The 71,109-nt window shown below is 44.3% G+C and overlaps 2 protein-coding genes across 2 annotated transcripts; both read left to right on the top strand.

Moving 5' to 3' along the window:
* The first annotated feature begins 30,526 nt into the window (after positions 1-30,526).
* On the top strand, positions 30,527-45,573 carry LOC141938224 (RNA polymerase II elongation factor ELL2-like). The gene is made up of 10 exons (XM_074856894.1): positions 30,527-30,579; positions 30,763-30,926; positions 33,578-33,837; positions 36,558-36,682; positions 36,825-36,912; positions 37,931-38,489; positions 40,791-40,857; positions 44,199-44,370; positions 45,280-45,324; positions 45,463-45,573. The coding sequence occupies exons 1-10, from the start codon at positions 30,527-30,529 to the stop codon at positions 45,571-45,573; spliced, it is 1,644 nt and encodes a 547-aa protein (XP_074712995.1).
* A 5,318-nt stretch (positions 45,574-50,891) lies between these two features.
* LOC141938223 (RNA polymerase II elongation factor ELL2-like) lies at positions 50,892-65,915 on the top strand. Its single transcript, XM_074856893.1, has 10 exons — positions 50,892-50,944; positions 51,128-51,291; positions 53,944-54,203; positions 56,908-57,032; positions 57,175-57,262; positions 58,281-58,839; positions 61,137-61,203; positions 64,541-64,712; positions 65,622-65,666; positions 65,805-65,915. Exons 1-10 carry the CDS (start codon positions 50,892-50,894, stop codon positions 65,913-65,915), a joined length of 1,644 nt encoding a protein of 547 aa, XP_074712994.1.
* Positions 65,916-71,109: the final 5,194 nt, after the last annotated feature.

Below are 71,109 nucleotides of genomic sequence, written 5' to 3'. Positions count from 1 at the left end.
AAAACATGATACAGAACAAATTCATGAGATTCTAACACAAGTACAGAAAACCACTGATCACCACTGGTGGGATACTCTCCTTGGGTGGTCACCTACAGCTACTGAAATACTAACTATAGCTCTCCACCCAATTATAGCATTGCTAATAGCAGTAGCAATCCTATTAATTCTCACTATAGCCATATATGTCTGGAATTGGAGACTTACCAGACGCATACAGGCTATATACGAGGCTCTTCACTTTACTCCGATACCAAAAAACAATAAGGCCCTGAAAACTAGATTTAAACTATAAGATAAGTATTAGAGTTAGGAATAATTTCAGTAGTTAGTATAAAGATTATGAGTGAATTTTAACTAACGAAAGAAGTAAAAGAATTTACTACTAGGAAAAGAAAGGGGGGAATTGAAGTGAGAAACTTTAACGACATAGATGCAGGCCTCTCAGCAGGGTGGGCTCTCAACAGGATGGGCTCTTGAGATAAGGGAGGAGCTGCAACTACTGAGTCCCAGGATAAGGAAGGGGAATTCAAAGAATGCTAAATTGACATGCTGAAGAGACCTAATTGGGTGAAAAGTCATAAGAGGAAGAAGAGGAATCTTCAATCTTCATCCTGAAGACCCCTGCCCAAGACCATCAGGAGACATTGCGCAGGCGCAACGGGGAGGGACTTGGGGCGGGATTTATGATAATGATTTCTCAAAACTAATTGTAATATCTCTCCCTATTCTCGGGATTATCATGAGTATGTAAACACTTATGCTATAGAAAGGAGCTGCTTTTCGCTCCAAAATGTGCACGTTTGTGGAGGAGCGATCCCCCGTGCACCCAGCGCTGAATAAACATACCTTCTTTATAACCTTACTGGTTGTAAAGTCGTGACTCTGCATGTCATGTTCATGCAGAAGCTGCTTAAGCCACCCCATAAATTTATTGTTACCAAGACAACACGAAGCAGTTTTAAGCAAAGCAATAAGTGGTTTTCCACAACTTCTCCTGACAGTATTTCTTCTGCAGGGGAATTAACAATTCAGTATGAAGGCTACGCAGGTTTGATCCCAGAAGGAGAGCAAAGTGGAGCAGTCAATTATAATGCAGACAACCTGGTCTCAAAAACACATAAATCAGCTTTCAGAAAAATCAAAATCTCAGACTGATTCTCCAGTAGTAGGCCCAAAGCTATTGCAGGTCAAACCACTGGCAAAATCTCTATTAAACATAAATTCCCAAATTTCAGCAGAAACAGGCTCCATGTCCAGCAGCACAGCATTACGCTGCAGGAGAGGAAACACTCCTCCATCCCTAGTTACCAAGCGATTCAAAGAAACTTAAAAACACCCAAAACATCATTATAGACATGTTTCATCAGACCCCTAAGAAAGTGTGGTGGTTTAGCCCCTGCCGGGGTCTGAGACCACGCGGCCGCTGCCCCTCCCCCACAAAGGGAGTGAAATACAAAGCCCCAAGACTGGAATAAGGAAAGGTTTAATACAACAATGCAATAGCAACACAACAAACAACAACAATAACAATAACAGTAATAGTGATAGCAATGAACAGAGCAAAATAGCTACCAAATACAGCAGTGGGAAGCACGATGTACAAAACCACGAGTGCACCGCGCTCCCGCGCCAGGAAAATGTGACCTGCCAGGATGTGACATCTGCATGGTATCTGAAGGCTAGAGCTCCCCCCCCACTGCTGGGGAAACTTAACCCTATCCTGGTTAAACCAGGACAGAAAGAAAGTTGCAAGGCTTGCTTTTCAAAAAAACAAACAAACAAATCCCAAGATGGCAAAGCCTCTTGAACGAACTAGTTTGGTAACAGCCTTAAAGTACTGAATGAAGAAACTAGATCTGATGTCAGAGGTTGGTTTTCAAGACTGAGTCTAACCAGGGGAAGAGTTGGAACTTAAGCCTTGCTTACAGTAAACCATGTGGATACCAAACCTTAATGATTCACTGCGTCAGAGCTCTGGCCCTTTAACAATCAAGGAAGACCAGAATAATGCAGCACTGCACAGAAAGATCACAAACCATTTAAGCAAATAGTTAATCCTGCATTTTTATAGCGTTCGCTGCCTACTTGAATAAGCGAATTATTTAAAAAAATTCTTGCTTTGGTCAAGTCAAAAGCTTTGCAATTCTGTGTAAGGCTGACTTTTAGAAGTGGTATTAGGAAACTGGAAAAAGGGCTTTTCGGTGTTTCTTGGGATAACTGCTGAGAGAGGAAAACATCCTGTCAAGTGACAGGTTAGGAGAAGCTGTAAGACAGCTTCTAGCCTACTGCAGCAATAGTTTAATAAACATTCAAAAATCAAGTTGTGAAATATCAATTTTTAAATTTCAGTTTTCCACCTGAGCCATTTAGATCTGAGCAGTGAAGCAAACTGAAATATGGACTCAAAAGTGAGCCTGTCTATAAACCTCCAGCCTCTCCGACAACATCTCAGCTGCCTGTTCTCTCTCACTGCTCCAGACAGCGCTGCTGAACTGAGGGCAAACCTCTCACGGAGGTCGCTTTCTTTAGTGCCAAAGGCATCTATAACCTCACAGTCTGGCCTAGGAAGCCTGGTTTGCTGTACCATCACGCTCTCCTCATTAGTTCAAAACACAAACAGAAAACACAACGCATACTGCCATGCCTCCCCAGACTTTGTTTTGGCCTCTTGTGCATTGCCGCTGTTTCTCCACCCATGAATCGTTGAGCATATTTTCCCACCATGTAGCAATACAGCAAAGATTAGGGAGTTAAGATCATAAACACACTTGCAACCCAAAAAGCCAAATATGATTTAAATAAATAAATAAGAAGCTTCACTGTAGTAGTAATAATAATGTTTTTAAATTAGGAACTGTTGGACTGAAGTTGTATACATATTTATTATTAGTGTTATATGTCAACTCCCTTTTCCACTTCTCTGTTGGCGAGGGGCAGGTTCATACACACTTCGCCAGCTGGAACTTACCTGCCCAAGTTAAAACTGTACCACTGGTCTCTTTCAAGGCTTCTGACATAAAAACACGGATGAGGAAGAAACTGGGCTGTTTTTGAAATACGTAACTTGTCCAATTGCTGGGAAAAAGGGGTTGTCTTAAGAACACATCCTGCTTTATTCTCTGAATATCACACACATCTCAAAAATGGCCATCGTTGCAGTGTTTGCACTTGAACCTGTCATCACCTCTTCCGAAGGAAAAGCTGACAGGGGGTATGGGACTGTCTATGGGACAGATGATTTACATATCCAGGCAGCTCTCTTTAAATACTTTCCTTTTATTAAAAAAATCTGTAAACATCATCCATAATTGAAACCTCTACTAGAATAATTTCCTAAGCAAGTTTATTTGCCGTGACCCCTCAAAACAGCTTGTAAGGCTTAAACTCATGTCAGCCTGGATTTAACAAGCTCGGGACCTCCAGCACAACACCTTTACATCCCTGTTTTGTGTTTTACAAGACCCCGTTCAAACACAGGTCCCGACCTCCGAGCTTCATCCCCTTTTAACACCTGTGGATTTGAACGGCTCCCTCGAAGTATCCCCGCGGTTAAAGACAAACCCCCCAGCCCCACGCCTCGCTAAACCCGTCTCTAACTAGAGCCGGGTCTGAAAGCGGCCCAGGAGAGCGGGGCCGGGCGCCGCGGCTCAGCCCCTTCCCAGCAGCAGGGCCGGGGGGGGCCGTGCCCTTCCCCGCCCCTGATCCCCGGCCCCGGGCGGCACGGCCGGACCCTCCCCGGTCCCGCGCCCGCTCGAGCGAGAGTCCCGGAGGGTCGGGAGGCGCCGGAGTGTCAATCCTCAGGCGAACCGGGGGGAGCTGCAGCCCGGCCCGGTCCCGCCCCAGCTCCCACCGCGGCCGCCGCCCAGCCCTTCCCTCCGCGCGGCCCCGTTTGGGGCCGAACACGCCGACCCCGGGGACGAAGGTGACCCGAGCCGCTGCCCGCGGCGCGGCCTGGCGCGGCGGCCGCCCCCCCCGGCTACAAAGGGTCAAAGCGCGGCGGGGCCACCCCACGCCGCCCACCTCGACCCTCCCGCCGCGGGGCCGCCGCCGCCTGGGCCCCGCCGCCCGCGTCCCCGGCCCCGACTCACCGTCCCCGCGGTGTTGTTCTGATTCAGTCTGCAAAGGTAAGGGCTTTTAATAGTTAAAACTGTAGGCAGATTACAGGGAATGGCTGCTGATGGTGCTTTAAAACATTTAGTCATATCCAGCTTGCATAAGTAAAATACACAAACACATCTCATGGAGATGTCTTTACATTTGAGGCTCACTCATGGAGAGATCTTTACATTTGAGGCTTACTCAGTCAAAGTGTCTCCGGTAGCTCCTCCTCTTCAAAAGACGAACACGGTGTAAGCCAAGGCAAAGCATGGAGACCTTCACTGGTTTCAATGGCACACACTGGTTTCAAAAGGCTTTTCAGAAGACTTGTCTTCGTAATTAATTTCATTCAAGTCTCTCTGCTCTGCAAAAAGTGAATTGAAAGAATTCATGTCCCTTTGGCTTATTCAATCAAGATGATTAGCTTAAGAGAGGAGATACCACTTTAGTCTGAGCCAGTTCTGCCCTACATGTGAAAGCAAGCTCAAAAAGCCCCTCAGGTTTCTGTGATCCAAATTCTAACACTGCCAGTTCCATTTCCATTCACATGTACAGCACTGAGCAGCTGACAATGTGGCTGTTGATGGATGAAGCCCCAAGAAACAGAGAGCTGGCGGCTCTCTTCTGTGTTCTGTCAGTCCCCAGCACTCGCAGCACAGGGGAATCGTTTTTAGTGAACAGCTCGGAAAGCAACGGCGCAGAGTTTTCATGCTTTAGCCGAGTGCCTGCTTTGTTGCAGGGCAAGCTGGTCAGACTTTAGAATCTGGTTTATGCAGGTGAGACTTTCCTGTGGTTTGTTCCTCTCCAAAGATCTCTCGGGTTTGTAGCCTAACAGAAGGAAAAGCAACTTGAGTTAGGTCAGGAAAGAACCTCATGCATGAGCAGACTCTCCTTTAGTGACCTTTGAGACCATTTTGCTGCTGGCATCCAAAGTGTTTGAAAAGAATGGAAAAGGTTTTGCTGCTGGTGTTTGATTCTCAAACCTGAAGACTTGTTGAAAGGCACTGTTGGTGTGTTGAGATGACAGAAGTGCCATGTTACATATAAAATTTTGGGTTTATATCTGTGAAGGGTTCTCTCAAGTGCTCTGTAATTACATACTAATATACAATCTTACGAACTGACTAATGTTTTCGTCTGTATTGGTGTTGTTTTCAGAATACACAGATGATAACACCTTGATTCCTAAGAACTCCTCGGTAATTGTTAGGAGACTCCCTGTTAGAGGAGTTAAAGCTACCAGCAAAACACGAGTTATGTAAGTACCCATAAAGCATTGTAGTCTGTGAGGGGTTGCAGTGTGTTAGCTTTTTGTATGGAGATTAGTTTGCAGAGGCATTCAGAGTGTATCTTTCTTCTTTCTATTGCTTTTATAGTAGAGAGATACGCACGTTCCCCTCTCAGAAGAGTCTGTCAGTGTTTGACTGTGTCTTGCATTTGGGGGAGGCGGGGTGGGATATGGCAGGTATTCTTATGCCTCAAATCTGGCTTTCTGGCATACTGGCTACAGAGGAAAGACCAAGGGTCACTATTTGGATGGTTGGTTATTTAAGAGCACAAAGCTGTAGCACAGACTTCATCGTTTTGAGACTTACACAGCAGAGTCAAAATATCTGAGGACTTCCTCTGGCACTGTTGTGTTCTAGAGCTGTAAGTCTTAGAGTAATTGCTGACAAACTAGAAATGGGATTTGGTTGGGGTTTTTTTTTTTTAGTTGCATTGAATGTGCCAAGAGAGAACAGTTTATGTATACAAATACATTTCCACATTCACTAGACTATCAGAACATAATGTTTTGATGTTTAGGTTTCATAATCTGTTTTCACTGCTTTTGGTTGGGTACAAGTGCTTTGTTCTAAGTTCTCATCACCTTTATTTCTTCTTCTAGAACTCGAACCGAGCCAGTGAGTGGAACATCAAAAGCAGTATGTAAAAACACAATCTCACACTTTTTTTTTACACATTGCACTTAATTCTAAACAATGTAGCCTCGTATTAATCTTCCAAACATTAACTTACTGTGTTTTGCAGTAAGACATCGTATATGTTGTAGAGACAATGTATTTGATTCACAGCAGAGTGAAAACAGTCGTGCCATCATTTGCCCAGTTCTAATGTGAATATTGGTATTTGTGCCTAGTGATGCATTGTGTTTCATATTGAATATGCTGGAATATTTTCTGAATGACTTTGTGTTGTACAGATAATGTAGGACTGGTTTTAGATCAGGTAGGTTCAAGGTTTGCACAACTGAATTGGTGCCGTGTTCTACATCTGTCTGTCTAGTGCTAGTATGTTTGTATAGGCTGTTGTGTGCTCTTTGTTTCTTGCAATGAAAATTGTCTGGAGTGTATTTTTTGCCATTTTCACATTGTATCACTTAGCTTTTGTTTTTAAATGCTTTCTTTGCCTAACAGTTTGGGAAGATGTTATCAAAACACACTGAGAAACCATTGCTGTTCCGCTTGGTACTGTTTCTTACTTTTGACTTGGGGGTTCAAACAAATACCAAAATCAACGTATCCCATAGGTTTTGAGGACAGTTCTGTGCAGCTAAAAGATTCCTTTCCGTGTCCTGGAATACTTGGGTATTTGTTCCTAAAGCTGTGTAACTGAAGCGATATTGTTTGGCCCCCTCTGAGTACATAAAGGTCTCTAACAGATTGCCATGAATTTAAATGTTGTTGCTACCCAAAGTGGTATTCTAAAGCTCTGCATTTAATCTTTCCACTTTATCCAGTTAAGCAGTTTAGTTTCATAGTTCGTCTGCAATTGCAAATATCTAAAACCCAGCACACCAAGTTTAGCTGCTTCTCATGAACCACGTAGGCCCTCTGAAGCTGTCATAGGTTTGGACTTTGTTTTGAACCAATACAATTACATTAGGTTGGACATGTCTCTTTCCGTGACACTCAGAGGATATAGTGCAGACTTTCAGACTACAGTAGAGGTTAATTTTTGCTATGTTTTGATTGTACAACTTGAATATATGTTTAATTGTTTGTGAACAGATTGAGGACTCTTCTGCACCCACTCCTCTGGCCCAGCTCATTAAGGTATGTGTATATTCTTGTCAAAGACTTAAAAAAACCCCACCACCGCCAACAAAAAAACCCACTTGCTTTGTATTTTTAAATCTTGTACTGTGATGTATAACTGGATAACTGTTGTAACGTGAACAAAAATTATTTTTTAATAATTTACAGTATTGGTTTTAACTTTAAATTGTGTGTATATTTCCATAGTATCCTGTAGTTCCCAGTTTGGGAGGATAGAAGGGGAGTCCCTCAATGTAATGTTGCACTATTGCTCATTTTCAAGACATAAAGAAGCAGTACTTCAGGAGCTGTTTACTGTTTCTCAGATCTTTTGTTAATTTTGTGTTGGAGGCTGACACAATTTTCACAGAAGAATTTAACTGGCTGCAAGTTATGGACATTTCAGGCGGAGTTTGCAACAGGCAAAATAGAAGCGTTTCTGTAACACGGACAATTGGGTGGCTACTGTTGAGTTTCTAGTCACTGCAGTTATAGATCCAGTCTCTGAAAGCTGCACAGTTTAATAACTTGTAGTATATGGAGAGTGAACAACACAACCTAATTTGTTTGAATGCAGACTGTAAATTGTGTAAATGTACCTAATTGTTTGCAGGAATATACCAATGTGTGAGTGTGGCATATTAGCAGAGGTGACCTTCTGAAGCTGTTGTAATGCCATGGTTTGCTATGGAACGGCTTGCATTTTTTGCTCAACAATGTGTAACTTTGCCTGGGAAAGCACTAGTGGTTGCGCTTTGTGAAAAGGCGTAGTGTGAGCCAGTCAGATTACTGGTCTTAAAGAGTGGAGAAGGCAGGGCCTCATGCAGAGGAGCTAGTTCTTTCTTCTGAAAATAAAGGCTGGAGTTCATTTCCAAGAAAGAGAAATCTCTTCCCACTCTCTTCTTCCCTCTCTCACTGTAGAATTAAATTGTGTACATTTGGGGAAAAAACCCCAACAGTTGCTTTGGAAGGTAGTCACCAGAAGAAATTGGTCTCCATTAGTGCTGTGCCTGAACATGTCCTTGGTTCTGTAAACTCATGGGAAGTTTGACTCTAAAATGTGAAAAACTGTCCAAGTGCTGTACATGTTTAAGCTTTAGAGAAAATGTACGTATTTCAGAAAAATGCAGGAACGTAACGTAAAGCAGCTCCAAACTGTTATACTCCAACCTCCTCAGTGCAGATGGGCTTGGCATGGAAGCAATGTGTTGAAAAGTTTTCTGCTTTATTATTACCTTGTACGAAATTCCGTATTTGAATTATGGTCTGTGCCTAGTAATGGTTTGTGGGGTTCGGATGTGTCTTGTAAACTGTCTGGGTTTAAACCAATTGGTCAAGTATCTGTAAAGTTTTCTGTAAATGGTAACAGAAGGGGTTTCATAGATGTCGATCTGGATTATGTTACTGTTGTGTCTGTAAAACAACCATTTAATAAACTGTTGAAACTAGCGGGTTGCTTTTGCGAATGAATGCATATAAAATCAAAACCATGAGTGGTTGCTCTGAATGATGGGTGCTTGGAGGTCCGTATCCTTTACATCCCTCCCTTAGACCCTGCTGATATCTGGACTAGTGTGTAATGAGAACATTTGAACAAATGCTACTTACAAAAAATCAGCTGGCTTCAATAATTTGAAGGTCTAGTTCTGCATAAGGGTTCTATTACAATTTGTGTGTTAGAAGGACACAGCAAACAGGAAAAAACCTGCAGGTTGTGCTGACCGTAGTTAAATCACTTAACGTGAAGAAGTGAGTAGGCAGGGGACATGCAGTTTGGGCTGCCTACAGCACACGAGGATCCAATTTCTACTGAAAAGAATCTTTTGTCTTGCTGAGGAATTATAAAAAGCTTGATTCCTCTTAATGCTTCGTGTCTGAAGCTGAATTTCGCTGAGCAAAAGCAAATTCCCTGACTCTGAAGTTCTATGTCCTTTTAATGCTGCAAAATGTAAACATTGATACTTGCATCCATCTCAATTAAATATACAGCGGAGATTTTCTCCTTCAATACTCTGGAGCTCAAGAATCCATTTAAAAATACTGGATAATGTAATTTTTTCTACACAGAGCTTCAGTCTGCTTGGAAGACATTTGGATTGGTTACACAAGTCTTTATGTAAGGTCAAACAGAGCCTCAGGTTTTGAGTGCCCAAGAATGCTCCTTCCAAGCAGGTTAACGGGCACAGAGACACCATGTGATGGCGTAAGGGCTCCCCAGAACATCTCTGGGACAACTCTAGCTCATAGAAGCAGCTGCTTTCGTGCAACCTCAGCTACTGCTGGGATGATTTTTACAGGGTTGGGTGAGTCTTTGGCTGGGGGAGCTTAAATGTGTTTCTAATGTGCGTGTCCAATAATTATCTGTTAAACAGACCGGCAATCTGGCTGAAGCCAACGCTTCCGAGGAAGATAAAATACGAGCTATGATGATCCAGTCTTGCTGTCAGTACGATCCAATCAAGTAAGTGTTGGCAAAGTCCTACCTGTTCTTTGAAGACTATGGAAACATTGTAGAGATGGTTGTTGGAACAAGAGAGACACATACGTACCATTTTCTTTTTTTCCCAAAAACCTTTTAGTTACGTGAAGAAACCCTTGTGTCCACCTCCACCATCCTATACTTGCTTTCGCTGCGGAAAACCTGGGCACTATATAAAGAACTGACCAACAAATGGGGTAAGATTGAGGGGGGCTTCTGGTGTCACTTGGTTTTTAATTGCTTTACCTTGGCAGTTACGCAGCAATTACATGAATACTCCTATCAGGAGAATTGTTTCTCTTGGGCTGAAATACAGAGGTTCTATGGCAGTGGTGCAAAGTCCTTCAAAATTTCAGGGAAAGCTGGAATTTTTGATGGGAAATTTTCTTTCTTCGAGGTCATAGTCATTACATATGTCCACAGATCTTTCTCTGTGAACTTTAATGTATATTTTTATATATTTCAATGTTACTGTAAATTTTTCTCTTCTTAACTATTTTTAATGACAGTTTGCAGTTTTTAGTATTTTGCAGAAAAATATGACATTTCTCTCGACCCCATCTATTGAATATTTGTGTGTTATAATTACACAAGTCTCTGGTTGAGTATTCATGCCATTTAACGTTACTCACTGAACGTACGTGCATCAGCTCTGAATTCAACCTTCACCTGTAGGTGGTGAATATCAGTTTCCCCCGTGGCCAACCCAGAGCCCTGCATTAAGCTCTCCCTCTGAACTGCGCTTTGGAGGAGGAGGGGGTTTGTGCCTCTCCTCTGAGGGGATGGTGAGCTGAGGGATATTTCACCCTTAAGGACCCTGAAGTTGAGCCAAAGAATGTCGACTGAGTTCAGAACACCGCTTGAGCCTTTGGAGCATCCTGGCTATATTCATTTAGGAAAAAGAGTATTTCAGTCGAACAACCCTTAGGCTAAGTAAAAGGAGAGGATTAAAGGCTTTTCCTGCTTAAAATAGTGGTTGAAATGTCATTTTAAGTGTGGGTCTTGAGATATGTCTGCATTTCTTAACAGGACAGTAATTTTCAGTCTGTTCCTAGACTTAAAAAGAGCACAGGAATTCCAAGGAGTTTCATGATGGAAGTGAAAGATCCCAATATAAAGGGTGTTATGTTGACAAAGACTGGAAAAATATGCAATACCAACTATTAATGCGTGAGTATGGAATTAGTTGTTCTGATCAAAAAGTGGAGGAGAGAAGCCACGTGTCAATGTCTGAATGACAGTGCAACCAAGTTGGCCAGCATCTGTAATTACAGGGGAAGAAGCACTGTCATTGTATCTTAACCTTAAAATCTGTGATGATTTCTAATATTAAAACAGGGCAGTCCTGCTGTTCACAGCCCTGAACGTTGGTTAAGCTTGAGGTATGCTAAGAATCCATATTTCTGCAAAACATTTCAGTCGTGTTTACAGTGGCGTCATTCTTTTTGCAAGCTCCTTTTGCTTCTGTTTTATCTTGCTAAGGCTTCTTGCAGAATTTAACAAATAGCTATTGGACTGAGATTCCCTCTCCCTCTGACATTTATCAGATCCCATGTGTGAAGCAGAGGGATGTTTTCCTGTTGCTGTAAACTAAGAAAATTCTGCTGTGTGCTGACAAGAGTGGCTGTTTTAAAATGCACTTGGTAGCAGCTCTGTTTTTCTGTCATGGATCTCCTTTTTTCAGAAGCTGTAACATAGACTTCTTCCATTTATAAAACATAATTACACAGAGACTGACTTTATCCTGAGCCTGCAATTTACATTTACCCTCTGGCAAAGGAGAGGTGGGATTCATTTCACCTGGCTTCTAGATGTCAGAAAATGATTTTTCTAGTCTGAGCTAATTTCTTAGTTGATCCAATGAAGGGAGGAGTTCTGCAGCAGGAAAATTGTTCCCCCCTCCCTTTTCTAGTGCTCTGCCTATGGAAAAGTAGTTTAAACTAAATGCCTACGTTTTTGAAGGCTAAAGTGGAGTGAGGATGTCACCTACTGTCTTCATTGGATAAAATCCAAAGCTTGGAAAAGTTTTCCTTTACTCATCATTAACTTTTTTTCTTTTTCCTTCCCCTTTCCCTCTCCAGGGAAGCTTATGCCAGAGGAAAGAAGGAAAAGCATCCCTTTTTACCCGAGGAGCTGTCCTCTTCCTCCTCCTCCTCAGATAATCCTATTCCAGAGGAGCTCTTATGTTTCATTTGCAAAGAAATCATGACCGATGCAGTTATTATTCCCTGCTGTAGAAACAGTTACTGTGACGAATGTGAGTGTTACTCCCGTGTTTGTTAATTCGAAACATCACACCTGATCTTCTGACAGCAGAAAGATCATAACATTCCTTTGTTACCAGCTCTGTTTAATACTTAAGTATACCCCGAAAAGACTCTTCTTGTAGAAAGGAAAAAACAAAGACAGAAGGCTTTTTTCCCTTTTTATGCATCTAGTTAAATCCTCTTTCCATGCGGAAGGATGAGTACGAGAAGAGTGCGTAATGCTGCAGCTGATTACAGTATTAGTTATCAAATGCATTGAGCTTGTGCACAGTCCTTTCTCTCATACAAAACTATAGAGCCAACGCTGGTGACTTACTGTGGTCTGCAGCAAATGGCTCGTTAGGCATTTAATCCACATTCTTCTCCACAGGAGGGTTGGTTAAAAATGTCAGAACTTGAACCACCTAATGGTTTTTGAGATGTGTCTTATTCATGAACCTTGAGGTTGGGGACGTCTCACTGTGCTAGACAGTGGAGAAGAGACTAGTCAAAACATCAAGACATGGCCTACTCTGCATCTTCAAATGTTACAATAGTGAAATATCAAAACTGGGCAGCTGTTTCCTGCATACTAGAAATTTTTTACACTGCTGAACATTCATAGCTTCATGCTCTCAATTCAAGACCATATTCACCCATTAACCATCTACAGGATTTTGTAACTGATTAGAACTCCAACAATGTCCTTAGTTTAGCTAAAACCTATTCTGATGATTCTGATTATACCCAGGTATTAGAACAGCATTACTGGAATGTGAGGAACATACATGCCCAGCGTGTCATCAGACAGGTGTTTCTCCTGATACTTTAATTGCCAACAAGTGCCTACGCCAGGTAATGGAGTGACTTTTAGATAAACTGTTTGTAAGAAAAGTCTAGTCAGTCAGTTAGCCGAAAGGGAAGAAAATATTAATTTACACCTCCTTAAACAAGGCTAAATGGAATAAGGCTAAATTTACTTTGCAAATACATTCCCTGTTGTTACAGAAGCTGACAACTCTTGAGAGACAATCTGGCAAATTCAGGTCACACTTGTGTTTAACAGGATTGCCTCAGTTTCAAATTCAGTGTTCACACTGAAGTACTGTACAGACAGATAGTCTGAGTTACCAGTCATTAATGTCAGTGTTTAATGGGATGTGTTCATATATCACAGAAGGGTTTGGCTTGGAAGGGAACTTAAAGCCCATCCAGTCCCAACCCCGCTGCCCCGGGCAGGGACACCTTCCACTAGCCCAGGATGCCCAAAGGCCCGTCCAACCTGGCCTTGAACCCTTCCAGGGAGGGGGCAGCCACAGCTTCTCTGGGCAACCTGTGCCAGTGTCTCACCACCCTCACAGGGAGGAATTTCTTCCTGATAACTAAACTGAATATATCCGTATGTTGGTTTATTTTAGGACTGTCAGTATAACACACAAGTAATTTTACTCTGCGGAGGCTTTTGTTCCTAGAGCTACAGAAGGTTCATGTTACCTCTTTGTAAATGTTTTTCTGCCTCTAGGCTGTGAACAACTTCAAAAATGGAACTGGTTATGCACAGAGTCTCTGTAGGCAGAGACAGCAGCAGCAGCCACCAGCACCTCCACCAGCACTCGTGACTCTTACCTGTCCTGCTGTGCTGGTGGCTGCCACGGGACTTCCTCAATCTTCCCCCCTGTCAATCTGCAGTATGTGGGAAGAGAAGGTAGGTTTTCTTTCACCTTATGCAGTGATTCTCGTATTTTAGTAGAGCTTATTTTCCAACTGTTTGCACTGATCCACAAGGGCTATCAGGTTCCTGCACTGAGACAGCCAGCATTGCTGAGTCTTCTGGGCTACCAAGGACAATCAGTACCCACAACTGGTAAGTAACCGTAACTTACAAATTTCTCTTAAAAAATTATCTTAAGGTAACTGAAAGGGATTTTTTTTCTCTCCCCATGCCAAAAGGTCATCCCATGAGAGCTGGCAAAATTCGCTTGGCGAGTAGCAGACCAGACTGGGAAGTGCAAGTATGCTACAGAAATTCAATATATTGCTGCTTGTAACCTGTTAAACGAGGCCGTAACACATAACGGACACAACAGCTGATTTATAAGGGAATAAGTATGCACAGATCGTTGTGGAGAATACATGTGGTAATTAATTTTTAAATGGCTTAATTTGAATTGGCCTTCACAAAGGGGATCTGTGCTCTCAGGAAGATTATTTAAAATAAAACTCCAGTACATGATTGAAAAGAGGACTCTGAAGAATGAAGTCTTTGTGAGGAAATCATAATTACATGTAAAAATGAAACATAATTAAAGGATCAGATGGAAAGGCACCCTCTTGATTACTGAATAGGGCTGAAGAAATTGATTTCCCCATAGAAATCAGTCTCCAATATTCTTTTTTTAACAACTTAGCTAATACTGATTGAGCAAACTACTGGAAAAGGCAACGCTGTTATTTTACTACTTAGTCATCTCAAATAGCCAAGCTGCTTTCTCTCGGTTGGAGAGAGAGGAGTCTCTTTTGGTTTATTGCAGCGTCAGGTTAGTCCTTCCTTTTGGTATCTATTTGTTATAGAGAGATTGTAAGGGTGCACTGTGTGTATAAAATCTTAAAGTCAAAACAAAACCCAGGGTCCATCCCACAGATTGTCTAAAACCTCAAGTTCAGTAAGCAAAAAATAACAATTCAGGGCCAAGAACGGGCCAAAGGCATCACCATGAGGCAACAACCTAGGAAGCGTGCGCGGAAGATGTTAAAAGAAGTTTGAGAGAAGATGAGTTAATGTCTGTGCAGTACTTTGAAGATCAGAACTGTGAAGTATTAAGGGTGTCAAGGTGTGTCAGAGGAGCGCTTGGCACGTGTCTCTTTTAGCACGGGCAGCCTCCAGCCGCAGTTGCCAAACTGACTATAAGAAGGGGAGACTGAGGGATTTGTTGGGGGTGGGGATGTGGAAGGCAAGTCTGAGGACCAAGAAATGAGCGTAGTCTCAAATGAACAAAAAGCCGGGAGAAAAATGCTTCAGTTGAGAACAAGAAGTGCTCGACACCACGCTCCTCCTCCATTCGCTTTCCTCTTTAAAATCAAGGCAGAGAGTAACAAACAGGGACTCGTGTTTTGGGGTTACTTTAGAAGCTCAAATCGCGGACGCCCGCACAATGAACGTACCCAGAGGACTCAAGCCCCAACACTACCAGCAATAACACCGCTCTCTGTGCCTGTGCCTCCACCTCCCTTGTATCCTCCACCACCCCCCATACTTCCTCTTCCCCCGGGGGTACCACCACAACCGTTTCCTCCTCAGTTTCCACCTGGGCAGCCTCCATCTGCTGGGTGCACTCTCCCTCCTCTAGGATATCCCCCAGCTCCTGCAGACACGTCACCAGCCTGAGGACCAGCAGCAGTTCCAATGGCTCATTCAAATGCCATCCCAATGACACAATCACCTCCTTTGGAGAATTGTAGAATCACTGAGGTTGGAAAAAAACCTCTAAGATCATCAAATGCAACTGCTAACCCAACACTGCCAAGTCCACAACTAAACCATGTCCCTAAGCGCCACATCTACCCGTAGATGGTGACTCAACCACCTCCTTGGGCAGCCTGTTCCAATGCTGACAACCCTTTCAGCGGAGAAATGTTCCCCAATAGCTGATCTAAACCTCCCCTGGTGCAACTTGAGGCCGTTGCTTCTCCTCCTATCGCTTGTTACTTGGGAAAAGAGACCAACACCCACCTTGCTACAACGTCCTTCCAGGTAGTTGTAGAGAGTGATGAGGTCTCCCCTCAGCCTCCTTCTCTCCAGGCTAAACACCCCCAGTTCCCTCAGCTGCTCCTCACAGGACTTGTTCTCTAGACCCTTCACCACCTTTGTTGCTCTTCTCTGGACGTGCTCCAGCCCCTCAGTGTCTGTGTTGTAGTGAGGGGCCCAAAACTGAACACAGTATTCGAGGAGCAGCCTCACCAGAGCCGAGGACAGGGGGACTGTCGCTCCCCTGGTCCTGCTGCGATTTCTGACACAAGCAGGATGCCTTTGGCCTCCCTTGTCTAGGGAGGAGTTTGACAGAGAACAACGAGACTTAAAGAAGAGTGGGGGCTTGACTCAATGAAGTTGGGCTGTTTTTCATGTTTGTGTTTCGATCGCCTGTCGGACGGCAGTTACACTCGAGTGCATCTGACATCAGCAAAAATGATAGAGTGTTTTCTCCAATAGACTTTCTCAGTGCAGATGGTGAACATGCAAAACTAAACCAAGACGAATGTCATCCTAAAACTTTCCATAAGACTTGCATTTTCTCATACTGGCCATGTTTTGTTTCATGGTGTCTTTTTGTGATAAAGGTCAAGCTATAATTGTAGGAAAGGTCAAATTTATTTTGACAGGGAAAAGAAAAAGTCCAGACTTGATGAGTTTACAGATGATTCTGCTCAGGAGCAGATGGAACACAAAAAGACTCCAAAGGAGCGCAGGCGTTTGTTTTCCAGGTAACTGCTTTACATGTCTGTAACGGAGAAGCTGCCTGTCTAGAGGAATCAGGAGAATCTGCACTGCCCCTCTCCAGATGGATGGGATGATTCCAGGGGTTAGGAGGGAGAGGAGTTCCGTATGTAGGTTACTAGCTCAACTAGGTCAGAGATTACAGTTGACTGAGAGTTACAATTTGGCAGCAGTTGCTGAGGAGCAGGTGTCTCTTTCACTAAAGCTTCTCTGCAGTGACACCCTTCACCTCCTGACAGCCGTGAGGAGGCCAGAACCTGAAGAGGTCTAGTTGCTGGATTTTCTGCGTCTCCCTGTTCTGATTGTAACCGTTACCTCAAAGCACTTGGGAGGAGATATGGGAGAGAAATTGTGTTCACCTCCTGTGGCTGCACGGGGAGATGTTAAGCTGGACTGCAAACCGGTGACTTTCCTAGGAATTTCTTGACGTTGATCAATTTTTCTTAGGAACTAAAAGATCAGACTTGTTTGTAAGGAAATCTTAAATGGGTGAAGGACTTTGAGAGGAGGAACGATGCTAATGAACATATGTGGAATAATGTGAAATGGTTCTTTAAACAATAATGAAAGAAAAACTTGTGAAGAAAAAACTGGGGTAGCTGATGTTTTCTGTGCGCAGAATTCACTTGGGCAGGAGTCTGAATAGTTCTCTCCTAGTAATGCTGTCAGCATCTTTCCTGGAGTAATGGCGTTGAGTCCTATCACTAGAGGCTGACTTCAGAAGCTTTTAGAAATTACTTTTCCTGCAGTGCAGTCACTGCCCTTGGTTAGAGCCAGAGGTATGTGAAAATTTTGCTAGGACCTCTGGGCTAGAAGTGTGGATCAAATGGCCCTGTATGTAAGATTGCACTACAAGTATTCTGCAGCCTGGACAAATTGCCGAGTAAGCAGTGACATTGAGTAGATGAAGCTGGCATTGTAAAGCTGACCTTTACTGTCTTCAGGCTAAACGGGGTTTTCTTGTCGTTTGATACTGCACTGTAGCCATTAAGACTTGCTCTTTCTGCGTCTCACTGCACCAAAATAGTTGTGGAGTAGTGAAAAATGTTCCTGTACCAGTAGAGGCCAGCACACTCCCCCTTAAATCCATCAATACCTGTGGTGTTACGTGTGATAGAAGCCCGTGGAAATAGAGGTTCCCCTCCTGTCTTGTAAGCAGAAACTGTTACATGTTGGCAAGTTCTTCAACTTGCAGTAGTAGTATGTCAGCAGCTGAAAGCAGCTTTGACATGAGCATACGGAGAGTCAAAAACCAAAACAAATTTGGAGGAAAAAAATGGGGAGCGTGACTGTTTAGAATTAACTTTTTTTTTGTTTGTTTTTGGTATTGTGGGTATTTTTAAGGTCCAAGGTTCCCTTCATCTAGAAGTTCATACACCTACTGCGAGGGAAGATCACGTTCTTCCTGCCCCTGCTCCTGACTCGGGGATTTTCTCTAATTAGTACTTGGACTGTGCTGTTGAATTCTAACTCAATTGAGTTTATATTGAGTTTACTTCTAGTAATACAAGTCACCTTTTTTTTACATTTAATAAAAATATTAAGACATGATTTCCAACAATAAACAACATAGGATAGAAAGAGACCTGGCTTGGTGTGTCTTTAATTCGGTGTGTTGTATATTACAAGCCATGTCAGGTGACTGGAAATTGACTTGGTTGATCAATACAGCAGACAGCTCACTTCTATGTTTTCTTTCTCATATTGTATGAATCAGAAATCTAAAGAAATTAAAGATAAGAAAAACTCAGGAAAGGTAAAAAGAGGCAATGGTTATTAAAGACATACACTTTAAGAAAATATGCCACATGTTAGTTGCAGGAGTGTTTGGCGAAGAAATAGCAGGAGGTTGCTGACAAACTCGGGATGCAGCAAGTAGATTCCCTCTGCATGTTTTACGGTTTCTGAGTCCTTGAAATGAGACCTGAGAGGACTCTGTGTTTTTTTCCTCCTCCAGCTCCAAAGTGAGCTCTTTATCACTTCATCATAACGTCGCTGCCACGCAGCTTTGCAGAATGAAGGAGGAAGGGGGAACAGTGAATGAGGGCGCTTTTTTGGGGGCGGTGGGTGGTGGGCAGAGGGTTGGTGCTGAAGCGAAGAGCTTCTTTTTTCTTCTCTAGCAGTCTTGTCCCCTTGGAACCACCAACTCCCCCCCAAGCCCCCCAAAATCGCTGGGGACCTCCAGAAACCCCTTGAGGCTGTTCAAAATAGTGGGGACCCCCTCAAGCTCCCCCTAGGACCCCCAAAATCCCTAAGGCTCCCCAAAATCAGGGGGACCCCCCTCAACTCCCTAGGACCCCTAAGCCCCTCTGGGACCACCAAAACCTCCCCAGGACCCCCCCAAAATTGGGAGGACCCCACCGTAACCCCCCAGAGACCCTCAGTTCCCCATTTGGGATCCCCCCCATCCCTACTGTCCCCTGCAGGTGTCTGGGGGAGGCCCCAGTGATGTCACCCCTCCTCCTACACCCCCAGTTCCCCCACTGGGACCCCCAACTCCCTCCTCCACATCCCTACTTTCCCCTGCAGGAGCTTTGGGGGGTCCCAGCACTGTCACCCCCCCACACACCCCCCAGTTGCCCCCCAGACTGTGTCCCTGCTGTCCCCACCATCCCCTGCAGGGTTTTTGTGGGGGGGGTCCCACCGATGCCACACCCCTATCCCTGCACCTCCAGACCAGTCCCAGTGACCCCCACAACCACTCCCCTCAGATTTGGGGAGCCTGTTGTCACCCATGTGTCCCCCCTCCACCCCTCAGGAAGGGGACAACACCAGGCTGACAAGGAAAGCCACCAACAGCCTCCACTTGTACATCCACGGCATCGACCAGGATGGGGGACACAGGGACACCCTGGGGGGCCATGGGAACACCCCCCCCGCACCCCCCAGGTGCTCCTGGACATCCCCAAATCATCACCCTGGGCATGGGAGGGGACATGGGGACACCAAGGTGGCTGTTGGGGATATTCCCATCCATGAGACGTCCCCCACGTTGATGCCTCATTATCCTGAGGGACCCAAGGTGGCTCTTAGTGATGTCCCCATCCTCGGGTTGTCCCCCCTGTTGACACCCCATGACCCTTAGGACCCCAAGCTGGCACTTGGGGTCATCGCCATCCCTGGGGTGCTCCCCACTTTGATGCCCCACAACTCAGAGTGGACCAGGGTGTCCCCAGGGTGTCTGTGGTGACGTCTCCATCCCTGGAGTGTCCCCAACATTGACACCTGTCACATTAAAGGGTAATTTAGCAGAAAATAAACCCCCTTGCATCCCAGTTTATCCTCAGGTGTCAGGGGGGCTGGGGGCGGCTACGTTTAGATTCTGAGTGATACTAACTTGTCACTGTTCTTGTCACTTGCTCTGTCCAACCTCCACCCTCCCACATGACTCTGGGCTTGGGTTTCCCTCCTACAGCACCTCGACTCAGCCCTGACGCCCACTGGGAAGGGTGCTGGGACAAGGGACCATCCCAAACCGCTCCCTGAGGATTCGTCTCAGAACAACAGCTCCCCACTCCAGAATATCTTGTGGCAGACTCAGTCGCAACAGAGAAAAGATCTTTTTATTGTAGACAGCAACTGCGGGGGCCCCGGAATCACGGCGATTCAAGCAGGGAGAATGAATCGGCACCTGCAACGACAGAGTCAGAAAGTTCTGGTGAATCCATGACGGCAGGAAGAGGCAGGGTTTTGTTGCCCTCTATTTGGGGAACACCATTTATGAGGAATTGCTTACGGCCCAGAGGAGAGAGCCATTGCTGGTGTTGGCTATGGCTGCCCTGGCTGCCTGGGCTGCCTGACCTGCTGCACCTTCCTGTACCTTTTCGCTGCCCCTCTGGCGCCTGTGGAGGGAGGGCTGGGGCCCCCCTGGCCAGGCTGGCAGACCTGGGTGGGCCGGGGCAGCGTGCCATCCTCCTCCTCCTCCTCCTCCTCCTGCTCCTGCTGCTCCCTCCTGACCTGGGTGGGCTGGTGCAGCTTGCCATCCTCCTCCTCCTCCTCCTCCTCCTCCTCCTCCGCCTCCTCCTCCTCCTCGTTCTCCTCCTCCTGCTGCTGCTGCTTCCTCCTGCTGCAAAGGAAAAGAGAGAAGAGCCCGTCAGTGGATGCCGCCAGGCCAGTGCTCCTGGAGCCTGTCCTGCCCTGCCCTGCCTGCAGCATGGTGCTGAGCGGTGCGGCAAGACGGGCAGGGAGCCGGCAGCTGGAACCATGGCTCCGGCTCAACAGCTCCGGCTCGGGGGCTCCTGAGAGCCGGCGTGTCTGCGGGACAGCCTGGCCCAGCCCTGGCCCTCTCCTCCTCCAGGCTGTGGGCAGCACCAGAGGCTGTGTGTCCCTGCAGAACCACGTCCAGCGGGTGCTGCAGGTGCTGTCCTTCCTCCTCTGGCTGACGTCCTCTCTCAGGCTGCCCACCTGCACAGGGACAGTCAAGAGACAAGTGAGCACAGCCCAGCTGCTTGCAGGAGGGGCCTTTCTTTGCCAAACTCACCTGTTGAGCGGCAAAGTCCCCCTTCGCTGCTCGACAGGACCGTCGGAGGCCCTTGCTTGAGATCAGCCTGCAAGAACCAGCCTGCACTTAGAGAACAACCCCGCAGCAGAAAGGGCCATCAGCCCACCATCCTACTGCTCGCCCATTCCTGCACCCCGGCACAGCCAGAGGGGAAAGGCAGCCGTTCTCCCCTCTGCCTGTCCCTCCACCAGCCTCTCCAGGCTCTTGGTGCTGAACGGCCTCCACTGGGCAAGAGAGAAGCAGCGGCAGAAGGGGAGCAGTGATGGCTGTGCTGTTCGGCGGGAGGAGCAGTGCTGGGGACAGCGCCCGGACCAGAGAGACACTCACGGCATGGCGGTGGCTCCGTTCCTTCTCCAGGAGTTGGAGTGACGGGACGAGGGTCACTCGGGGCTTCTTGGCTCCTTCTGGTGTCCTGTGCACTGGGAAGGGACAGGAAGAGAGCTGGGTGAGCCTCAAGCTGCCTTGGCATAGAAAGCTGGTCATCCATGGTGCTGTTACCACTTTGACCATCCTCCCCGTTCCTTCTCCCTCCCCCAGATTCCTGTGCCGAGCATGACCTCATACGGTACGGAGTGTCCCTGTGCTCAGCTGGGGTCAGCTCTCCCGGCAGCCCTGCGCCCTCCCGGCTTCCTGTGCACCCACTCACGTGCAGAGCCTGGGAAAATGAAAAATCCTTGACTTAGGACGAGCACTACTTAGCACCGACTATAGCATCAGCATGTTGTTAGCATCATTCTCGTACTAAATCCAAAGTACAGCACTGGACCAGCTCCTAGGAAGAAAACTAACTCTGTCCCAGGCAGAACCAGCACAGGCATCTGCCTTCTTTGGTGCTCTGCTGCTCTTCTCTGCGCACTGCCAGGGCGGGTCTGGCTTCCCCTTCACGCACCCGTTGGGGAGCTGAGGCGAGAGTTGGGTGAGGACAGCCACCCCCCACAGGCTTCCTCATCCTCAGGCTGAAAAAATGCCACCTCCAGGCCCCAGTTACCTCGATGGCCTCCAGGGGTGCCCAACAGCCTCTAGTGGTACTCGGTTGTCCTCGGGGGTCCTCGGTGGTCCTTGGCAGTCCTCAGTGATCCTTGGGGTTCTCTGGCAGTCCTCGGGGTTCCTTGGCAGTCCTCAGTGATCCTCGATGTTCCTTGGTGGTCCTCAGTGGTCCTCAGGGGACTCCGGCAGTCCTCGGTGGTCCTCGTCGGGCTCCAATAGGCTCCAAGGGACTCCTCCCAGCACTATGGCGCTGCCAGACAGAAAATGGTGCGGATATAAAGTCCTCCCCATGGAGACCTGTCCTCCTCGTGACCAGCGTGACCCTGCCTTGCTCTCACCATTACACACTCCAGCTGCAGGTTACCAGAGGAGCAGATATGAAGGAAAAGGGGACATGTCCTCGGTTTTCTCAAAGAATTGTGCCTCAGAAGCCTAGGTTTTACTGCAGACTGTATGATGTATGAAGAAATTACTTCCTAGTATTACCCTAAAAATCATCTGACACATAACCGGTCAGCGCCATGGCTTAGGATGAGAACTGCTAAGACAACTTCCCTCATTTAAATTGCTAATCCCAGTCCTATAAAACTGCCTGTGACCTTTGCTTAAATGTTCTCTTTATAAGGGACCTGAAGGCTTCCTGAAAAACCAACCCCTCAACTGCTGTGGAAATGCTCAATGTCTTGGGCTTTTGTTATTATGTTTGATGACCTGTCTGCAAACTAAGCTGTGAGTTGAGCACACCAACCAAACAACACAGGCTGTCTCCTACAGGCAAATACAAAGAGGGGGGAAAATGCAAAATATATTGTAACACCAAAAATTCTTTTGAGTTTTTTGCCATTAAAAAGAGTTTAATATTAGAGTGGTCAACACGGAAAGACATTTAAATAGATAAATGATTTAGATTTCACGGATGAAGATTTTCTACATCCGGTAGGCAAGTGCTGAGAGATCAGTTCAGCCTCTTGGGCTTTTGCAGCATAACAGTTTGCTGCTTGTAAAACCAGTAACATGGATTAAACTAGATTCATTTTTCTGGCAGATGAAGCAGCTGTCTTCTGTCAGGTTCCCTGCTCAATCCTTCTTGCCAGTGCTTGCTCTTAAAGGAAATTTGTCAGATACTACAACTGCTACAACACTGAAGTAGGAATGATTCTTTGCATACATTAATAGCTTACTAGCAACACAAGTTATATTTCCAATTCATCTTTCAATTACTTACTAGAGGAGTACTGTCCAGGAGAGAGCCTGCTCATCATAGCTTGCTCAGTCATGTCCTGGAAGGATGATTAAAAGCAAGTGTCAGAAGAAACTGTTCCTCCTAGAGAAGGGGCATTACACATTCCTCTTGCAAAGGGATGTAAGTACAGTAGAACTCAATGTTACCTCTGAACAACCTCCTAATATTAATGGTCAACCCACTAAAAAAACCAATCCCCCAGTCTTATGAGCTACTAGTACTAAAAACTCAACCAAAAACTCCAGAAACATGTTTGGTTTTTTTTTTCTTTCCCAAGGAATGATCAATATTAAAAATGAGGAGAAGCCAAATTAGCTTCTCTATGACTCCTGCACAAATGCCACTCTTCTGATTAATTTAACAGCACCTTGGCAAATGCAGGGCCTGTAGTTGGGATTGCTGAGGTGTAGCTTAGCAGAATTTATCAGATAAGCTTCTTAATGAAGCACGAGAAATGGCAGTATCCTGCTCAGCCTGTCTGCTGTATTGGGGGGGAGTGCACAAGCATTGCTTATTTTGCAGAGGTTTTTTGTAGCTGAATGAAATTTAACTGCAGAAGTGTGAGAGTGATTGGGTAAGTAGTGCCTTCCCTGTAAGGTGATGCTTCTGTACCATTTAGGTGCTTTTGTGCTCTCTGATTTCTCCCTCTCACCTGCCCCCAGGATTTTCTCTTACAAATGTAGAACAGCTACACCATTCAGAGGGGAGTTTTCTTTGCAGTGTGAGCTGTAAATTAGACAAAGAGAAAACTCTAGGTAACTGTAAAAGGCTGCAGCAGTTCACACCTCGTCACTCCGAGGCACCACCTGGGGTCTGGGGTGTGCAGGTACCCTTCAGTACTCTTCGACGTGTGCGACCTTCCACAAACTGTGAAGAGTGAGAAGTGATGAAGATTTAGCCTCATTTCAGGAATAAAAAAGCAAGGGAGCCATGTTAATCGAAGTGTAGCAAGATAACCAAAATGCTTGGTGTGGGCCAGGTAGAGACAAAGCATGACTCACAGAAGTTACTTGGGAGATGTGGGAAGCAAAATAGTTGAGTAAAACTCATCCTGGGGAAAAAAATCCACTGGATAACTCACATGATGTACTTACTACCTGACCCTTTGGCAACTTCTGCTTTATACAGTCCCCAAGCATGAATAGACAGCTGGGCTGCCAGGTAGGGACAGTGAAAATGCATCAGGGAAAGTCCTCAGGAGCAGCTCGATGGGAAGCTGTCAGACATGAAACGTGAGAAAAGCAGCAGAGCTTCTGTACCTATTACAGAAGCTGGAGGTGTGTCCTCTTTCTTAGTATATGAATTGCCTTTTGTATTTAGCTCACTGTCTGCAAAGAATAGGAACATCCTTCCCTCTGCATCCTTACTGCACAGGACATTGCAGGTGCTCATTCAAATGGCGACCTCTGTGATTATCAACCCAATCCACTCCTGTCTACCTAGTGTGTGTCACCTGTTTGCACACAGGGGTTTCTTAACCCCTTCAGATTATGTTCCCACTACTCTTGTTAAAATAATATTTGAAACTTGCTGCTCTAAGAGAGTTTATGAAACTATAAGTGTTTGTTTAAATAGGGAGAAAAACTTTGAAAATGGAAGGAGGAAAAAGTCTCAAGTAAGATCAAGAAAAAAATGAAAATATGTGCATGCCTGAGATGTACAGGAGAAGTACTAACAGGCGAAGGAATTGTAGGAAAACTAGTCAAGGGGAAGAGGAAAAACAATATTGTGAATTTGATGCAAATAGGTGTTATTTTATGGCCATTGAGTTTGGACTAGATGCTTACAACTACACCTTCTAGCCTACGAGGGGCTTTTCTCTGTTAGAAAGTTAAAAGTTAGCAAAAGAAAAGGATGAACAACTTGAGGTTTTTAAAGAGCTTTTTCTGGAAATGCATCCTGAGACTGAGGACTTCTGTGGGTTCTTTGATACTTAATAACTGAGTACTTCATGTGACTTGGGAAGAGGGGCAGAATCAGGCAAAGGAGGTGGGGTTTTCTGTTGCTTTTCCCTTGTTGGCTGCCTACTTTTTCACAGCACTTATAGGAACTTTGCTGTTTTGTTATATTCTTTAATGAAGGGTGATGGTGAATATTGCCAGTGAGGATGGATTCATTAGTGAATAACTATTGGTTTCTGGGGTAATGGTTAGCAGCTGTTAGAGATGAACTGAACGGATCCTTCCTTAAATAATTATAAGGCTGCTGAGAATGTTGCAGGATTTATGATGTTAGATAGCATGGATATGGTGAAGTGGATAAGGTATTTATTCAGGAAGGCAAATGCACAACAGATTTGTTTCTCCCCCATATATTCTTCAGAACTCCCTCTTCACTCTTCACCTTTTAAACAGTCCTAGCCTGCCAGCCTTACTAAAACTATTCTAAAAATTTTAGATTTAGCAATATTATCCATTTAAGACGTTAAAAACATCTGTTGCCAAGAAACACTGCAAGTCTTTCAGTGGAGTCTGTTCTTTCATGTTAAGGTAGGAAGTCCCTGTTTTAGAAGGTCTTTAACTGATAACCACATAAATGGTGTCAAGTGCTTTTTCAGCTCAGCTCTGGTTTTAGCCCGGCTGACATTATGGACCTCTGTATTTGTGCTTGGGCTCCGAGAACTGGAATTAACTGTGTTCAGGTTACTGAGAAACACTCACAGAATAGTAAATGGAAAGAGGAGGAAATTTCAGATGCACCAGTTTAAGATGACAGAAATACATGAATGTATGTTCAAGCACAGTCTATAAATATAAAGACATTGGGATTATGTAACTATTAACTCAAATACAAACTGGCAATCTCCTAGTTAAAAAAAAAAAAAGCCAACACACACAAATAGAAAATGATGCTGTTTAATTAAGCTATGCTGACTTTTACTGTGGTTATTTTACTGACACTATTTTTGTAGAATGAAGTAGAAGGATGTTAGATTTGTCACTAGTCTCTTCAAGGAATCCTTGACTCTCTCAGTATCTCAGTTTTGCCTTAGTTCTTCAGCATCTGTTTGTCCTCTGAGTTTGGAGCAAATCAATGTATATTATAGATTCCTGCTCTTAAAGCTTCACAGGAATTTTCTTCATATCTGTATTATACAAGAAATAACATACTTGACAATGAACTGTCGAGTTATTTGCAATTTGTTCTCCTGTCTTCTACTAATGGGAGAGTAACAGGACTTACACATGCCTATGTTTAGTAAAACCATTGAAGCTTGGAGAAGAGTTTCTACTCTTTTTGTTGTGAAAATTTTTCCTCTCATGTCCAACAGGAATGTCCCCAGGAGTAACTTGTACTCATTAGCTCTTGTCTTTTCAATGGGACTCCTTGTAAAAAGGGAGTCTCCCTCTTCTTTGTAGCCACCCTTTAAACCCTGGAAGCAGAGCAACTGCACATGCTGGCACCAGAGGATCTGTCTCTGCTGACCTCAGGGACTGCCTGAGCGACTGACAAGTTTAGAGAGATCTGTGGGGCGAGTCACCTGCAGAGAGCAATGCCCGGCTCAATCTCTCACACTCAAATTGAGAATTAGCACTGGCTAAAGGATGCTGGGTTTTGAATCCTAGTCCACACACCTGGATTCTGTTTCTCTAGCTCAACCAAGAGGCAAGTCCCTGCACCTGTGGGATCCTGGAAAATGGAGATAAGTATACTCTTCTTGATACTCATGAATAAATCACCCTACATAATAACCAAGCAGTATCTGAAATTGTAGCCTCCACCTCCTGCGACAGGCAGAGGTGCTAACAGAATTTAATTGCACTGATATTTAATTAACATAAAACAGTTTTATGACAATTAGAGTATCTTATTCAGCTGAAAAAGTACAAACATTAAGCAAGCAGCATGGGATGATGGCTGAAATTACAGCCCGGGGAGAAATCTCAGGTGAAACCTGGGAGAAGACTTCTTACCTGGCCAAATAAGGAAGTTTAAAAAAAACATGAAGCCACACATGCACAAAGTTAACTTACAGCTGTCAAAGAAAGAACACCATAAAATCCTGCTGTATACTCCGGGAAAAAAGAAGTCTCTCTCATGAAAGAAAGATTACCGCATGAGAGAGTGAAAAATATTTGGGCTCATTTCTGGTTTTAGACCATCAGATAAGTTTCCTCTAACAGCACTGAGTTACTGGGTTTAAAGAACTTACGGTCACTCTGGCTTGTCGCAATCCAGCTACTGTATTTTCAAAGAGCTGCATGGGTATTTAGCCACATACCTCCTATTAAAGCTAAAAAAGTCATTGTGTGTCTAACTACCCATGCAGCTCCTTGAGAAATTTTAGGAGACTATATTCACCTCACATCCTTCCCTTTTGCATGAAGCAGGGAGGGAGGAATCATCCTTCTCGAGCAACACTGCTTGCAAACTAAGTGTTCGTGCATTGCATTAGTGGCATTCACTGCTGGCAGACCCTTTTTAACCCTTCTTAAACATTAACAAGTTACACCTCTTCAGCACTTCCTATAAAATAAATATTACCTATAAAATGAAGGTAGTATTGTAAAGACAAAAGAAGAACTACTTCAGGAGGCATATCCCACTGAATTTGGGCAATACCCTCCTGGCAGCTCTTTCTGACCCAAGAGACTTTCTGAACCAACACCTACCACAAAAGGTGTTTTCCTTCTTCAGCTGTTAGCTAGCAGAGATCACTGTTCTTCTAATTCAAGATTGTTTCTCTAGAACAAGTGCACTTTCCACTCAACTTTCTTCCCCGAAAGGAATCACCTTAATGGTAAACTGCAGTGGCAGAGAATTTTATGTGTGTAATACCTCTGGAGGAACCAGCGTTCAAATCAAATCTTTACAGAACCAAAATACCTCGGCTGCCTATAGGAGATGCCAACACTTCAGAGGGACTCTCAAACTCACCACCTTCGCTTTCCCCTTCGAGTGAAACCCCAAGAAATTGAGGAAACCTGCGATCCATACGCCAGCTGCTTCTCCAAACGCCAGCACACACAGACCTTGCTACGCAGACCCTTTGCTTGCGCTCAGCTATCAAGCATCTAAGGTCCTGTCTGCACTTCCAGAGCAGTGAACGTCCCCAAGATACTGTCGCTGTGTCTGACGGCTGCTGGTGGAATCAAAGGAGGCTCCTCTTCTAAGGTCAGAGAAGATCGTGATATGGGCAAAAACAAGTGAAGAGGAAAGGCCAGTGGTGATTTGGACATGGTTGCAACAAATACGCAGCATAGTGCTTACACAGTGGGAAAGCAACAAAGGCCTCAACACCCTCTGCTATCACCTCACTAGTTCCTAGACGCTGAAGGCTGTACCCCACTCCCACATGGCAGAATAGCAGAGTCCTTTAGCTGATGGGCTCAGGTAAGGCAAGTAGAGAACAGCTAGAAATAACACTGCCAAGATATTAGAAGAGAACATAAATCGGTGACCTTATCCATAACTGCGTGACCATGGTGTTTCAGAAGCCAAATGTAATACAGCAGCACCTTGTCCTGGTTCTCTGAGTCAAAGTGAACAGTGTTAACATCTCCCGAAAAGGCAAGAAAATGCCCTGCTTTTGCATTAAGTTTGCTTCAGCTTCTAGAAGATTACGTTCAGCGTCGTATCAATGTAGTCCAGTGGTGTTGAATAACTATTTGTCCCATTTGATTAACTGGGCTATCACAGGCAGAGTTTATGCACTGATCTGGGAAGCTGATAGCAAACAGGCACGTGGACGCTGTTCAGGTTCTCAGTCACAGGCGAGCTTGTGCCCTCAATTTCAGAACAGAGATTTCTCTAGATAGTGGGTTTTGGGAGCAATAAGCGAATGAGCTGATTTAATAGCTCTTTGCCTAACAGGAGATCTCTCACCATACCCATCCTCCTCTTTGTCCCCTTGCGCTAGGTCTCTTCTACTACAATACAACCTTTCAGTGAACTCATGTAACTGATGGGATTGGCAAAAAGCCGGATGGTTTAGTGGCAGACCTGGGCAAGCCTGGGGCAGTGTGGGCTTTTGGTTTTTTTGTGGTTTTTTTTTTTTTTTTTTTGTTAAACTGTATCTGAAAGGGGCCAGACAGCTGCCACAGCTGGCAGAAAGCAAGCGGCAGGAGTGCATGCCAGGGCTGAGAGGTCCTGCCTCCGCTCGTGGCTTGCCCCTCCCCAGCATCTCTGATGACACTCTCTCCTTTAGGAAGGAGCACCTTCAGTTAAACAAAACTGTGTTTTTTAAGTAAGATTAAATTCAAGCTGCTTTAGCTCTGAATAATTCCAGATAGCAGTCTAGGTAGTTTTAATGTGGTTTTACTAATCTTCTTCAAAATCTAATTCAGACTAGCTTTCGTGAGGTCCTTTGTAGCCAGCTCTCAGTTTGTGCAAAGTGCCTGCAAAGTTAATGCAAGACTTGTGTGGTGTTACACACAGAGTCATTTAAAAGAAAATAAAACCAGAAAGGACCTCTGCAGGGTGTCTAGTCTAATTTTGTGCTCCAGTCAGGTCTGGCTTCAAGACTGTCTTGGATTTTGAAAACGCCCAGCCTGAGGAGAGGGGATTACACATCATCTCAGTCAGTGCTCGACTGTTCCTGTGGTGAAAGGAAACAGGCAACGGATAAAAGCTGTGCTTTAGATGGCAAGAAGGACCTTTATTTCTGTTGCAAATGCAGGGATTTCGGAACAAGGGATCAATACCTAGCCCTAGGCTATGGACAAAACTGTAGCTGGATCATCTTGAAATGTTGGTCAGGGCCTTGGTCCAGCTTTGACTTTCAGAAATGACGTGGTAAATTGAGACATGAGATTCTTGACCCTTCTTGGAGGCTTGATGGGGAGTTTGAGGGTGGCTAAAGTGTTTTCGGGTGAGCTAAAGCCAGTATCCTCTCTCTGTTCAGAGCCATTGCAATGGCAGGTGCCACACAGTGTACTCGTTAAGAGCAGTGACAGTTAGGCCAGTTTAAACAAAGCCGCTGTTAGTCAGTCGAGGTGCCCTCCTGGCCGGACGCAGCGCACTGCGGGTGCGCGTGTGGGCTGAGCATGGAGGGCTGGGCTCCTCCGGAATGGCTGCCTGAAGCCCCACGCCCACCCTGACGTTATCGGGGAGAGGTCACCGTCCTTCCCCTCACTCAGCGTTTGCTCTGAGTGCCTCTTCTCCAACACGAATCCTCACAGAAGCGGGCGGGTGGACCCCACGCACTCCTCAGCGCTGCCAGAGGCACAGAGCGGGTGATGACGCGGGTGGACATCTTTGGAAGCAAGATGAGGGGAGACCAGGGCGCGGGCCGCGCGCGGGTCTCGAGGGGAGGCTGGCTTGGCCTCCCCGGGCCTCGCAGTGCCCAGGGCCACCACTGGCCACCTCAGGTGGAGGGGAGGAGAGATGTGCCCATCTGAGAGCCGGGCGGCTGGTGGAAGGCCTCTGGGGCGGGGCCTACGTGACGTCACAGGGCCGCTGTAACTGCCCGAGTTGTCCTGGCAACAGTCATTGCAACAATGAGCCACCAACGCTGCGGGCAGCCTGCCTCTCAAGCACAGTACACCGACAGGTAAAACTGATACCATTTGGACATGCAGAGACAATTTGGAATAGGTTTACGCCCTAGCTAGCTGTCAGGACTGGAAAGAAGATTTTTCTTCACCTGTTAAGACAGGTTTAAAAGTTCCTGATACAACCATGCTTCTAAACGTGAACTAGCGCTTGGGCTCAACCTTTTCCAATGTTTTTATAGTTCTGGAGCCTCTCAACTCAGTTGCCTGGGACTCATGCAGAACAAAATTACAGTACGTGCCACAAGTGATTCCTATCCGACGACCAAAGCGTGCATGACCCAGCCAGAAGAGGAGTTGCGCAATGGAAGTGCAAAGGTTATTAAACCTGATGGACCATTTTTAGGTATGGCGGTGTTTCACTTTTTACTAGATGCCTGTATGTTTTTAAACTCAGTAATTCATTTTTTCAGGATTCTTGGGAAAGTCGGTGTGTTCAGAGATCTCTGATGTAGGTAGCTTGCCCTCATGTTACAGTCTGCTCGTGCTGCATTCAGACATTAGCCCTTTTTTTCCCCCGAGAAAGCCTGCCAGTCGTTCCTCGTTCCCATATTGCTTGACTGGTTGAAATTTTGACCACTGAGGTGAGGGATTTTACCACCCCATGCCCTGAAATTCTCTGGTTCAGTACCTAACAGTTTGGTTTTGTGACAGCACTTTTGAGGACCTAAATACTGTGCTAAGTCATTAGCCTGAATTTGGAATCTAAAAAAATTCACATTGAGGAAGTCTCATATACAAATTCATAGGCTTTATAGGAAAAACTTTGCTTTCCACACTTGCTAATGCTGATTAAATTTTATTTATGTCTTGGCCATCAGTAAGCAACTGCTACCACAAGACCATGGTTGGTTTTCAAAAAAAAAAAAAACCTTAAATTAAGGCAATGCTGGCATGGGAACGTGGATTTCATCATTTTCCACAAAACAGAAAGCATTTAGGTGGTATTGTTTGTTATTAAACTGTTCTAAGTACCGTTTTCCTGAGGAGCCTGGAGCTGGCTGCAGAGAGGTGCAAGGTGAGCATCCCCTTTCTAGGCACTCAGTGGTACGGGCAGCGGCGGTCCTGCCCGCAGCAGCGAGCTGAACCAGGTACATCCATCTTCATTACGTAAAACAGGCTCTCACTTGGCTGCGGCCGCAGTTGTCCGCCAGCACGGACATCCCTGACAGCGATGGTACAACGCTTGCTCTGCCTCAGCAGGGCATTTGAAGCCAGCTTTGTCACAGCTTTTTGGAGATACAACACTAAGTGTGTGTGGTCTTGACACTAAGGCAGCTCAGCACGGGTTGATACAGGGACATGGAGTGGGGACTGCTTCCCCTGTATTGTCTAAACTGCTCTTTAACGGCAGCGTGAGAGGAGCCACTTTCATGTATTTCAAAACTTCTCCTTGGGGAAGTTCTATTTTACATGTGAATGATCTGTGTGATTCCTGTTGGTGGTTTAAATAGATCTTAAGCGAATATTTAACATTAAATAAATGGGGTCTGAAGATTGACAGTAGGACAGTTAGGATATTTGGGGGCACTTTTGTTTCAGACTGGCATTGAGGAGGCTCAGGTAGGACAGGTCTTGTTGCTGGTAGGTCACGGGGGTGACTCTGCAGCGTGCTTCGTGCAGTACAAATCAGGAACTGCGGTTGTTAATCATGTTAATGCTTGGTTATGTTCTCCGTTATTCTTTTTAAGGGATTCAGAGACATGACTTTAGGAGGTGTTTTGTTTGAATGCTGGTTACACCATCAGCTGTGCCGGGGGGGTGTGTGTGTGTGTGTGTGTGTGTATCTACACAGAAATGAACTTGTCCTGATGATTGTAATGCATTCAATTTAAAACTGCTAAGTTCACACTGTTCAAAAAATGGAACTGTGTGCATTTGCATGATGAGGTTTCTTCTTGAAAACCAGAAGGGCAAAGTCCAGGGAACATGCAGGGTGCCAAGGTTATAAAGGTTTGGCCTCCACTGCAAAAGGGAAACAAATTCCTGCTACTCCTGAGGACAAGCAGTACCTAAGCACAGCTCAGTCTCTGTGTGTCTGATGGAGAGAGCAAGCTCCAGATTTTCTCACCAATACTCATTAAGTCTCCCTCATGTACCAAACGTGAGCTGTTGGTTTCAAAAAAATAGCTGGTTTGTGTCACATCCTCTGTTGGATTGCAAACAGGTTTTACTACAATGATTTTCTGTAACATTCTGATAATTTTCTCTCTCTTTTTTTTTTTTTTTTTTTTTTTTCCCCCCTGCCTGATAGCAGAGCAAGGAGCTCAGGTCTTTTTCTGGAAAACTGAGATTCAGCTCGGGTAGTGTTGTTTTTAAATTCTGGATGCGTTGCTTGCGCACACTTGCATTGTTCCTCCAGTTGAGAAACGCATCTTTTTATAGAGTTTGATCCAAAATGCTGTGCAGGCCATGTTTTAAAACTTCTCCGGCCTTGATCCCAAGAACTGTTAAATTTTGGGTGTACTGTTGCTGACAAACCTGGGGTTATTTAACAAGAGGGGAACATTTCAGCTTAAAATGTGGTGTAAGTTATGGTAGCTCAAAAGTGATCAAGACCAAGTGTTGGTAGTTTCTTTAAGCAGTGATGTGATTAATTGTGTAGACTTGTTCTCCCTAGGCATTAACGGGGGATCCTTTAGTTATAGGGAAGACCTTTGCATCACACTTGGGAGCACTCTCCTGAAAAAAATGCCCGATTTTGAGTATTCAGTGCTTGAGCTTATAAACTGGAAAAATAATAAAAGCACCATGTATATAAATAATCAGTAAAGCCTTCCTACCGGTATCACTCCCCAGTTGTTTTAATACTGAATATTTCTTTGTTAATGCCTAGCTCGATGCAGCTTTGCTACCTGTATTCTTATAGATCTTGAAATGCTAACTTAAGTCATTTTTAGAGTTTATCTGGCTCGGTAAAGTCTTTAAAACAACTTTCTTGTCTTCTGCCAATCTCCCACATCATTCTCTCTTTTTTTCTTTTTACCCTTATTTCAGGAAGAAAAGCACAGGTCAGAAAAGCACCACAAAAAATTCCAGATCCTGTGCCTGTGAGGAAGAGATCAACGCCCATGAACCCTGCAAACATAACAGGGAGGACTTGCACACAGAATGTGGTTTGTCGGCGGCCGTACAGGGATAGGGTGATTCATTTGTTGGCACTGAAGAATTACAAGAAACCAGAGTTACTCACTCGCTTGCGGAAAGATGGTGTCCACCAAAAGGACAAGAATTGCCTTGGAATGATCCTTCATCAGGTGAGATCATAGAGTTTGTGCCAGAAATTCTTCCTTCCTGCTATTCTTTTCAAAATAATTTTGAGCTGTGTCACTTCAGTGTTTAAATCAGAAAATAGTAAGCAACTTAATGCTTCTTGTTTAAGTTTTTCAATAAACTTCATGCAGATGCCCCAAACTGCAAGTCAGTGTGAGGAAAGGAAAGACAGATGAAAAAATTCTTGGCGAGTGGTTTTGTTTTGCTAGAATGCCAGGCAATATTAACTATTTCTAGCTTTGTTTCTCCTAATGTCTTATTTTTTCCCCTCTCTCTTTTACTTGGACTGCTTAGTTGAGAGAAGTTGACTGTGCGTTCTCTCAATTGTGTGAAATAGTTTGTCATAGTACTTCATGTTTTTTGTGACGAGTTTATGTGAAGAGAAATTTGGTAACTGCAATCGCATAGGTTAGTCCTTCGTTTGAACGTGGCTGGTGGCCTGTAAGTGGCACTTGACTTCCCTTGGGATCTGTCGGAATTGCAACCAAGGGAAGGGTGTTCCAGCGAAATCGTAAATGCTAAAGGTGGTGGTCCGATTTTGAGCATATTATTTCTTTGCTATCATGTGGACTGTGTCTTTACCTTCCTTGAAACTTTTTTTTATTCAGTAGCTTTTCCAGTGCTCCTTTAAGTTCCACCTGTATTTCTTTATCACATCCCTCAAAATTACTGGTAAGTCTATAATGTTGTATAGGTGAAACTTTTAAGCTGCGTGTTCAAGAGCGTCACTTATTAATTTGCTACAAAAGCAGTTCAGAAAAGGCTTCTTAAAGTACCGTAAGATGCAGTGGCTCCTCCCTTACTTTTCAAATACTCCCTGTACCCATAGACTGTGGCTGAATTAGGCACGTATTGATGTGTGAAGTAGGAATATTTCCTACTTGTCTAGGAAAAAAGTGTTTGGGAACCTCTTGAAGTGAGCAAAATTCAACATTTATACAGCTTTGGTTGATCCTACACTGAATTCTAAAACCTCATTCCTTGAATATGTTAAGTGTTATTGTTTTGTTTCCCCAGTGCGATGGTAGTTGGTTTTTTTCCACCCCGAAGACAGACACAATTTAATGACAGCCATGTTCTTACCTACAAATTGAAGGAGTCAATCTATATTTTAAGTTGGTTATAAAATTCTAAAAGCTCAGCTCCCTAGAGCGTGAAAGGTGCAAAAACTTCCTCTTGTCCCATTATGCTTGGCAATGTTTAAGGAGACTTTCCTGGAGTCTGTTTCCTGTATGTGGTGTGAACCTCAAGGCACCAGTACCTCAAGGTACTGGTTTGCATCAGAAATGGTCGTGTTAGCAACGCTACACCCTGAAAAGCCTTGCTCATGTTTTTCTGAGCTCTGTAATGAGTTTTTTTTTTTTGTACAAATCTAAAATCAGCAGCCTGAACTTGCTAAGATCTAATATGCACAGATTTGCTTCTCTTAGAATACAGCTTTAGCTGTTTTTAACAAGTGAATTACTGTTTAAGGGTATCTTTGTTACTTTTAATTGTTTTTTTAGATGGGGACAGACAGACATGGACACAGGCATGAATTTGCAGTATTTACCATGTTTTGGAGGAAAAAAAAATAGGCTGAGCTGAAAAGTGGTGGTGGTGTGTTGATGAGTAGTTACTCCACATTTTGTATCAGGCAAAGAGAGATAGTTTTGGGGGTTTTCCCTGAAACTCTGAACAGGTGTCAGGTGATGAAGTCTAAACCAGCACTTTAGGTGTCAATGATCTCAAGGGCTTTTTAGCTCATTTTAACCTTTTGAGTACACTTTGCATTTTTCTTAAGGAAGCTATAAGCCCATTTTATTTTCAAAAGTATAGAGCGAGGCATGCACACAAGCCTCTCGTGACAATACTGAACCCTGCGTCTGCAGAATGAAGAGCACGTCTGGCCTGCACACCTCCCCTTAAACATTTCAGCACTAAAACATTGTTAGACATGAGTACAGTTACTTTTTTCCCAACTGGTAAAACTTTGATACGGCTTAAAACTAATGGGATAGATGAAGAATTCATCTTTGTACCAGAAGTACTTGTCTAGCGCCAGTTAGGTTATCAGGTACAACTGTTCAGTAGAGAGATACAGTTTCTTGTGGCTCAGGCACTTGAGAAAGAAAAGCAGTTGTGTTTCTCAAGACAAATGATGACATAGTGCGTTCATTAATGTGATGATGGAAAACAGGCGTTGTTCCAAGCACAGTCTGTGCTCTGCCATTGCCGTATAGCTGTGTACAACCAAAGAACAGCAGGTGTCCTCCTGAAGTTGAACAAATCTGAATTTGTATGTGGAGATAGTGTTCTTCAGTTCTTAAAACAAAACAAAACAACAAAAAGCCCCAAACAAAAAAAGGCAAACAAAACCCCCCACAAAACAGGCCTCTCGGCATATTTCATGCAGTGAATATTTAAAGTTTTGGCATAGTTTGCCTTGATTCCCAATGCTGTATTACAGACCCCTGGTGCAGAGAGAGGTTTGCAGCAGTTTGGGATTTTCTTACCTTCAAATTTCTACATCCCAAATTGACCACATTTTTAAAAATTGGTGCTCGTTACATGAGAGCTACTCGGATCTTCACATCTGAAAAACCTGGAAAACTGGTGTGTGATTCTGTTTTCAACTTCTATTTTACTTTGCAGTACCAATCTTATTTCTGTGGTGTGCATTTAGGTATCATGAACATTTATTTTCTTAAATGTCTGCCTATAGGTAGCCAGCCTGAATACAAAGGATAATTCTTACAGTCTGAAGGATCATCTGTTTAAAGACATTCAAAAAGATTGGCCTGGATACAACGAAATCGATAAACAGTCATTGGAGTTAATACTTTCTAGGTAAGTTCAGTCTCCAGGGGAAGGAAAATTGCCATTTAAAAACCTTGTTCTGGGAAATGAATGTCTGTCTTCCCTATAATGAAAGAGCTATGACATAGACATTTTTTGCCTTGTAACCTGAAATGTTGGGTCATGCTTACAGAAAATTAAATTCATCTGAGGATGCCCCCAGCACCAGTCATTCGGGATCTCCTGTAACTCCCAGTAAAGATGGCCCATCAAATGCTCAGGTATTTTGTACTTTTTTTTATCATTATTTACAGTGTATTAAGATTTATCACACTTTGCACTGATGTAAAAGTTGTGATGTGAAGCACTAATATTGTCTTAAACACATGAAAAACTGAAGCATTTATCTTTAATTGGACGTTTCTTCTTTTGAAAGGTGGTTGCACTGTCAAGGACTGCAAAAAAACTTAGCCACGTAGCTTTAAGGGCTGCTATATTTAGTGTTCTGTATTTCAGAATGTTTATTAAAATACTTAAGACAAGATGGGAAGCACAGAAAGCCTTTCACCACTGAGATATTTACATTTACACAGAGGAGGGAGGGCACACCTCTGTGTTTCCCTGACTTTCTTTCAGAGCATGAAATGGTGCAGGTCCCAGGGACCTCTTCCCACCTGCCTCCCTACCCACAGAACCCAGATTTATTCCAGCAGGGTGGCACAGAGCCGCGCCTGGGGCTCCCGGCCCAAGCTGCCGCTTGTACATCGACGTGAGCAGCGTGCGCTTGCTAGAGGAGAGGATGTGAACCAGCTGGAGAGCAGCTGGGACAACAGCTGCAGCAAAACTGGGGGGTTTACCCGTTCTTATCGGCTTTGCACATCACGCGCTCTGAGAAGCATGCCGCTGCGTGCTTCTCGGGGCCGCTTTAGTAAATCGCGTGGCTGTGTGCCAGCAAAAGCTGACTCTTCACCTGGTGTGTCCGAACGGAAATCGGTGCCTAAACGGTACCAACCTGACCTCCTCGTTTTGGGGAAGCCTTTGCTAGAGCTGCTGAAGAGAGTGTCTTTCTCCCAAAGCCTTTTAGCTGTAGGTTTGAAGAACGACTTGTTAATCATAAAATTAGAAACCAAGGATGAAAGAAACCATGTATTTAGCTGCAGTACTTCCTCGTTTGACAGCTAGTTTTGGAGAAGAAAGATGTGTTTTCAACAATTGCCAGTTCAGAACTGTTCCTTTTCCAGAACGGGAGCAAAACTTAGTTCTGCTGGTTTTTACGGGTTTTTTTCTTTATTATCACAGAAAAGGGTCTTGAATTCCTCTTCCGTCGGTCCTCTGAACAAAAAGAAGAGGATCTCTCGCCTGGGCAGTGGAATCCCGTCCCCGCTCAGAGACCGCTTGTCTGCCTTCAGGGAGAAAGCCGCTGCCGCCCCTCCGCCGTCTCCCCGCCCCACGGCCACCTCCATTCCCGCTCCTCACCCGCTGCCTGGGACGCGCCTTCACGCTTCCAACCTGCCAAAAACTGCCAGCTCCACCTCCCCCAGCACCCCTGAGGGGCAGGGGACACAAAACCTGCCCATGGACAGCTTCAGTCCTAATAGCACTAAGGCCTGTGAGGACCAGCAACAAAAATATACCTCTTGGAGTTCTTTGGGGATCCCAGAGCCTGCCGGGGTGCAGGTGAAGCCTCCTAAGTCCACAGGCAAGAAGCTGCACCAACTGCCCGAGAAGCTAAAAGAGCGTAAGGAGAAGGATGAAGGCAAAATGCAGCACACTGTGAGTGTGAGCATGGAGGAGAAAAACCTCAGAAAAGAAGAAACTGCCAAGCTGAGTACATCCTCCTGTTTGGATTCGGGTGAAGGTATTAATACGCTGCTTTTCCTAACTCCTGTATGGGTAACCGTGGTGCAAAGAGACCTGTAAAACGAGGGACTGGAAACCCAAATGGTCTATTTTTTCACTTGGCTTTGCCATTATCCCTGCTTTATGGTCATGAAGAATCCATATTGTTTTTCCGCTGTTGTATTACCTTGTAAATGTTAGTTTAAAGAGAACAACAACAAAAAGCAGAAGCTGTTCTGCTGGAAGCTTATCTAGAATTTGGTTCATTTTTAAGAATTCTCCCTCTGTAGTACAAAAATCGTTAGAAAGAAACCTGAAATGGATTGCTGTAGGGCAGAAACTGGTTAAAAGGAAGAGCTAGGAACTAGAAAAACACAAGGAATGGAGTTTTTTTTCCTTAATTTCCAGTAAACTGACAGTTCACTGAACTTACTCTGCTTCTTCCACGAGCCAGTTTTAAGGTCTGCAAGCTGCAGATAAAACCTGTCACAGGTTTATGGCATGCTAGCTTACTGAAACACATAGATCAGACTTAAATGTATTTCATGGCGTATCACAATGCAAGGTTCATCAGCCTCTGCCTTTTCATGGAGAGCCTAAAACCTGCACAAACTGGCATGAGGTTTGCTGGAGTTTTGGTTTGAACTGTGCTGTGAGCTCCTCTCTATCTGCAGAATTTATTACTTCCAAAGATGTAGAAACGGTGTGCACTGAAAATGGTAGTGAAAAGATAAACAGCGACCCTCGGAGAATACTTGACTTCTTGACACACACACACACACACAGAGTAGGGCAGAGTTCAGTTCCTTTGTTAAGTCTGTGTGTTGTCTAATTTCAGAGGTTTGACGTGCAAATGAGAAGTCAGGTTTAGCCCTTTCCTATCACAGCCCAGAGGCGTGTTTGGACTAGGCAGGGTGCCTCTCTGAAGTGCTGTTGTGCTTGTCGACAAGGGTGCTTTGAGATGCTCTTTTCACTTTTACCCTGGACATACTACACAGTGCCCACGTGGCTTGGGATTTCTTTGCAAATATTTGTGCTTTCAGATATTTATGAATTTATATACAGGTGAGGGTCTTCCTGCAGATGCCAGTAACGAAATTCTGAACAGCTAGGGAAGGAAAAATCTGCACTGCATTTCAAGTTGGTGCTTACACTGAGCCATGTCAACAAACACACCTGAATTTTTGGAAATGAAGCGCTCGCAGTGAAACTGTTCACCTAAGTTGCATTGTACATGCCGCGACCGTTAATATTACTGTTTGCATTTCTCTCAAATGTTGTTCCCATTTTTACACCACTTTTTCTACTCCTGCTGTACTGCGTAATAATTTTAATACTAAAAGTAAAAGAATAGAGTAGAACATCACATGATAGTTCTTTTTCCCCCACGACCTAAAGCTCGGAGAGCTTAGAGATTGCAAGAACAGTTGAGCTTTAGCAGAAATACTGTGTTTAAGCAGTGGCAGTGGAAGAAAACAAAGAATATATAGGACTGTGTGTTTTTTAACTGCAAGACCCCAGATGAAAAGCAGAGAGAGATTACCAAGATCTTGAGTGTTCCTCTGTGTTCCAGCTAACTTTTCCTTATGGCCGCTATTTTTCTTATTTACCAAAAAGTCAGGAGGCTCCTGAAATATTCCTTTAAAAAGAGGGACTAGAGATTAAGTGTACTGTGCTCTCATAATGCCATTTAAAAGAGCAAAAGAGCAATTTACAAGTGCAAATAACTTTCAAACCCAGTTTTGCCACGTTAATGAGGAGCAAGCCTTTGTTGCAGGTCATTGAAGCCTGAATGCCAGGAACCTATATACAATGCTCCTGACTTTCCTGCTGAAATTAAATCTGACCTTGGATACCTGTAATTGGCAGGGAAGGAGGGATAAAAACATGGCATGAAAAGAACTTCAGCTTTCTGCTCTATTTCTTGCTGGAACCTGGACGTTGAGATACATCTATATCTACATAGATACAGATACATCTCAAGCTGTTGTCTTTTGTGCAGCCACATCTGTTGCTGCATAATTTGAATGGCTGTGCAGACGCCACATCGTGTCTTCAAATAAGAAAAGCTGACCTTGGGTTAATACTGCGGTAGCGCAGAACCTGTAGAATAAAGTAGCCGTGCCCTCTTTCTAAAGCCTGGTACTGCCTACTATGGAGAAGGGCATGTGAGCCCTATTATTAACTTACAGAGCTTATTCCAAGTAATTTACTCTGAGAATAAAACTCTAAAGGCTTTTTTCAAGCCCATTAAGCTGGTATTGTTTGGCTACATTAAAAATCTGTTTACCGCAAGTGTCAAAATTCTGCTTTTCTGTAGGAGTTGAAGAAACTTGCACTGCCTCCACAGGTTCTCCTTCAGCAAGCCAACCACCAGACTACTTCACGTGAGTAAAATAACAATTAACTTTCTTGCCACTCATTGAAGCAGATGAAAAATCACCTATAAAAACTCTCGTTTAGCTACAAAATTGAGAATTGACCAAAATGTAGTTTTAGAATAATGACAAGTTCCTTCAAGTCACCCAGCTGCCTCATTCAACTACCTGCAAGTTTTAAACTCTGAGGGTGTCCCTTAATTATTGCGGTGCGAAAAGAAGCCATAAAAGGTAATTTTAATACCCTTTAGAAGAAGACGTAAAACATTTAATTTCATTCTTCTTCAAGAACACCATAAGAAAGGAACACGAACCTGCGCTGTTTTCTTTTTAGAGGCAAGGCAAAACAGGAGGAAAGCTGAATGCTAGAATACATAAATTCGAACACCTTTCCTGCACTTTCACTGCTTAGTGCATTCTAAGGTGGAAAGTGGGGAGGGAAGGTAGCAGACTTTAAAGTCCAGAGTTACAAAGCCTATATGTGAGCTAACAGGAGTTAACCGTCAAAGTTATTTCTAAAGCTTTGATGTAAAATGGTCACTGGCTAACTTGAAGCTGCAGCAAAATATCCAATTTCACCACAGAATTGCAGACCAAAGAGCTAGAGAAAACAGAAGAACCTCAGTTCAGATTTTAACTTTTACCTGCTTAATTTTGACTACAAAGCAAGATAAAAATACATTAAACTTGCATGTGAAAGGTAACATACCTACAGTGACTGCCATGTTGCAGTCTGTAAAACTACAGAAGGAGTTTACTTTTGGTGAGTTTACTTTTGGCTCCTGAACAAGTTGTCAAACATCAGATTGACATTTCCAAAAAGCTGAGATTTACCTGCTCTATAAAAAAGCTTTTCATCCGTGACAAGTGTTAAAGAACTTGCTTCAAAATGAAATACCTCTAATACCAGAATCATTTGGTTGCCTAAATAGTTCTTGTCAGTATCAAAACTTTCCTAGGAGGAGGATTTGTCTTTACCGTTGCAAAACAGGGAAATAGCTTCTGCAAATGCCCAGTGTCTGGGCTTTTCCCCCACTGTTTTACTGGTGGCCTTTTTTTAAAAAGGTGAAAGTTGAAGGAGGCCGCACTGGAATAATTGTGGAATAACGTGGTCAGCGCCACCTGAATTTCTAATAAAATGGGCTTTTTGGGGGGAGGATGGGCACAGTGGGGAGCAGTCTAAAGCTCTTTCCTCGGTTGGAAGGATGAGTTTGAGAAGGTTTTGAGGGGCCTTCGGTGCTCAGAGTTGGAACGAGCACCCCGACAGGTAAAGCCAGGACGAGCCCGACACTTCCTAGCAGCGCAATTGCCCAGCGTCAGCCGCAGCAGCGGCGCTGAGCCCATGGTCGTGTCTGCGGTGCAGGAGAGGAGGGAGAAGTGTGTTAAAACGCTGCGAATTGCCAAGTTCAGCAGCTTCTGTCAGAGGAGTAACATCAGCAAGGGAGGTCAGGCCTCCGCCTAGCGCTTGAACTTCGGAGCATCTTCTGCCTGTGCTGAAGCAGACGGCATGGCAGCGCTGTGCGTCTCACTTACTCTATTAAGTGATGCTCCACGGAAAGACTGAAATAAGTCTGGCCCTGCAGGGAAGCAGTTTAGTGCTTCACGTGTTAGGCTGAGAACTCAAACCGATGTTTAATTCTTGGCCTCTGCTGCGTGCCAATGAAGCGATCCAGCTCCCCGCTGTCTGCTTCCCAGTCAGCTGAGGGCAGGGATGCTGAGGAGGAAGGTTATTTGATGTAATCTAGTATTAAAGTCGGATGCCAATAGCTACTGTTAAAAGTTTAAAAAAAAACCCAACACAAAACGACCACCAACAAAAGAACAACCAACCAACCAACCAAAACCCCAAAACCCCAAAGAAACCTTCATGCAAGGTTTCATGAAGTTGGTTTAGTTCTGACTGGGATTAAAAACCTTAACGAAGACTTCCCTGTGAAAGGAGCAACATCTGGAGCAATCTCACAGATAATCTACTGGCCACAGTGTCCTGGAAAAAAATTAGGGTGTGCTGTTTCAGACTGATCACTACAGAAAGATTGAAACCTGAGAGCACCTACAATCTGATCCAGTTTAAAGGACTTTGGTAGTTTATTTCAATTTCTCTTCCTGTCTAAGTGCTCTATAATTCATGAGTATAATCACAGCTTTAGCATAAAGATACTTTCCATCTTAGTCTAAAGAAAGATGATGAGAGTAAAGGAACTCAAGCTTTTTAGGCAAAGCTTAAGGAAGAGCTAGACAAACCAAACAGATTCACCTTTCTCCCCACTTCTATCCTCATTTCTTCCCTCTGCACACGCCCACATTGCGAGTGCTCTGCTGGGCTCTAGTCCTGTGCTCAACTCCTGCTGTGGGATGTAACTGTGCACGAGCTTCACAGGTCCTTCCCAAAATGCTGGGGGGCACCTGTAGTTTTTATTTTAAAAACCATCCAGCACTCTAACCAGGTGCCTCTGGCCTGGGACATCACTGAGCAAAGTTGTCATCTGCATTGGTGCAGACTTTCAACTTGTTAAAGTTTTACTGCTCGTTAAAATTAATCTAAAGGTGGTTTGAAGGATTTGTCCCCGTGTGGAGGTGCCTGTGTCACCCAAAGAGAACGGGGCCTTTAGGCTAGGAGGACCAGAAGCACTGGTGTGACAGTGTTAAATCTGCTCCTGGTGATTTGAGGGAGAGGGGAATGAAGAAAGTTTCAATCGCTTCAGTGGCTTTAAGCATTTAAGGGTTTTTCCCTCCTTAGGAGGTGATGTGATGGTTTTTTTTGTTTGTTTCAGACCTCTCTGCAGTTTGTTTTTGTTGCTGTATTGCAAGTGCCTTAGTTGAATGGACATCAGTGGAACTGGTGTTCCCTAAAATAATAAAACGTTATCATTAACTATGCTTGGCTGTTAGGTTTTTGGCTACATTTGTGCCTATCTGACTGCATCCAACACTGTAAATGTAGTCCCTTCCAAAAATGTAATGGAAATGAATTTTCAAAAGTAAATATAATCTAATTAACTTCTCCCTTCATAGAAAGAGATTATAATCTAGCAGTTTCTCTTCTCTCTCTGAAGCTGATGCATTTATTGATCCTTCTATATTTGAATGATTGCTCATGTTTTCTAAGTATGCTACGCCTTCCTTGTGCACCTTGTGAATGACACTCTAAGAAGTAAAATATTAGCAAACAGCTCTCACAGAAATATGGTAGATTTCTGTAATTACCTAAACACTTTCCCTTGGAGCACGTGTGCTTACTTGTAGAAGCAGTCAGTCATGTAGTTAACTGACTTAAAGCTTGGGTGTCTGTGCTTGATATTCATTATGTCCTTGGTGTGAAATTGCATGTGTGCTTATTTTTGCACCAGAAAATACACAGCCATAGTCTCATACGAGCAACGCCAGCGTTACAAGAATGACTTCTATGCAGAGTATGATGAATACAGGAACTTGTATGCTCAGATGGAGAGGATCAGCCAGCAATTCATGAGTCTTGATGCACAACGGCACATGCTTTCTCCAGGGTCCAAAGAATATAAGGTAAAGAAGGATAAAACTGTGAGGATTGTGTTTCATCTCCCTCTTATCCCTTCCAAAAGCCCACATTTTCAGCACAGGCAGACCTTTCAGTATATATATCTGTTAAATTATATTGACGTGGTTTTAAAACGAACATCTGAGACTGAGTAACCGGCCGCAGGGCTGGAATTGCCAGACTGGCTCATGCTTCGCTGTCGAGGCGTGGGGGTGCTGCGGTGCTGTTACACAGATCGGGGAGAAGATTGGAAGCGCGTGGAAACCAGCAGCTGTAATCCCAAAGCTTTCCTGACCCTCTGTTTCCCATGGTTTTATACCCTTAACTAAACCTGCAGCCACAGGTTACCCATCTTCCTGATGCTAGCTATGATTCTAGCAGAGAAGGGTGTTCAAAAACTGATACTCTGGCCTTCCACGCAGACTTCTCTGATTTGCACATACAAATTCCTCATGTTCAGTACCAGAATTCTTTAATTCTGTGTGCACGCTGAGGATTCTTGGCTGGCGTTTTTTTAGTTTTTGGTCAGATTGCAAGTGTATTTGTGAGCAGAAGGAGTATTTTAAAATCCCCGGTACTGCTCAACTAGACAAAGGGAAACCTTTTAGAATGGGCATACATCCTCAGACCCTGTGTGGGCTAGCCTGGATTTTTGAAGCTTGAAAAAACCCTGCAAAAAGTTGTTCAGCCCTCAAACTCCACCTATCTGAGCTGTCTGCAAACAGACAGCAGCGTGAGCGACTTGTCAAAGGGAATCGTCAAACACATGCCCCTTTTGTTGCCTATTTACACGTTTAATTGCAGATTTGGGGTGATGTGGGGGGATGGGAGGTTATTTTTGCATTTTCTGGTAGTAGTGAACTGTTCTTTGTGTTGTCTTCATGTTTGTTTGTCTGTTTGTTTTTTCCTTGAAGATGCTTTGTGAGGAAGTCTTAGAAGAGTACCGAAAGTTAAAAGAGGTATGTGTAACACCAGATTTGTGGGAGGTAGTAATCACTGAGCCTGGCTCAAGGGTATTTTTAAGCAAAGGACATGAAATATTGAACTCTGCAGAAACGTTTTCATGCCATGATTTTCTTTTTATCTTACCTTTACAGTCTAGCCCCAGCTACTTTGAAAAGAAGTGTAGATGCCAGTATCTCCACAGCAAGCTGTCTCACATTAAGAAACTAGTAGGGGAATTTGACGAACAGCAACAAGAGTTCTAGCACTAGCCTCCTGCTTCGACCAGGACACGTGAATGGACAGAAGCTTATGTATTTAAAACTTAAGATTAGTTTCTCTAAGATTCTAAAAGGTAGCATTGAACCTTTTTGTTACAGAAGTTTCCGTATTAGCAGAGTTAACTACTTTTATTGTTGTTGATGTTGCTTACATGTGTATTTAAAGCTGCTTCTTCTGGTCCCTTCTTTTCGTCAAGATTTTTGTTTGTGCATTTAATTAGTTTTAGCAGTAGATAACTGGGGAGCCAGTACCTTTACTATGAAGTTGTGCGCATATTAGGAAAACATTGTAGCAACCTGAAAGGCTGATGGATAGGTGTAAGGCTGTTTTCTGACCTTTCTTGTTAATGCAAACTCTTTGCCTTAAATGGTAGAAGGTTTAGAAATTAGCACAAAACAGAAAAACCACATTGTTTTGGAGGGTTAAAGAGGCACGTAGATGTGCAGTATACAGGGCATTTTGTGACAAAAGAAACTCGCCCCTGCAATTTAACCCCCCCGTTGCAGTGGCTGGTTGCCTTAAGGTGTTTGGTTGTGTGTATTTAGTGTAGTTAAATCATGAGCTGCACTGCTTCCCGCTTTGCCGAAGCACCTGGGAAGCACTACGTGGCCTATCGGTGTCTGGAAGCGTGTGCTTGTACCGCGTGTGTGCGAGAATGTGTGGGTGTGAGCGTGTGCGACGGGGAAAAAAACCAAGCTGCTACTCTAAGTAGGCCAAACGCTCAGGTTAAAACAACTGACGAGTGTTGCTGTAGGCTTTTTCCTACAGAATTGCTACTTGTGTTCTGGAAGGTGAGAGCATTTCCATTTCGGTCATTTGTCAGCTTTAATAATACTGGGGAAATTGATACTTTACCAAAATGAAACAGATATATAGTTTGGGGGCAAGATTATGGAATTAGACATGTAGGTTACCTATTTATATACTACTTAAAGTATTTTTTGAAGAGAGATATGCAAAGAAGCTATTGCCTGCATGAAATAGGTATTTAAAGATTTTTGTCCTGGGTGCCAAGAAGACAACAAAGAGGAGATGTATTTAACTATAAAATGATGTGATCACCAAACAGCACAAGCTTTCATTTCATGAAGATTTTTTGTTTATTTTGATGCAAGCCATTGCTTACTTTATCAGGTGAAAACGCAGGTTATTTGGTCAAAATTGAGCAAAATCTTTGTGTGTCTTACTGTGTTTGTCTTTTCAACGTATTGCCAATTGAAGAGGGAAGCATTATGTTTACAAATCTGATTTTGGACCTTTTGCCAAAGTTTTGGTAGTATTGCTGATAGACAGAAAAAACTGTTGTATTATCACTGTAAACCAGAAAATGTCTGACTGCCAGAAAACACGCGTTCAGGTAAATGGGAGCGATGGAATTTTTGCCTTAAATTTCTGCGTTCAGAGACGATACATGTTTGTGAAGACGGCATAGCGAGGAAGGCGCATCCCTTTCTGCTGCCTGCCAGCGATAGTGGTGCTACCGACGGGAGACCAGGCTGACTCTGGGTCCCTTGGATTAGCACAGCTGTTTTCCCTCCGCATTTCAAGTGGCGAAATGAAGGGCAGATGTCTTGCTCCCTGTTAAGAACTGAGTTCATCTGGGTTTAACAACTGCATTCGGTCCCCAGCCTGCGCACGCAGGGGCTGTTAATTCCACTGCAGTTCTGCTGCCCGCGCGCTGGGGGCCCAGCTTTCAACCTAGAGACAGAGCTGCTGCTCAGATTAAAACGGTGGGAAGATCCTGATGTTGGGACCCAGTTTGGCAGTTGTTGGCTTTTTACCTAAACTGTGTGCCCGGGTCTGACGTTAACCGCCAGGACGGGACAAGCCGCGCTGCTACAACCGTCTCGACGGCTGGCGATCACCCGCAGTGCTGTCACTGTAGAACTGAGACCCGGTGCAGCTGACTGATTTCCCCCCCTGCCCCCTTTTGCCATCGCGCGCGTCTTCTGGTTTAGAGGCCGTGTACGTGTTGCCGCTGGAGGTTAGCGCTACTTCAGAGGTCCCGCGCTGCAGACCACCATCAGACCGGACAAGCTACTGTAAAGGCCTTAATCGAAGGCCTTAATACCTCCTATTAAAGCCAAGTTGTCTTAAATAAAAGAGTCATTGTGTGTCTAACTACCCATGCAGCTCCTTGAGAAATTTTAGGAGACTATATTCACCTCACATCCTTCCCTTTTGCATGAAGCAGGGAGGGAGGAATCATCCTTCTCGAGCAACACTGCTTGCAAACTAAGTGTTCGTGCATTGCATTAGTGGCATTCACTGCTGGCAGACCCTTTTTAACCCTTCTTAAACATTAACAAGTTACACCTCTTCAGCACTTCCTATAAAATAAATATTACCTATAAAATGAAGGTAGTATTGTAAAGACAAAAGAAGAACTACTTCAGGAGGCATATCCCACTGAATTTGGGCAATACCCTCCTGGCAGCTCTTTCTGACCCAAGAGACTTTCTGAACCAACACCTACCACAAAAGGTGTTTTCCTTCTTCAGCTGTTAGCTAGCAGAGATCACTGTTCTTCTAATTCAAGATTGTTTCTCTAGAACAAGTGCACTTTCCACTCAACTTTCTTCCCCGAAAGGAATCACCTTAATGGTAAACTGCAGTGGCAGAGAATTTTATGTGTGTAATACCTCTGGAGGAACCAGCGTTCAAATCAAATCTTTACAGAACCAAAATACCTCGGCTGCCTATAGGAGATGCCAACACTTCAGAGGGACTCTCAAACTCACCACCTTCGCTTTCCCCTTCGAGTGAAACCCCAAGAAATTGAGGAAACCTGCGATCCATACGCCAGCTGCTTCTCCAAACGCCAGCACACACAGACCTTGCTACGCAGACCCTTTGCTTGCGCTCAGCTATCAAGCATCTAAGGTCCTGTCTGCACTTCCAGAGCAGTGAACGTCCCCAAGATACTGTCGCTGTGTCTGACGGCTGCTGGTGGAATCAAAGGAGGCTCCTCTTCTAAGGTCAGAGAAGATCGTGATATGGGCAAAAACAAGTGAAGAGGAAAGGCCAGTGGTGATTTGGACATGGTTGCAACAAATACGCAGCATAGTGCTTACACAGTGGGAAAGCAACAAAGGCCTCAACACCCTCTGCTATCACCTCACTAGTTCCTAGACGCTGAAGGCTGTACCCCACTCCCACATGGCAGAATAGCAGAGTCCTTTAGCTGATGGGCTCAGGTAAGGCAAGTAGAGAACAGCTAGAAATAACACTGCCAAGATATTAGAAGAGAACATAAATCGGTGACCTTATCCATAACTGCGTGACCATGGTGTTTCAGAAGCCAAATGTAATACAGCAGCACCTTGTCCTGGTTCTCTGAGTCAAAGTGAACAGTGTTAACATCTCCCGAAAAGGCAAGAAAATGCCCTGCTTTTGCATTAAGTTTGCTTCAGCTTCTAGAAGATTACGTTCAGCGTCGTATCAATGTAGTCCAGTGGTGTTGAATAACTATTTGTCCCATTTGATTAACTGGGCTATCACAGGCAGAGTTTATGCACTGATCTGGGAAGCTGATAGCAAACAGGCACGTGGACGCTGTTCAGGTTCTCAGTCACAGGCGAGCTTGTGCCCTCAATTTCAGAACAGAGATTTCTCTAGATAGTGGGTTTTGGGAGCAATAAGCGAATGAGCTGATTTAATAGCTCTTTGCCTAACAGGAGATCTCTCACCATACCCATCCTCCTCTTTGTCCCCTTGCGCTAGGTCTCTTCTACTACAATACAACCTTTCAGTGAACTCATGTAACTGATGGGATTGGCAAAAAGCCGGATGGTTTAGTGGCAGACCTGGGCAAGCCTGGGGCAGTGTGGGCTTTTGGTTTTTTTGTGGTTTTTTTTTTTTTTTTTTTGTTAAACTGTATCTGAAAGGGGCCAGACAGCTGCCACAGCTGGCAGAAAGCAAGCGGCAGGAGTGCATGCCAGGGCTGAGAGGTCCTGCCTCCGCTCGTGGCTTGCCCCTCCCCAGCATCTCTGATGACACTCTCTCCTTTAGGAAGGAGCACCTTCAGTTAAACAAAACTGTGTTTTTTAAGTAAGATTAAATTCAAGCTGCTTTAGCTCTGAATAATTCCAGATAGCAGTCTAGGTAGTTTTAATGTGGTTTTACTAATCTTCTTCAAAATCTAATTCAGACTAGCTTTCGTGAGGTCCTTTGTAGCCAGCTCTCAGTTTGTGCAAAGTGCCTGCAAAGTTAATGCAAGACTTGTGTGGTGTTACACACAGAGTCATTTAAAAGAAAATAAAACCAGAAAGGACCTCTGCAGGGTGTCTAGTCTAATTTTGTGCTCCAGTCAGGTCTGGCTTCAAGACTGTCTTGGATTTTGAAAACGCCCAGCCTGAGGAGAGGGGATTACACATCATCTCAGTCAGTGCTCGACTGTTCCTGTGGTGAAAGGAAACAGGCAACGGATAAAAGCTGTGCTTTAGATGGCAAGAAGGACCTTTATTTCTGTTGCAAATGCAGGGATTTCGGAACAAGGGATCAATACCTAGCCCTAGGCTATGGACAAAACTGTAGCTGGATCATCTTGAAATGTTGGTCAGGGCCTTGGTCCAGCTTTGACTTTCAGAAATGACGTGGTAAATTGAGACATGAGATTCTTGACCCTTCTTGGAGGCTTGATGGGGAGTTTGAGGGTGGCTAAAGTGTTTTCGGGTGAGCTAAAGCCAGTATCCTCTCTCTGTTCAGAGCCATTGCAATGGCAGGTGCCACACAGTGTACTCGTTAAGAGCAGTGACAGTTAGGCCAGTTTAAACAAAGCCGCTGTTAGTCAGTCGAGGTGCCCTCCTGGCCGGACGCAGCGCACTGCGGGTGCGCGTGTGGGCTGAGCATGGAGGGCTGGGCTCCTCCGGAATGGCTGCCTGAAGCCCCACGCCCACCCTGACGTTATCGGGGAGAGGTCACCGTCCTTCCCCTCACTCAGCGTTTGCTCTGAGTGCCTCTTCTCCAACACGAATCCTCACAGAAGCGGGCGGGTGGACCCCACGCACTCCTCAGCGCTGCCAGAGGCACAGAGCGGGTGATGACGCGGGTGGACATCTTTGGAAGCAAGATGAGGGGAGACCAGGGCGCGGGCCGCGCGCGGGTCTCGAGGGGAGGCTGGCTTGGCCTCCCCGGGCCTCGCAGTGCCCAGGGCCACCACTGGCCACCTCAGGTGGAGGGGAGGAGAGATGTGCCCATCTGAGAGCCGGGCGGCTGGTGGAAGGCCTCTGGGGCGGGGCCTACGTGACGTCACAGGGCCGCTGTAACTGCCCGAGTTGTCCTGGCAACAGTCATTGCAACAATGAGCCACCAACGCTGCGGGCAGCCTGCCTCTCAAGCACAGTACACCGACAGGTAAAACTGATACCATTTGGACATGCAGAGACAATTTGGAATAGGTTTACGCCCTAGCTAGCTGTCAGGACTGGAAAGAAGATTTTTCTTCACCTGTTAAGACAGGTTTAAAAGTTCCTGATACAACCATGCTTCTAAACGTGAACTAGCGCTTGGGCTCAACCTTTTCCAATGTTTTTATAGTTCTGGAGCCTCTCAACTCAGTTGCCTGGGACTCATGCAGAACAAAATTACAGTACGTGCCACAAGTGATTCCTATCCGACGACCAAAGCGTGCATGACCCAGCCAGAAGAGGAGTTGCGCAATGGAAGTGCAAAGGTTATTAAACCTGATGGACCATTTTTAGGTATGGCGGTGTTTCACTTTTTACTAGATGCCTGTATGTTTTTAAACTCAGTAATTCATTTTTTCAGGATTCTTGGGAAAGTCGGTGTGTTCAGAGATCTCTGATGTAGGTAGCTTGCCCTCATGTTACAGTCTGCTCGTGCTGCATTCAGACATTAGCCCTTTTTTTCCCCCGAGAAAGCCTGCCAGTCGTTCCTCGTTCCCATATTGCTTGACTGGTTGAAATTTTGACCACTGAGGTGAGGGATTTTACCACCCCATGCCCTGAAATTCTCTGGTTCAGTACCTAACAGTTTGGTTTTGTGACAGCACTTTTGAGGACCTAAATACTGTGCTAAGTCATTAGCCTGAATTTGGAATCTAAAAAAATTCACATTGAGGAAGTCTCATATACAAATTCATAGGCTTTATAGGAAAAACTTTGCTTTCCACACTTGCTAATGCTGATTAAATTTTATTTATGTCTTGGCCATCAGTAAGCAACTGCTACCACAAGACCATGGTTGGTTTTCAAAAAAAAAAAAAACCTTAAATTAAGGCAATGCTGGCATGGGAACGTGGATTTCATCATTTTCCACAAAACAGAAAGCATTTAGGTGGTATTGTTTGTTATTAAACTGTTCTAAGTACCGTTTTCCTGAGGAGCCTGGAGCTGGCTGCAGAGAGGTGCAAGGTGAGCATCCCCTTTCTAGGCACTCAGTGGTACGGGCAGCGGCGGTCCTGCCCGCAGCAGCGAGCTGAACCAGGTACATCCATCTTCATTACGTAAAACAGGCTCTCACTTGGCTGCGGCCGCAGTCGTCCGCCAGCACGGACATCCCTGACAGCGATGGTACAACGCTTGCTCTGCCTCAGCAGGGCATTTGAAGCCAGCTTTGTCACAGCTTTTTGGAGATACAACACTAAGTGTGTGTGGTCTTGACACTAAGGCAGCTCAGCACGGGTTGATACAGGGACATGGAGTGGGGACTGCTTCCCCTGTATTGTCTAAACTGCTCTTTAACGGCAGCGTGAGAGGAGCCACTTTCATGTATTTCAAAACTTCTCCTTGGGGAAGTTCTATTTTACATGTGAATGATCTGTGTGATTCCTGTTGGTGGTTTAAATAGATCTTAAGCGAATATTTAACATTAAATAAATGGGGTCTGAAGATTGACAGTAGGACAGTTAGGATATTTGGGGGCACTTTTGTTTCAGACTGGCATTGAGGAGGCTCAGGTAGGACAGGTCTTGTTGCTGGTAGGTCACGGGGGTGACTCTGCAGCGTGCTTCGTGCAGTACAAATCAGGAACTGCGGTTGTTAATCATGTTAATGCTTGGTTATGTTCTCCGTTATTCTTTTTAAGGGATTCAGAGACATGACTTTAGGAGGTGTTTTGTTTGAATGCTGGTTACACCATCAGCTGTGCCGGGGGGGTGTGTGTGTGTGTGTGTGTGTGTATCTACACAGAAATGAACTTGTCCTGATGATTGTAATGCATTCAATTTAAAACTGCTAAGTTCACACTGTTCAAAAAATGGAACTGTGTGCATTTGCATGATGAGGTTTCTTCTTGAAAACCAGAAGGGCAAAGTCCAGGGAACATGCAGGGTGCCAAGGTTATAAAGGTTTGGCCTCCACTGCAAAAGGGAAACAAATTCCTGCTACTCCTGAGGACAAGCAGTACCTAAGCACAGCTCAGTCTCTGTGTGTCTGATGGAGAGAGCAAGCTCCAGATTTTCTCACCAATACTCATTAAGTCTCCCTCATGTACCAAACGTGAGCTGTTGGTTTCAAAAAAATAGCTGGTTTGTGTCACATCCTCTGTTGGATTGCAAACAGGTTTTACTACAATGATTTTCTGTAACATTCTGATAATTTTCTCTCTCTTTTTTTTTTTTTTTTTTTTTTTTTCCCCCCTGCCTGATAGCAGAGCAAGGAGCTCAGGTCTTTTTCTGGAAAACTGAGATTCAGCTCGGGTAGTGTTGTTTTTAAATTCTGGATGCGTTGCTTGCGCACACTTGCATTGTTCCTCCAGTTGAGAAACGCATCTTTTTATAGAGTTTGATCCAAAATGCTGTGCAGGCCATGTTTTAAAACTTCTCCGGCCTTGATCCCAAGAACTGTTAAATTTTGGGTGTACTGTTGCTGACAAACCTGGGGTTATTTAACAAGAGGGGAACATTTCAGCTTAAAATGTGGTGTAAGTTATGGTAGCTCAAAAGTGATCAAGACCAAGTGTTGGTAGTTTCTTTAAGCAGTGATGTGATTAATTGTGTAGACTTGTTCTCCCTAGGCATTAACGGGGGATCCTTTAGTTATAGGGAAGACCTTTGCATCACACTTGGGAGCACTCTCCTGAAAAAAATGCCCGATTTTGAGTATTCAGTGCTTGAGCTTATAAACTGGAAAAATAATAAAAGCACCATGTATATAAATAATCAGTAAAGCCTTCCTACCGGTATCACTCCCCAGTTGTTTTAATACTGAATATTTCTTTGTTAATGCCTAGCTCGATGCAGCTTTGCTACCTGTATTCTTATAGATCTTGAAATGCTAACTTAAGTCATTTTTAGAGTTTATCTGGCTCGGTAAAGTCTTTAAAACAACTTTCTTGTCTTCTGCCAATCTCCCACATCATTCTCTCTTTTTTTCTTTTTACCCTTATTTCAGGAAGAAAAGCACAGGTCAGAAAAGCACCACAAAAAATTCCAGATCCTGTGCCTGTGAGGAAGAGATCAACGCCCATGAACCCTGCAAACATAACAGGGAGGACTTGCACACAGAATGTGGTTTGTCGGCGGCCGTACAGGGATAGGGTGATTCATTTGTTGGCACTGAAGAATTACAAGAAACCAGAGTTACTCACTCGCTTGCGGAAAGATGGTGTCCACCAAAAGGACAAGAATTGCCTTGGAATGATCCTTCATCAGGTGAGATCATAGAGTTTGTGCCAGAAATTCTTCCTTCCTGCTATTCTTTTCAAAATAATTTTGAGCTGTGTCACTTCAGTGTTTAAATCAGAAAATAGTAAGCAACTTAATGCTTCTTGTTTAAGTTTTTCAATAAACTTCATGCAGATGCCCCAAACTGCAAGTCAGTGTGAGGAAAGGAAAGACAGATGAAAAAATTCTTGGCGAGTGGTTTTGTTTTGCTAGAATGCCAGGCAATATTAACTATTTCTAGCTTTGTTTCTCCTAATGTCTTATTTTTTCCCCTCTCTCTTTTACTTGGACTGCTTAGTTGAGAGAAGTTGACTGTGCTTTCTCTCAATTGTGTGAAATAGTTTGTCATAGTACTTCATGTTTTTTTGTGACGAGTTTATGTGAAGAGAAATTTGGTAACTGCAATCGTATAGGTTAGTCCTTCGTTTGAACGTGGCTGGTGGCCTGTAAGTGGCACTTGACTTCCCTTGGGATCTGTCGGAATTGCAACCAAGGGAAGGGTGTTCCAGCGAAATCGTAAATGCTAAAGGTGGTGGTCCGATTTTGAGCATATTATTTCTTTGCTATCATGTGGACTGTGTCTTTACCTTCCTTGAAACTTTTTTTTATTCAGTAGCTTTTCCAGTGCTCCTTTAAGTTCCACCTGTATTTCTTTATCACATCCCTCAAAATTACTGGTAAGTCTATAATGTTGTATAGGTGAAACTTTTAAGCTGCGTGTTCAAGAGCGTCACTTATTAATTTGCTACAAAAGCAGTTCAGAAAAGGCTTCTTAAAGTACCGTAAGATGCAGTGGCTCCTCCCTTACTTTTCAAATACTCCCTGTACCCATAGACTGTGGCTGAATTAGGCACGTATTGATGTGTGAAGTAGGAATATTTCCTACTTGTCTAGGAAAAAAGTGTTTGGGAACCTCTTGAAGTGAGCAAAATTCAACATTTATACAGCTTTGGTCGATCCTACACTGAATTCTAAAACCTCATTCCTTGAATATGTTAAGTGTTATTGTTTTGTTTCCCCAGTGCGATGGTAGTTGGTTTTTTTCCACCCCGAAGACAGACACAATTTAATGACAGCCATGTTCTTACCTACAAATTGAAGGAGTCAATCTATATTTTAAGTTGGTTATAAAATTCTAAAAGCTCAGCTCCCTAGAGCGTGAAAGGTGCAAAAACTTCCTCTTGTCCCATTATGCTTGGCAATGTTTAAGGAGACTTTCCTGGAGTCTGTTTCCTGTATGTGGTGTGAACCTCAAGGCACCAGTACCTCAAGGTACTGGTTTGCATCAGAAATGGTCGTGTTAGCAACGCTACACCCTGAAAAGCCTTGCTCATGTTTTTCTGAGCTCTGTAATGAGTTTTTTTTTTTTGTACAAATCTAAAATCAGCAGCCTGAACTTGCTAAGATCTAATATGCACAGATTTGCTTCTCTTAGAATACAGCTTTAGCTGTTTTTAACAAGTGAATTACTGTTTAAGGGTATCTTTGTTACTTTTAATTGTTTTTTTAGATGGGGACAGACAGACATGGACACAGGCATGAATTTGCAGTATTTACCATGTTTTGGAGGAAAAAAAAATAGGCTGAGCTGAAAAGTGGTGGTGGTGTGTTGATGAGTAGTTACTCCACATTTTGTATCAGGCAAAGAGAGATAGTTTTGGGGGTTTTCCCTGAAACTCTGAACAGGTGTCAGGTGATGAAGTCTAAACCAGCACTTTAGGTGTCAATGATCTCAAGGGCTTTTTAGCTCATTTTAACCTTTTGAGTACACTTTGCATTTTTCTTAAGGAAGCTATAAGCCCATTTTATTTTCAAAAGTATAGAGCGAGGCATGCACACAAGCCTCTCGTGACAATACTGAACCCTGCGTCTGCAGAATGAAGAGCACGTCTGGCCTGCACACCTCCCCTTAAACATTTCAGCACTAAAGCATTGTTAGACATGAGTACAGTTACTTTTTTCCCAATTGGTAAAACTTTGATACGGCTTAAAACTAATGGGATAGATGAAGAATTCATCTTTGTACCAGAAGTACTTGTCTAGCGCCAGTTAGGTTATCAGGTACAACTGTTCAGTAGAGAGATACAGTTTCTTGTGGCTCAGGCACTTGAGAAAGAAAAGCAGTTGTGTTTCTCAAGACAAATGATGACATAGTGCGTTCATTAATGTGATGATGGAAAACAGGCGTTGTTCCAAGCACAGTCTGTGCTCTGCCATTGCCGTATAGCTGTGTACAACCAAAGAACAGCAGGTGTCCTCCTGAAGTTGAACAAATCTGAATTTGTATGTGGAGATAGTGTTCTTCAGTTCTTAAAACAAAACAAAACAACAAAAAGCCCCAAACAAAAAAAGGCAAACAAAACCCCCCACAAAACAGGCCTCTCGGCATATTTCATGCAGTGAATATTTAAAGTTTTGGCATAGTTTGCCTTGATTCCCAATGCTGTATTACAGACCCCTGGTGCAGAGAGAGGTTTGCAGCAGTTTGGGATTTTCTTACCTTCAAATTTCTACATCCCAAATTGACCACATTTTTAAAAATTGGTGCTCGTTACATGAGAGCTACTCGGATCTTCACATCTGAAAAACCTGGAAAACTGGTGTGTGATTCTGTTTTCAACTTCTATTTTACTTTGCAGTAGCGTGCATTTAGGTATCATGAACATTTATTTTCTTAAATGTCTGCCTATAGGTAGCCAGCCTGAATACAAAGGATAATTCTTACAGTCTGAAGGATCATCTGTTTAAAGACATTCAAAAAGATTGGCCTGGATACAATGAAATCGATAAACAGTCATTGGAGTTAATACTTTCTAGGTAAGTTCAGTCTCCAGGGGAAGGAAAATTGCCATTTAAAAACCTTGTTCTGGGAAATGAATGTCTGTCTTCCCTATAATGAAAGAGCTATGACATAGACATTTTTTGCCTTGTAACCTGAAATGTTGGGTCATGCTTACAGAAAATTAAATTCATCTGAGGATGCCCCCAGCACCAGTCATTCGGGATCTCCTGTAACTCCCAGTAAAGATGGCCCATCAAATGCTCAGGTATTTTGTACTTTTTTTTATCATTATTTACAGTGTATTAAGATTTATCACACTTTGCACTGATGTAAAAGTTGTGATGTGAAGCACTAATATTGTCTTAAACACATGAAAAACTGAAGCATTTATCTTTAATTGGACGTTTCTTCTTTTGAAAGGTGGTTGCACTGTCAAGGACTGCAAAAAAACTTAGTCACGTAGCTTTAAGGGCTGCTATATTTAGTGTTCTGTATTTCAGAATGTTTATTAAAATACTTAAGACAAGATGGGAAGCACAGAAAGCCTTTCACCACTGAGATATTTACATTTACACAGAGGAGGGAGGGCACACCTCTGTGTTTCCCTGACTTTCTTTCAGAGCATGAAATGGTGCAGGTCCCAGGGACCTCTTCCCACCTGCCTCCCTACCCACAGAACCCAGATTTATTCCAGCAGGGTGGCACAGAGCCGCGCCTGGGGCTCCCGGCCCAAGCTGCCGCTTGTACATCGACGTGAGCAGCGTGCGCTTGCTAGAGGAGAGGATGTGAACCAGCTGGAGAGCAGCTGGGACAACAGCTGCAGCAAAACTGGGGGGTTTACCCGTTCTTATCGGCTTTGCACATCACACGCTCTGAGAAGCATGCCGCTGCGTGCTTCTCGGGGCCGCTTTAGTAAATCGCGTGGCTGTGTGCCAGCAAAAGCTGACTCTTCACCTGGTGTGTCCGAACGGAAATCGGTGCCTAAACGGTACCAACCTGACCTCCTCGTTTTGGGGAAGCCTTTGCTAGAGCTGCTGAAGAGAGTGTCTTTCTCCCAAAGCCTTTTAGCTGTAGGTTTGAAGAACGACTTGTTAATCATAAAATTAGAAACCAAGGATGAAAGAAACCATGTATTTAGCTGCAGTACTTCCTCGTTTGACAGCTAGTTTTGGAGAAGAAAGATGTGTTTTCAACAATTGCCAGTTCAGAACTGTTCCTTTTCCAGAACGGGAGCAAAACTTAGTTCTGCTGGTTTTTACGGGTTTTTTTCTTTATTATCACAGAAAAGGGTCTTGAATTCCTCTTCCGTCGGTCCTCTGAACAAAAAGAAGAGGATCTCTCGCCTGGGCAGTGGAATCCCGTCCCAGCTCAGAGACCGCTTGTCTGCCTTCAGGGAGAAAGCCGATGCCGCCCCTCCGCCGTCTCCCCGCCCAACGGCCACCTCCATTCCCGCTCCTCACCCGCTGCCTGGGACGCGCCTTCACGCTTCCAACCTGCCAAAAACTGCCAGCTCCACCTCCCCCAGCACCCCTGAGGGGCAGGGGACACAAAACCTGCCCATGGACAGCTTCAGTCCTAATAGCACTAAGGCCTGTGAGGACCAGCAACAAAAATATACCTCTTGGAGTTCTTTGGGGATCCCAGAGCCTGCCGGGGTGCAGGTGAAGCCTCCTAAGTCCACAGGCAAGAAGCTGCACCAACTGCCCGAGAAGCTAAAAGAGCGTAAGGAGAAGGATGAAGGCAAAATGCAGCACACTGTGAGTGTGAGCATGGAGGAGAAAAACCTCAGAAAAGAAGAAACTGCCAAGCTGAGTACATCCTCCTGTTTGGATTCGGGTGAAGGTATTAATACGCTGCTTTTCCTAACTCCTGTATGGGTAACCGTGGTGCAAAGAGACCTGTAAAACGAGGGACTGGAAACCCAAATGGTCTATTTTTTCACTTGGCTTTGCCATTATCCCTGCTTTATGGTCATGAAGAATCCATATTGTTTTTCCGCTGTTGTATTACCTTGTAAATGTTAGTTTAAAGAGAACAACAACAAAAAGCAGAAGCTGTTCTGCTGGAAGCTTATCTAGAATTTGGTTCATTTTTAAGAATTCTCCCTCTGTAGTACAAAAATCGTTAGAAAGAAACCTGAAATGGATTGCTGTAGGGCAGAAACTGGTTAAAAGGAAGAGCTAGGAACTAGAAAAACACAAGGAATGGAGTTTTTTTTCCTTAATTTCCAGTAAACTGACAGTTCACTGAACTTACTCTGCTTCTTCCACGAGCCAGTTTTAAGGTCTGCGAGCTGCAGATAAAACCTGTCACAGGTTTATGGCATGCTAGCTTACTGAAACACATAGATCAGACTTAAATGTATTTCATGGCGTATCACAATGCAAGGTTCATCAGCCTCTGCCTTTTCATGGAGAGCCTAAAACCTGCACAAACTGGCATGAGGTTTGCTGGAGTTTTGGTTTGAACTGTGCTGTGAGCTCCTCTCTATCTGCAGAATTTATTACTTCCAAAGATGTAGAAACGGTGTGCACTGAAAATGGTAGTGAAAAGATAAACAGCAACCCTCGGAGAATACTTGACTTCTTGACGCACACACACACAGAGTAGGGCAGAGTTCAGTTCCTTTGTTAAGTCTGTGTGTTGTCTAATTTCAGAGGTTTGACGTGCAAATGAGAAGTCAGGTTTAGCCCTTTCCTATCACAGCCCAGAGGCGTGTTTGGACTAGGCAGGGTGCCTCTCTGAAGTGCTGTTGTGCTTGTCGACAAGGGTGCTTTGAGATGCTCTTTTCACTTTTACCCTGGACATACTACACAGTGCCCACATGGCTTGGGATTTCTTTGCAAATATTTGTGCTTTCAGATATTTATGAATTTATATACAGGTGAGGGTCTTCCTGCGGATGCCAGTAACGAAATTCTGAACAGCTAGGGAAGGAAAAATCTGCACTGCATTTCAAGTTGGTGCTTACACTGAGCCATGTCAACAAACACACCTGAATTTTTGGAAATGAAGCGCTCGCAGTGAAACTGTTCACCTAAGTTGCATTGTACATGCCGCGACCGTTAATATTACTGTTTGCATTTCTCTCAAATGTTGTTCCCATTTTTACACCACTTTTTCTACTCCTGCTGTACTGCGTAATAATTTTAATACTAAAAGTAAAAGAATAGAGTAGAACATCACATGATAGTTCTTTTTCCCCCATGACCTAAAGCTCGGAGAGCTTAGAGATTGCAAGAACAGTTGAGCTTTAGCAGAAATACTGTGTTTAAGCAGTGGCAGTGGAAGAAAACAAAGAATATATAGGACTGTGTGTTTTTTAACTGCAAGACCCCAGATGAAAAGCAGAGAGAGATTACCAAGATCTTGAGTGTTCCTCTGTGTTCCAGCTAACTTTTCCTTATGGCCGCTATTTTTCTTATTTACCAAAAAGTCAGGAGGCTCCTGAAATATTCCTTTAAAAAGAGGGACTAGAGATTAAGTGTACTGTGCTCTCATAATGCCATTTAAAAGAGCAAAAGAGCAATTTACAAGTGCAAATAACTTTCAAACCCAGTTTTGCCACGTTAATGAGGAGCAAGCCTTTGTTGCAGGTCATTGAAGCCTGAATGCCAGGAACCTATATACAATGCTCCTGACTTTCCTGCTGAAATTAAATCTGACCTTGGATACCTGTAATTGGCAGGGAAGGAGGGATAAAAACATGGCATGAAAAGAACTTCAGCTTTCTGCTCTATTTCTTGCTGGAACCTGGACGTTGAGATACATCTATATCTACATAGATACAGATACATCTCAAGCTGTTGTCTTTTGTGCAGCCACATCTGTTGCTGCATAATTTGAATGGCTGTGCAGACGCCACATCGTGTCTTCAAATAAGAAAAGCTGACCTTGGGTTAATACTGCGGTAGCGCAGAACCTGTAGAATAAAGTAGCTGTGCCCTCTTTCTAAAGCCCGGTACTGCCTACTATGGAGAAGGGCATGTGAGCCCTATTATTAACTTCCAGAGCTTATTCCAAGTAATTTACTCTGAGAATAAAACTCTAAAGGCTTTTTTCAAGCCCATTAAGCTGGTATTGTTTGGCTACATTAAAAATCTGTTTACCGCAAGTGTCAAAATTCTGCTTTTCTGTAGGAGTTGAAGAAACTTGCACTGCCTCCACAGGTTCTCCTTCAGCAAGCCAACCACCAGACTACTTCACGTGAGTAAAATAACAATTAACTTTCTTGCCACTCATTGAAGCAGATGAAAAATCACCTATAAAAACTCTCGTTTAGCTACAAAATTGAGAATTGACCAAAATGTAGTTTTAGAATAATGACAAGTTCCTTCAAGTCACCCAGCTGCCTCATTCAACTACCTGCAAGTTTTAAACTCTGAGGGTGTCCCTTAATTATTGCGGTGCGAAAAGAAGCCATAAAAAGTAATTTTAATACCCTTTAGAAGAAGACGTAAAACATTTAATTTCATTCTTCTTCAAGAACACCATAAGAAAGGAACACGAACCTGCGCTGTTTTCTTTTTAGAGGCAAGGCAAAACAGGAGGAAAGCTGAATGCTAGAATACATAAATTCGAACACCTTTCCTGCACTTTCACTGCTTAGTGCATTCTAAGGTGGAAAGTGGGGAGGGAAGGTAGCAGACTTTAAAGTCCAGAGTTACAAAGCCTATATGTGAGCTAACAGGAGTTAACCGTCAAAGTTATTTCTAAAGCTTTGATGTAAAATGGTCACTGGCTAACTTGAAGCTGCAGCAAAATATCCAATTTCACCGCAGAATTGCAGACCAAAGAGCTAGAGAAAACAGAAGAACCTCAGTTCAGATTTTAACTTTTACCTGCTTAATTTTGACTACAAAGCAAGATAAAAATACATTAAACTTGCATGTGAAAGGTAACATACCTACAGTGACTGCCATGTTGCAGTCTGTAAAACTACAGAAGGACTTCCTGGTGAGTTTACTTTTGGCTCCTGAACAAGTTGTCAAACATCAGATTGACATTTCCAAAAAGCTGAGATTTACCTGCTCTATAAAAAAGCTTTTCATCCGTGACAAGTGTTGAAGAACTTGCTTCAAAATGAAATACCTCTAATACCAGAATCATGTGGTTGCCTAAATAGTTTTTGACAGTATCAAAACTTTCCTAGGAGGAGGATTTGTCTTTACCGTTGCAAAACAGGGAAATAGCTTCTGCAAATGCCCAGTGTCTGGGCTTCTCCCCCACTGTTTTACTGGTGGCCTTTTTTTAAAAATGTGAAAGTTGAAGGAGGCCGCACTGGAATAATTGTGGAATAACGTGGTCAGCGCCACCTGAATTTCTAATAAAATGGGCTTTTTGGGGGGAGGATGGGCACAGTGGGGAGCAGTCTAAAGCTCTTTCCTCGGTTAGAAGGATGAGTTTGAGAAGGTTTTGAGGGGCCTTCGGTGCTCAGAGTTGGAACGAGCACCCCGACAGGTAAAGCCAGGACGAGCCCGACACTTCCTAGCAGCGCAATTGCCCAGCGTCAGCCGCAGCAGCGGCGCTGAGCCCATGGTCGTGTCTGCGGTGCAGGAGAGGAGGGAGAAGTGTGTTAAAACGCTGCGAATTGCCAAGTTCAGCAGCTTCTGTCAGAGGAGTAACATCAGCAAGGGAGGTCAGGCCTCCGCCTAGCGCTTGAACTTCGGAGCATCTTCTGCCTGTGCTGAAGCAGACGGCATGGCAGCGCTGTGCGTCTCACTTACTCTATTAAGTGATGCTCCACGGAAAGACTGAAATAAGTCTGGCCCTGCAGGGAAGCAGTTTAGTGCTTCACGTGTTAGGCTGAGAACTCAAACCGATGTTTAATTCTTGGCCTCTGCTGCGTGCCAATGAAGCGATCCAGCTCCCCGCTGTCTGCTTCCCAGTCAGCTGAGGGCAGGGATGCTGAGGAGGAAGGTTATTTGATGTAATCTAGTATTAAAGTCGGATGCCAATAGCTACTGTTAAAAGTTTAAAAAAAAACCCAACACAAAACGACCACCAACAAAAGAACAACCAACCAACCAACCAAAACCCCAAAACCCCAAAGAAACCTTCATGCAAGGTTTCATGAAGTTGGTTTAGTTCTGACTGGGATTAAAAACCTTAACGAAGACTTCCCTGTGAAAGGAGCAACATCTGGAGCAATCTCACAGATAATCTACTGGCCACAGTGTCCTGGAAAAAAATTAGGGTGTGCTGTTTCAGACTGATCACTACAGAAAGATTGAAACCTGAGAGCACCTACAATCTGATCCAGTTTAAAGGACTTTGGTAGTTTATTTCAATTTCTCTTCCTGTCTAAGTGCTCTATAATTCATGAGTATAATCACAGCTTTAGCATAAAGATACTTTCCATCTTAGTCTAAAGAAAGATGATGAGAGTAAAGGAACTCAAGCTTTTTAGGCAAAGCTTAAGGAAGAGCTAGACAAACCAAACAGATTCACCTTTCTCCCCACTTCTATCCTCATTTCTTCCCTCTGCACACGCCCACATTGCGAGTGCTCTGCTGGGCTCTAGTCCTGTGCTCAACTCCTGCTGTGGGATGTAACTGTGCACGAGCTTCACAGGTCCTTCCCAAAATGCTGGGGGGCACCTGTAGTTTTTATTTTAAAAACCATCCAGCACTCTAACCAGGTGCCTCTGGCCTGGGACATCACTGAGCAAAGTTGTCATCTGCATTGGTGCAGACTTTCAACTTGTTAAAGTTTTACTGCTCGTTAAAATTAATCTAAAGGTGGTTTGAAGGATTTGTCCCCGTGTGGAGGTGCCTGTGTCACCCAAAGAGAACGGGGCCTTTAGGCTAGGAGGACCAGAAGCACTGGTGTGACAGTGTTAAATCTGCTCCTGGTGATTTGAGGGAGAGGGGAATGAAGAAAGTTTCAATCGCTTCAGTGGCTTTAAGCATTTAAGGGTTTTTCCCTCCTTAGGAGGTGATGTGATGGTTTTTTTTGTTTGTTTCAGACCTCTCTGCAGTTTGTTTTTGTTGCTGTATTGCAAGTGCCTTAGTTGAATGGACATCAGTGGAACTGGTGTTCCCTAAAATAATAAAACGTTATCATTAACTATGCTTGGCTGTTAGGTTTTTGGCTACATTTGTGCCTATCTGACTGCATCCAACACTGTAAATGTAGTCCCTTCCAAAAATGTAATGGAAATGAATTTTCAAAAGTAAATATAATCTAATTAACTTCTCCCTTCATAGAAAGAGATTATAATCTAGCAGTTTCTCTTCTCTCTCTGAAGCTGATGCATTTATTGATCCTTCTATATTTGAATGATTGCTCATGTTTTCTAAGTATGCTACGCCTTCCTTGTGCACCTTGTGAATGACACTCTAAGAAGTAAAATATTAGCAAACAGCTCTCACAGAAATATGGTAGATTTCTGTAATTACCTAAACACTTTCCCTTGGAGCACGTGTGCTTACTTGTAGAAGCAGTCAGTCATGTAGTTAACTGACTTAAAGCTTGGGTGTCTGTGCTTGATATTCATTATGTCCTTGGTGTGAAATTGCATGTGTGCTTATTTTTGCACCAGAAAATACACAGCCATAGTCTCATACGAGCAACGCCAGCGTTACAAGAATGACTTCTATGCAGAGTATGATGAATACAGGAACTTGTATGCTCAGATGGAGAGGATCAGCCAGCAATTCATGAGTCTTGATGCACAACGGCACATGCTTTCTCCAGGGTCCAAAGAATATAAGGTAAAGAAGGATAAAACTGTGAGGATTGTGTTTCATCTCCCTCTTATCCCTTCCAAAAGCCCACATTTTCAGCACAGGCAGACCTTTCAGTATATATATCTGTTAAATTATATTGACGTGGTTTTAAAACGAACATCTGAGACTGAGTAACCGGCCGCAGGGCTGGAATTGCCAGACTGGCTCATGCTTCGCTGTCGAGGCGTGGGGGTGCTGCGGTGCTGTTACACAGATCGGGGAGAAGATTGGAAGCGCGTGGAAACCAGCAGCTGTAATCCCAAAGCTTTCCTGACCCTCTGTTTCCCATGGTTTTATACCCTTAACTAAACCTGCAGCCACAGGTTACCCATCTTCCTGATGCTAGCTATGATTCTAGCAGAGAAGGGTGTTCAAAAACTGATACTCTGGCCTTCCACGCAGACTTCTCTGATTTGCACATACAAATTCCTCATGTTCAGTACCAGAATTCTTTAATTCTGTGTGCACGCTGAGGATTCTTGGCTGGCGTTTTTTTAGTTTTTGGTCAGATTGCAAGTGTATTTGTGAGCAGAAGGAGTATTTTAAAATCCCCGGTACTGCTCAACTAGACAAAGGGAAACCTTTTAGAATGGGCATACATCCTCAGACCCTGTGTGGGCTAGCCTGGATTTTTGAAGCTTGAAAAAACCCTGCAAAAAGTTGTTCAGCCCTCAAACTCCACCTATCTGAGCTGTCTGCAAACAGACAGCAGCGTGAGCGACTTGTCAAAGGGAATCGTCAAACACATGCCCCTTTTGTTGCCTATTTACACGTTTAATTGCAGATTTGGGGTGATGTGGGGGGATGGGAGGTTATTTTTGCATTTTCTGGTAGTAGTGAACTGTTCTTTGTGTTGTCTTCATGTTTGTTTGTCTGTTTGTTTTTTCCTTGAAGATGCTTTGTGAGGAAGTCTTAGAAGAGTACCGAAAGTTAAAAGAGGTATGTGTAACACCAGATTTGTGGGAGGTAGTAATCACTGAGCCTGGCTCAAGGGTATTTTTAAGCAAAGGACATGAAATATTGAACTCTGCAGAAACGTTTTCATGCCATGATTTTCTTTTTATCTTACCTTTACAGTCTAGCCCCAGCTACTTTGAAAAGAAGTGTAGATGCCAGTATCTCCACAGCAAGCTGTCTCACATTAAGAAACTAGTAGGGGAATTTGACGAACAGCAACAAGAGTTCTAGCACTAGCCTCCTGCTTCGACCAGGACACGTGAATGGACAGAAGCTTATGTATTTAAAACTTAAGATTAGTTTCTCTAAGATTCTAAAAGGTAGCATTGAACCTTTTTGTTACAGAAGTTTCCGTATTAGCAGAGTTAACTACTTTTATTGTTGTTGATGTTGCTTACATGTGTATTTAAAGCTGCTTCTTCTGGTCCCTTCTTTTCGTCAAGATTTTTGTTTGTGCATTTAATTAGTTTTAGCAGTAGATAACTGGGGAGCCAGTACCTTTACTATGAAGTTGTGCGCATATTAGGAAAACATTGTAGCAACCTGAAAGGCTGATGGATAGGTGTAAGGCTGTTTTCTGACCTTTCTTGTTAATGCAAACTCTTTGCCTTAAATGGTAGAAGGTTTAGAAATTAGCACAAAACAGAAAAACCACATTGTTTTGGAGGGTTAAAGAGGCACGTAGATGTGCAGTATACAGGGCATTTTGTGACAAAAGAAACTCGCCCCTGCAATTTAACCCCCCCGTTGCAGTGGCTGGTTGCCTTAAGGTGTTTGGTTGTGTGTATTTAGTGTAGTTAAATCATGAGCTGCACTGCTTCCCGCTTTGCCGAAGCACCTGGGAAGCACTACGTGGCCTATCGGTGTCTGGAAGCGTGTGCTTGTACCGCGTGTGTGCGAGAATGTGTGGGTGTGAGCGTGTGCGACGGGGAAAAAAACCAAGCTGCTACTCTAAGTAGGCCAAATGCTCAGGTTAAAACAACTGACGAGTGTTGCTGTAGGCTTTTTCCTACAGAATTGCTACTTGTGTTCTGGAAGGTGAGAGCATTTCCATTTCGGTCATTTGTCAGCTTTAATAATACTGGGGAAATTGATACTTTACCAAAATGAAACAGATATATAGTTTGGGGGCAAGATTATGGAATTAGACATGTAGGTTACCTATTTATATACTACTTAAAGTATTTTTTGAAGAGAGATATGCAAAGAAGCTATTGCCTGCATGAAATAGGTATTTAAAGATTTTTGTCCTGGGTGCCAAGAAGACAACAAAGAGGAGATGTATTTAACTATAAAATGATGTGATCACCAAACAGCACAAGCTTTCATTTCATGAAGATTTTTTGTTTATTTTGATGCAAGCCATTGCTTACTTTATCAGGTGAAAACGCAGGTTATTTGGTCAAAATTGAGCAAAATCTTTGTGTGTCTTACTGTGTTTGTCTTTTCAACGTATTGCCAATTGAAGAGGGAAGCATTATGTTTACAAATCTGATTTTGGACCTTTTGCCAAAGTTTTGGTAGTATTGCTGATAGACAGAAAAAACTGTTGTATTATCACTGTAAACCAGAAAATGTCTGACTGCCAGAAAACACGCGTTCAGGTAAATGGGAGCGATGGAATTTTTGCCTTAAATTTCTGCGTTCAGAGACGATACATGTTTGTGAAGACGGCATAGCGAGGAAGGCGCATCCCTTTCTGCTGCCTGCCAGCGATAGTGGTGCTACCGACGGGAGACCAGGCTGACTCTGGGTCCCTTGGATTAGCACAGCTGTTTTCCCTCCGCATTTCAAGTGGCGAAATGAAGGGCAGATGTCTTGCTCCCTGTTAAGAACTGAGTTCATCTGGGTTTAACAACTGCATTCGGTCCCCAGCCTGCGCACGCAGGGGCTGTTAATTCCACTGCAGTTCTGCTGCCCGCGCGCTGGGGGCCCAGCTTTCAACCTAGAGACAGAGCTGCTGCTCAGATTAAAACGGTGGGAAGATCCTGATGTTGGGACCCAGTTTGGCAGTTGTTGGCTTTTTACCTAAACTGTGTGCCCGGGTCTGACGTTAACCGCCAGGACGGGACAAGCCGCGCTGCTACAACCGTCTCGACGGCTGGCGATCACCCGCAGTGCTGTCACTGTAGAACTGAGACCCGGTGCAGCTGACTGATTTCCCCCCCTGCCCCCTTTTGCCATCGCGCGCGTCTTCTGGTTTAGAGGCCGTGTACGTGTTGCCGCTGGAGGTTAGCGCTACTTCAGAGGTCCCGCGCTGCAGACCACCATCAGACCGGACAAGCTACTGTAAAGGCCTTAATCGAAGGCCTTAATACCTCCTATTAAAGCCAAGTTGTCTTAAATAAAAGAGTCATTGTGTGTCTAACTACCCATGCAGCTCCTTGAGAAATTTTAGGAGACTATATTCACCTCACATCCTTCCCTTTTGCATGAAGCAGGGAGGGAGGAATCATCCTTCTCGAGCAACACTGCTTGCAAACTAAGTGTTCGTGCATTGCATTAGTGGCATTCACTGCTGGCAGACCCTTTTTAACCCTTCTTAAACATTAACAAGTTACACCTCTTCAGCACTTCCTATAAAATAAATATTACCTATAAAATGAAGGTAGTATTGTAAAGACAAAAGAAGAACTACTTCAGGAGGCATATCCCACTGAATTTGGGCAATACCCTCCTGGCAGCTCTTTCTGACCCAAGAGACTTTCTGAACCAACACCTACCACAAAAGGTGTTTTCCTTCTTCAGCTGTTAGCTAGCAGAGATCACTGTTCTTCTAATTCAAGATTGTTTCTCTAGAACAAGTGCACTTTCCACTCAACTTTCTTCCCCGAAAGGAATCACCTTAATGGTAAACTGCAGTGGCAGAGAATTTTATGTGTGTAATACCTCTGGAGGAACCAGCGTTCAAATCAAATCTTTACAGAACCAAAATACCTCGGCTGCCTATAGGAGATGCCAACACTTCAGAGGGACTCTCAAACTCACCACCTTCGCTTTCCCCTTCGAGTGAAACCCCAAGAAATTGAGGAAACCTGCGATCCATACGCCAGCTGCTTCTCCAAACGCCAGCACACACAGACCTTGCTACGCAGACCCTTTGCTTGCGCTCAGCTATCAAGCATCTAAGGTCCTGTCTGCACTTCCAGAGCAGTGAACGTCCCCAAGATACTGTCGCTGTGTCTGACGGCTGCTGGTGGAATCAAAGGAGGCTCCTCTTCTAAGGTCAGAGAAGATCGTGATATGGGCAAAAACAAGTGAAGAGGAAAGGCCAGTGGTGATTTGGACATGGTTGCAACAAATACGCAGCATAGTGCTTACACAGTGGGAAAGCAACAAAGGCCTCAACACCCTCTGCTATCACCTCACTAGTTCCTAGACGCTGAAGGCTGTACCCCACTCCCACATGGCAGAATAGCAGAGTCCTTTAGCTGATGGGCTCAGGTAAGGCAAGTAGAGAACAGCTAGAAATAACACTGCCAAGATATTAGAAGAGAACATAAATCGGTGACCTTATCCATAACTGCGTGACCATGGTGTTTCAGAAGCCAAATGTAATACAGCAGCACCTTGTCCTGGTTCTCTGAGTCAAAGTGAACAGTGTTAACATCTCCCGAAAAGGCAAGAAAATGCCCTGCTTTTGCATTAAGTTTGCTTCAGCTTCTAGAAGATTACGTTCAGCGTCGTATCAATGTAGTCCAGTGGTGTTGAATAACTATTTGTCCCATTTGATTAACTGGGCTATCACAGGCAGAGTTTATGCACTGATCTGGGAAGCTGATAGCAAACAGGCACGTGGACGCTGTTCAGGTTCTCAGTCACAGGCGAGCTTGTGCCCTCAATTTCAGAACAGAGATTTCTCTAGATAGTGGGTTTTGGGAGCAATAAGCGAATGAGCTGATTTAATAGCTCTTTGCCTAACAGGAGATCTCTCACCATACCCATCCTCCTCTTTGTCCCCTTGCGCTAGGTCTCTTCTACTACAATACAACCTTTCAGTGAACTCATGTAACTGATGGGATTGGCAAAAAGCCGGATGGTTTAGTGGCAGACCTGGGCAAGCCTGGGGCAGTGTGGGCTTTTGGTTTTTTTGTGTTTTTTTTTTTTTTTTTTTTGTTAAACTGTATCTGAAAGGGGCCAGACAGCTGCCACAGCTGGCAGAAAGCAAGCGGCAGGAGTGCATGCCAGGGCTGAGAGGTCCTGCCTCCGCTCGTGGCTTGCCCCTCCCCAGCATCTCTGATGACACTCTCTCCTTTAGGAAGGAGCACCTTCAGTTAAACAAAACTGTGTTTTTTAAGTAAGATTAAATTCAAGCTGCTTTAGCTCTGAATAATTCCAGATAGCAGTCTAGGTAGTTTTAATGTGGTTTTACTAATCTTCTTCAAAATCTAATTCAGACTAGCTTTCGTGAGGTCCTTTGTAGCCAGCTCTCAGTTTGTGCAAAGTGCCTGCAAAGTTAATGCAAGACTTGTGTGGTGTTACACACAGAGTCATTTAAAAGAAAATAAAACCAGAAAGGACCTCTGCAGGGTGTCTAGTCTAATTTTGTGCTCCAGTCAGGTCTGGCTTCAAGACTGTCTTGGATTTTGAAAACGCCCAGCCTGAGGAGAGGGGATTACACATCATCTCAGTCAGTGCTCGACTGTTCCTGTGGTGAAAGGAAACAGGCAACGGATAAAAGCTGTGCTTTAGATGGCAAGAAGGACCTTTATTTCTGTTGCAAATGCAGGGATTTCGGAACAAGGGATCAATACCTAGCCCTAGGCTATGGACAAAACTGTAGCTGGATCATCTTGAAATGTTGGTCAGGGCCTTGGTCCAGCTTTGACTTTCAGAAATGACGTGGTAAATTGAGACATGAGATTCTTGACCCTTCTTGGAGGCTTGATGGGGAGTTTGAGGGTGGCTAAAGTGTTTTCGGGTGAGCTAAAGCCAGTATCCTCTCTCTGTTCAGAGCCATTGCAATGGCAGGTGCCACACAGTGTACTCGTTAAGAGCAGTGACAGTTAGGCCAGTTTAAACAAAGCCGCTGTTAGTCAGTCGAGGTGCCCTCCTGGCCGGACGCAGCGCACTGCGGGTGCGCGTGTGGGCTGAGCATGGAGGGCTGGGCTCCTCCGGAATGGCTGCCTGAAGCCCCACGCCCACCCTGACGTTATCGGGGAGAGGTCACCGTCCTTCCCCTCACTCAGCGTTTGCTCTGAGTGCCTCTTCTCCAACACGAATCCTCACAGAAGCGGGCGGGTGGACCCCACGCACTCCTCAGCGCTGCCAGAGGCACAGAGCGGGTGATGACGCGGGTGGACATCTTTGGAAGCAAGATGAGGGGAGACCAGGGCGCGGGCCGCGCGCGGGTCTCGAGGGGAGGCTGGCTTGGCCTCCCCGGGCCTCGCAGTGCCCAGGGCCACCACTGGCCACCTCAGGTGGA

The sequence above is a fragment of the Strix uralensis genome, chromosome Z, assembly GCF_047716275.1.
Source record: "Strix uralensis isolate ZFMK-TIS-50842 chromosome Z, bStrUra1, whole genome shotgun sequence".
Taxonomy (NCBI): Eukaryota; Metazoa; Chordata; class Aves; order Strigiformes; family Strigidae; genus Strix; species Strix uralensis.
Note: the sequence above shows the minus strand (reverse complement) of the source record. Positions and strands in the feature narration are given on the sequence as shown.

Coding starts and splice junctions, on each gene's coding strand:
- LOC141938224 (XM_074856894.1), top strand. CDS start 30,527: ATGAGCCACCAACGCTGCGGGCAGCCTGCCTCTCAAGCACAGTACACC. Junction 30,927..33,577: donor ACCTGATGGACCATTTTTAG/GTATGGCGGTGT, acceptor CCCTTATTTCAG/GAAGAAAAGCACAGGTCAGA. Junction 36,913..37,930: donor ATGGCCCATCAAATGCTCAG/GTATTTTGTACT, acceptor TTATTATCACAG/AAAAGGGTCTTGAATTCCTC.
- LOC141938223 (XM_074856893.1), top strand. CDS start 50,892: ATGAGCCACCAACGCTGCGGGCAGCCTGCCTCTCAAGCACAGTACACC. Junction 57,033..57,174: donor TTGGAGTTAATACTTTCTAG/GTAAGTTCAGTC, acceptor TCATGCTTACAG/AAAATTAAATTCATCTGAGG. Junction 64,713..65,621: donor CAGGGTCCAAAGAATATAAG/GTAAAGAAGGAT, acceptor TTTTCCTTGAAG/ATGCTTTGTGAGGAAGTCTT.